We start from the raw sequence: 72089 nt of genomic DNA, 5'->3' as shown, positions 1-72089 counted from the left end.
CTAGGAAGAAGGGTGTGAACCCTGTGGATCGGTTTGGGGTCGTTCTCAGGCTCCAGAGGATTGCTGGGACCTCTACAACCCATCGCCCGGCATACTTGTTAAGTCGGTCAACGATGTGTGCCTGAAGTCCTTGGAGGACCATGCCATTGGCACGCTCGACCTGACCATTGGTACGTGGATGTTTGACCGAGGCCCAGTCGATCCTGATGCCATATCCATCACTGAAGTCCAAGAACTTCTTTTTGGTGAAGGTAGTTCCATGGTCAGTGATAATACAGTTAGAAACGCCGAACTAGTAGATGATGTCGAGGAAGAATTTGACCGCCTCTTCCAAGCGGATGTTGATGATGGGCTTGGACTCTATCCACTTGGTGAATTTGTCGACCGCTACGGGTAGGTGAGTGAAGCCGCCCGGGCCCTTTTTGAGGGGTCGTACCATGTCGAGGCCCCAGACCGCGAATGGCCAGGTGATAGGGATGGTTTGAAGCTCCTGTGCCGGCAAATGGGTTTACCGAGCGTAGAACTAGCATCCTTCATACCTACGGATGACCTCCTCTGCATCTCGTAGCGTGGTGGGCCAGTAAAAACCTTACCGAAAGGCTTTTCTGACTAGCGACCTTAGGGCCGCGTGGTGTCCGCTAATTCTAGCATGGAACTCGAGGAGCTGCTTCCCTTGGTTGGTAGGGATGCACTTCATGTGTACCCCCGATGGACTTCATTTGTCAAGTTCATCACCAAGCGCGACAAAGGTCTTGGCGCGTCGAGTGATCCACCATGCTTCAGTCCTCTTGGGCGGGAGAACCTCCTCAAGGAGGTAGGTGAGTAGCGGCGCTCGTCAGTCGGTTTGATCGAGTGCCACCATGGCAACATCGACGGGCGACGCCGTCATGGAGGCACTGGGGTTGGAGCCCTCGAGCGTTGGGCTGGCATTGGGGTGTGTCTAGATTGGTCCATCCAAGATGCGGGCCGACGGCTCATGGAGGTCGTTGATGAAGACCCCGTCCGGAGACGGAATCTGCCTGATAGCCAATTTCGCGAGAAATCGGCGACGTCATTGTCCATTCGGGGGACATGATGTAGCTCGATCCCCTAGAATTTGTCCTTGAGCTTATGCACCTCCTGGTAGTATGCTGCCATGAGGGGGCTTTTGCAAGAGGACTCCTTCATGACTTGGTCAATGACCAACTCCGAGTCGCCACGAACGTAGAGTCATGTAGTGCCGAGCTCGATGGCGATGCGTAGTCCGTTGATGAGGGCCTCGTATTCCGCGGCATTGTTTGAGGCTGAGAAATGGAGGCGGATGGCGTAGCAGAGCCTACTCCTGTCCAGGGAGATCAAAACCACCCCAGCCCTCGAGCCGGGCACCATTATGGACCCGTCGAAGTACATCATCTAGTACTCGTGGGTGGCATCAGGGGTCGGTAGCTGGACCTCCATCCATTCAGCGACAAAATCCATGAGAGCCTAAGACTTAATGGCAGTGCGGGGGATATACCTGATATCGTGGCCCATTAGCTCGAGTGCCCACTTGGAGATTCGTCCCACGGCATCGCGGTTGCGGATGATGTCTCCGAGTGGGTATGAAGTGACGACCGAGACTTCATGGTCGATGAAGTAGTGCATGAGCTTTCGAGTCGCCATCAGCACGGCGTATAGAAGTTTTTGCACCTGGGGGTACCGGACCTTGGGGTTGGTGAGTACCTCCTCGACGAAGTATACGGGTCGCTGGACCTTAAGGTGGTGTCCTGGCTCCTCCCTTTCGACGACCAGGGCGGCGCTCAATATGTGGTTGCTTACCACGACGTGGAGGAGGGGCTCTCTCCGTTCAGGAGTGACGAGGATTGGGGCCGACGTCAGTGACGCTTTGAGGCTCTCTAAAGCCTGCTGCGCTTCCTCAGTCCAGACGAAAGCATCCATCTTTTGAGAAGCTTATAGAGAGGCATTCCTCGCTCGCTTAGCCGGGAGATGAACCGGCTCAGGGCGGCCAGACATCCGATGAGCCTTTGTACGCCATTGACGTTGCGTACGGGGCCAATGTTGGAGATGCCCGTGATTTTCTTGGGGTTGACCTCGATGCCGCGTTCGGACATGATGTATCCAAGCAGCTTCCCCTTTGAAACCCCGAAAACACATTTTTCGGGATTCAATTTGATGTTGAACCTTCGGAGGTTCGCGAATGTTGCGGGCAAGTTTTCGACCAGGTCACAAAACTTGAGCTATTTTGACAACTATGTCATCAACATAGACGATGATGGTTGGTTTTGGCCGGTCGACCTGATCAGGTTGGTCAAGCGGGTCGATTTGGTCAGTGAAGCATTGCTGCATGCACCATTAATAGGTGGTGCCAGCGTTCTTCATGCCGAAAGGTATGGTTACGTAATAGTACAAACCATACGGGGTGATGAACAAGGTTGCGAGCTGATCGGACTCTTTCATCACAATCTGGTGATAGCCTAATAAGCATCCAGAAAGGAGAGGATCTCGCATCCCGAGGTGGAGTCGACTATCTGGTCTATGCGCGGTAAAGGAAAGTGATCCTTCGGACACGCTTTGTTGAGGCCAGTATAATCAATGCACATTCTCCATTTCCCGGTCTTCTTTTTAACCAGAACAGGATTGGCAAGCCAGTCGGAGTGGTATACCTCTCTGATGAATCCGACCGCCAGGAGTTTGGCTATCTCTTCGCCTATGGCCCTGCGCTTCTCGTCGTCGAAGCGACGCAGGCGCTGCTTGGCAGGCTTCTAGCCCGAGATGAGGCAGCAGTGCATGCTCGGCGACGCCCCGCGGTATGCCCGGTATGTCAGATGGTTTCCATGCGAAGACATCGTGATTGGCCTGCAGGAAGTGGACGAGCCCGCATTCCTATTTGGCCAGGAGTTGGGTCCTGATCTGCACTGTCTTGGTTGGGTCAGTGGGGTCGATCCCCACCGCCTTAGTTTCCTCGAGTGGGTGAAAGGCCGTTGAGAAAGTTGGTTTGTTGTAGTTCGAGACTACTGGGTCAATGACTCCCTGAGCCACGGGAGCTCGGACGAGTTGATGAAGGCAGTGGTGAGCTCGAAATGCTCGTGGTCACACGTGAAGCCGTGCAAGAAGGTGCTACCCACAGTGATGATGTCGTTCGGTCCTGGCATCTTCAGCTATAGGTAGGTGTAGTTGGGGACCGCCATGAACTTGGCGTAGCATGGCTGCCCCAAGATGTTGTGGTAGAACCCTGGGAAGTCCACCACCTCAAAGGTTAGGACCTTCGAGTGAAAGTTGGCTCGGTCGCCAAACGTGACGGGCAGGTTGATCTGCCCGAGCGGGTACGCCTGCGCCTCCGGGATCACACCGTGGAAGGGAGAGCTCACTGAGCGGAGCTCCGACCAGGCGATGAGCATGGCATCGAGGGTGTCAACAAAGAGGATGTTGAGGCCGCTGCCTCCGTCCATCAGCACCTTAGTGAGGTGCTTCTTGCGCACGATGGGGTCGACGACGAGCGGGTAGCGCCCTGGTCTGATGACGTGGGATGGATGGTCCCTCCGATCAAAAGTGATCGGAGAGTCTGACCAGCGGAGGAAGGTGGGGGCGGCCGTTTCGGTGACGCACACCTCTCTATAGCGCACTTTGTACTTACACTTGGAGTAGATGGCATCAGATCCCCCAAAAATCATGATGCTTCCTCGGGATTGGAAAATTTGTCCCCATCCTTGCCCGCCTCGGCTCCTTTCTTGGCTGCTGCCTCTGTGCCCTTTCCTTCTTTTGGCCCGCCGGCCCATCGTAGGAAGCGCTTGAGTAGCTCGTAGTCCTTGTAGAGGTGCTTGATGGGGTAGGCGTGGTTGGTGCACGGGCTTTCCATGAGCTTATCGAAGTGGTCAGGCAGACCCTGCTGGGGCTGCTTGCCCATGCGATCAGCCGCGGTGATCAACGCAGAGTTGGCCGGTCGGCGACGATCCTTCTTGTTCTTCTTGTCCCTCTGCGTGGAGGGGCCCTCGTCTCGATCCTCGCGCTTGGTCTTGCCCTTGTCCTGGCCTCTGTTGAAGACCGCTCCGACCGCTTCCTCACCGGAGGCGTGGTTCGTAGCGACGTCGAGCAGGCCGTGGGTGGTTCAGGGCTTTAGACAGCTAAGCTTGTGGATCAGGGACTCGCAGGTTGTCCTAGAGAGGAATACGCTAATGATGTCCACATCGACGACATCAGGAAGGGAGTTGCATCGTTTGGAGAACGTACGGATGTAATCCCGCAAGGGCTCGCTAGGCTCCTGTTGGCAGCTCTTGAGGTCCCAGGAGTTTCCAGGGCGGACATACGTCCCCTGAAAGTTCCCGACGAAGACAATCTTAAGGTCCGCCCAGTCGCGGATGCTGTCGTGCGGGAGGAATTCGAGCCCCCACGCAGATGGGGAGGTACTGAATGATGAAGTGGTCATCATCCACTCCACCGGCTCGGCAGGCGAGCCGGAAGTCTTTGAGCCATATGCCGGGGTTCGTCTCCCCGGTATATTTGGCGATGTTGGTCGATGGTCGGAAACGCTGTAAGAACGACGCTCTCTGGATGCGTCGACCAAAGGCCCGTGGCTCCGGGCCATCTGGGCTAGGACTTCGGTCATCTGACCGGCGACCATGCCTAGGATGCGTTTCACCGCTCCCCTCGATGCTCTGGTCGAGGCTTGAGCCGCCTGCTCTCACCGCCGCCCGATGGATGTCATCAACATGCCGGGTCTGATGACGCTGCGAGCGTCTTGGTTCGGCCAGAGGCCGGTGTGGAGCGGGTGCCGGGTCAGGCCATGGCGCAGCTGTGCCCTCCTGTTCCGCGCCTGGTGGCTGCAGCGGTGAGCAGATAGAGCGATTCGTCTGGTGTGTCCCTACTCCCCTGGTGGGGAGAAAGGCCGCGAGTCGGTGTCGCGATGCGGAGCTCTCCGCCTGTTGAACGACGGTGGTTTCCACCAGTGCTCAGAGGTTTCGGTGGATCGTCTGTTCCTGAGGGTCGTCCAGCTCGGGAAGGCCGCGCAGAAGCATCACCGCCACGATGATGTTCTGGCCAGCCCGAGCGAACTATGGGAGATCGTTTCCCTCGTCGATGATGTTGCACTGAACCTGGCGGGCGTGACCCCGAGCGCCGCTCGCCGGGTTATGCGCACGGGGAGTGACGTGGTGTGCCGAGCGCGCCGACGCAGGTGACGGTTGGTTCTGCCGCCTTTATCGTAGCTCCTCGCCATGCTCCTACGCACATGCAAGGGCCTCCTCGTGAGGGTCCGAATGGGTGTGGGTCTGTAGAGACTGTGCCACCACCGGCGGCTGTCCCGGTGCGTTTGCCATAGCGCACTCCCGGGACAGAGGGTGGCTGGGTGCCACGACGTCGCCGATGCTGGAGCCGTCACTCTCAACGTTGTCATCCAGGAGCTCGTGGAAAGAGGCGGGAGCATAGCTCGCCATCCCCACGAATTCGGATGTGAGGGAGCGGCGCCAGCATCCTTCGGAGCCCCCGAGCGTACGCGTCCGCGGGGAAGCGAGGCCGTAGGGGAACCGGTCGCATGGCGGTCGCGGCAGGGACAGCAGGATCCCTCCGGAGAATCGGCGGAAGATAGTAAATAGCGAGTAAATAACAATATGTACGTTACTTACAATGAGGCTTGAGCCCAGCGTGGGCTCAGAGCGAAGCGCAGACGCCTCGTTGTTGAAGTCACTAGGAGTCCCAAAGCCGATGGAGGGGGGCCCTCCGACGGGCGCCGAAACAAGTGCCTTCTCGCGAAGGCGCAGCACGCCGAGCTGGTCGGCGACGAAGTCTAGGCTTCCGAAGAAGAAGGTCTAGGACGGCTCGAAGACGGGTGAAACCCACATCCCAATAGGTGGGAGTGCGGGAAACTCTAGCGAGCCGAAGCGAGTCGTATCGCTTGAGCCCGCCATGAGGAAGATGGCGGAAAAGTGGGCCATCCAATGACCAAAAGCGTGAACGTACGGCGTCGTCCTCACGGACGGCGTCAACTGTCCGTGCGAAAAGTGACCAACACGTAAATATTTGTAGTTTTGCCGTACGTTGTGATCGGATGTGGTCTAGCACTCAATGACACGGAGTATATACTGGTTCAAGCAACGTGCCCTACGTCCAGTCTGAGTCGGTCGATGACTTTATTCCAGAGTCCAGGTGATCGAAGTTTGCTGTGGGGTTACAAACGAGAGGGAGAAAGATGGAGGGTGCAAGAGGTCCGGTCGAACTCTGGACCGAAAGGGTCGAGAGTGACGGGAGCTCATACGTGCGCTAAGTATTCGAGAGTGTGCTCTGTGTAGCTTTAGAGTGTCTAAAGCTAGTAGAGAGTGAATCGATCGTTGGTTGTTCGAATCATCTGTGTGTGTTCGAGTTGTTCGAGTCTCCTCCTTGTTGGGAGAGGGCGCACCCCTTTTATAGATGAAAGGGACGGCCTTACACGTAAGAGAGAGAGCGCGTATGTTCTTGCAGGTATTCCTCAGCACGATCAGCGGTTGAAACAAATCCCAGGGCAATCCACCTGTGAATCAGGTCTCTCTTCTCTACGACGAAGCCTTTTGGGAAGGCAGAAAAGTATACAAAACAAGGCCTCAGATAATAAGGCATGTAAGAGTAACTAATCTTCAAGGATGGCAGCACTGCAGTTGCAGCTGTCGCGGTCATTGGATCACGTTCGCCTTCCCACAGCTCACTCTTGAGCGTCTCTTCCCACTTGCGCAACGGCATATCTAGCAGACGGTCCCCAAGGGATTTGACTGCCAACGGTACGCCGCCGCACTTCTGTACTATTTTCTCGCCGACCTTTACGAATTCATCAGATTCTTCAGATCCATTTGGGAACGCTTTATCTTTGAATAGCTTCAAACAGTCATCATATGGTAATGCATCCAACTTGAATGGCAACTCTCGATTCATCCGCTTAGCAACCTGTTCGCTTCGAGTTGTCACAATTATCTTACTACCTGGTGCGCCACCTTTCAGCATTGCTTTTAACTGGTTCAAGTTGCTTGTGTTTTCTTCCCACAAGTCATCCAAAACGACGAGATAATTCTTTCCACTTAGGATCATCTCCACGCGCTTCTGCACGGAGGGCAAGTCATACTGGTTGCTCTGTCCATCTACTTGGGAGATGATTGATCGACCAATCTTTTCATTGCCAAATTTTGTGGAGACATAAACCCAGACGCAGATATCAAAATCTCTCTTAGTTGTACTGTCATCGAAAACCATTTGGGCTAAAGTTGTTTTACCCAAACCACCGAAGCCATAGATAGGGATGATGGCGTGCTTGCAATCTTCTTGCAGCAGCTTCATCAACTCCGCCTTGTCTTTGCCCCTCCCAATGATACCTTCTTCGAGGCAGGGGCCTGTAGCCCGCATCTGGATCATGTCCTGGTCGTCAGAGCTTGTGTCCGCCATCAAGTCGAACCTCCTCAGCTTTTCTATGTTTTCCAATCTTCGTTTCATGTCCTTCAACTTGCCAGGCATGGTCAGCCACAACTTCACTGGAATGGAGATCTCCTGCAAATTTATATACTAGAGAAAAAAAATTCTATATACTATAGTCAATTAGAAAAGGAACAAGAAATCATAACAAAAATGTCTATGGGCATCAAAAGCACCGGAAACCACTCCTGAGAATTCATATGGTGGATTAGAAAAGGGAAATATTTCCTCTGTATCAGATTATAAAAAGTTGTGACTTATCTACATATGTATTTAGATATACACTACGTCTAGATATGTAGTACAAGGAATATATTAAAAAAGCCAAAACATCTTATAATTTACAACACAGAAAGTAAATGGTAACAGAAATATGGGCATAACAAAGCACCGGATCGGAAACCTACCGTTGTAGAGAGTAACTATGGCACCAACGTTGTTGCTACTTCAGCTCAGTCGCAATCACTGTTCATCCGGAGCGCTCAAGACTCATATATACTGTACATCAGCAGTACCGGGTACCCCGGGTCCGCAACAACCAGTAACGGATCCACAATGAACAGTAGCAAATCCTTCTTTTTGCCCCGCCGTTTACTGTTGCCCGCACGAAGCGCGGGGTTACTGCTAATAAGAACTTTAGATTTAAGGACTATCACATCGTCGCGACTGTTCATCTGTCGGTGTCAGAGACTCAGAATCCGGTAGATCAACAGTCCCGGCACGTTACTGTTCACCCGGCGCTTTTTTTAAAAAAAGGAACCGTATCAGCCCGATAAAAAAAAATCTAATTTTTTTTTCCCCACCTCCTTCCCACGCGAAGCGTGGACACCCACGCTAATTTTATAGACAGATGTACCAGCACAATCATGAAACATAAAAAGCATAGCATGGCAGGGTCAAAAACTCAAAATTCATGACTGGACGCAAACCAACCTATGCTTCTAACTCATCAACAAGGTACAACAGTACAAGAGGAGCACATACAAAAGGGTAGCTTATTATATTTAATAAAAATATTTACCTCTTCTCTTGTCAACTTAACATTTCAGCTCATTGTGGACAGGGAGAAAGAAGTGGCGAACTGGCCCTCGTCGACGCCCGCTTGGAGAAACTGAGCAGCAACAAAGCCCACGACTTTCTTCTGACTCATCTGAAGCCCCTGAAAAGTGGGAAAGCTGGTCTCGATCACATGGAACAGTGGTCCACGTTGAAGCCTCGGCTCCTCGTCTTCTTGGCAATCACTACGTAGAAAATGATTTTTAGCGACGGATCGATTTTTTTTTGTAGAGGCGGCTGGTTATGGAGCCACCCCTACAGTGGCGTATTCGGGTGTCCAGACACCAGCCGCCCCTACAAATAGAACAGCAGTGACGGCTGGTGTTACGAGCCGCCCCTACAAATAGGGTCTGATTTGTAGGGGCGGCTCAATCACCAGCCGCCCCTGAAAATGGTATTTGTAGGGGCGGCTGGTGATTGAGCCGTCCCTAAAAATGGTCTCGTATTTATAGCTCCTATTTGTAGGGGCGGCTCAATCACCAGCCGCCCCTACAAATGGCCCCCATATAAAACTGAGGCAGCACATTCTTTCTCCTCGGGTCACTCACTCCAACCCATGAAAGAAAGGTGGGAAGGCCTTGGGCACCTCTCAAAAATTGCTCTACTAAGGGGGAAGGTTTTGGTCTCAAATTCTTTGGTGGAGAGGTTGTAGAAGGTAAGAAAATACTATTACACACTTTTTTTGAAGTTTTAATGGTTGATTAGTGAATAATTAGAGTTTTATTTTTCTCTCTCTTCTACGGTGCTTGAGCTATTTATGAACAAATTAGACCCAACTTTTAAATGTACTAGGGTAAATTAGGGAGGGGAACAAGACCATACCCTTATTTGGTCCATGTTTCTTGATTTTAGTGAACCATTAGTTAGTTTTATGGATGTTTCATGTGCATGTGATCTAGATCTAGGGTTTGGTTTTTTTATTAATTTCGTTTTTGTAAATTTATGTTTGATAAAATTGGACTAGGGTTTGTACGAAAGATATTGGGTAAAGTATAATTATTGCTAATTGTTGTCTTTGAAATTGTTTATTGTAATCAATAAATATGTATTTTAATTATTTATGGATAAATAGGCCATTAATTAATTTTCCTCTACCATGGTGTGTTTGTATGCTTCATGTAATTATATTAGATTTATATTCATATATATCTGAGGTATATACAATTATTCTCAAATAATTATTACTTTGATTAATTTTTATATATATCTGAATAAGTAGTACTTTAATGTTTGTTTTGTTGTTGTTGTAAAAGATGGAGTACAGGAACTCTTGGATGTATGGTTCGTTAAGGTTCAAGGCAGGTTTCCGTGAAGAGGTGGATAAATTTATTGAAGCCGCAACGAAGCATGCAACGACATTGAAAGAGAATAAGGATACAATTATTTGCCCCTGTAAAGATTGCAAGAACTGTATGGCATAGACAGATGTGACTATCATCAGATCACATTTGATTATACGAGGATTTGTTGAGGACTAAACAGTGTGGATTCATCATGGTGAAACGGTTATTGTTAACGACGAGGATGAGGAGGAATACGACGATGAAACCATAGAATCCCTGTCCCAATATTCAGCCGAGCTTGATGCACAAATGGATTTCGAGTTTGGCAATGAACAAGGTGGTGATGCTAGTGGTTGGGATGGTAACGACAAAGGTGGTGCCAATAATGATGGTGGAACACGTGTCGGAGTTGAAGATGATTTAGATGACATGATTCGAACCCTTGGACCAGAGATTTTACTAAATAGCCTGAAAGGTCTAGAAAATTTAGAAAGAGTGACAAAAGCATCGAAGGAGACTGTGTATGGTGTTAAAAAGGGTTGTCCGACACATTGGACATTGCTACGTTTCATGCTTGAGCTGCTCATCCTGAAGGCTAAGTACGGCTGGTCAGACTGTAGTTTCAATGATCTATTGCATCTCCTATCATGGGTGCTGCCACAACCAAACTCAGTTCCCGCCAACACATACCAAGCGAAGAAGATCATAAGTCCATTGACAATGGGGGTTGAAAAAATACATGCATGCCTCAACCACTGTATACTTTTTCGTGGTGAAACGTTCAAGTCATTGGATAAATATCCCCGGTGTGGGGCCAGCCGGTACAAGAACAATGACCTTTACGGTGGGGACGAACCATCCACGGGGAAAAAGAGGAATAAGAAGGGTATAAAAAAGGTGGTACAAGAATCTCATCCCTCAGAGGATACTCCATTAGGCAACGATGCAAAGCAGAGAAGAATTCCTGCCCTGGTAATATGGTACCTACCAGTGACCGACCGCTTGAGACGTATGTTCCTAAACCCTAAAGAAGCCGCACTCATGACATGGTGGGATAATGAGCGCAAGGTGGATGATGATAAGATTGCACACCCGGCTGATTGTAGTCAGTGGCAAAGGTTTGATGAGAAGCACAAAGAATTCAGCGATGACCCAAGGAATATACGGTTTGACCTGAGCACCGATGGAATGAATCCCTTCAATGAGAGGATGAGCAACCACAGCACATGGCCAGTGATCTTGACCATGTACATCATCCCAACATGGTTGTGTCAGAAGAGAAAGTACCTTCTCCTCGCTATTCTTATTTCTGGCCCTAAACAACCAGGCATTGATATAGATGTGTTCCTCGAGCCCTTGATGCAAGAAATGGAGAGGCTATGGAGGCATGGGGAGCAGATGTACGATGCGTTCCAAAAGGAGGACTTCATATGTAGAGCAATAATATTTGTTACTACTAATGATTACCCCGCGCTGTTTGCTTTGTCTGGACAGATCAAAGGGAAGACGGGATGCTTGGTTTGCTTGGATGGTACTACATGGGTTTACCTGGATGCATCTAAGAAGATAGTTTACCTAAGGAACCGACGTTTCTTAAAGACAAGTCACAAGTACCGTAGCAAATTGTTCTTTAGATTTTATGACAACGCCCCGGAGATTGAACCCCCTCCGGAGAGACGTCATAACGGAGAACATGTGTACAGAATGGTGAAAAACATACGCGTCATCTATGGAAAGAAGAATCTGGATGGGACGAACAGAGATAGAAGCACACCTCCTATCGAAGGCGTACCTTTCAAGAAACAATCGATCTTCTTTCAGTATCTGCCTTATTGGCCAGACTTGGAGGTCCCCCATGCCATTGATGCTATACACGTGTAGAAGAATATCTTTGAGAGTCTCATTGCTACCTTGATGGACACACGCAAGTCAAAGGATGGTCTGAAAGCACGAAAAGATATGGTGCAGCTAAACATGATGCCACAGCTTCACCCGGTACCTGAGGCTAATGGAAAATACACTCTGCCCACGGCGTGCTTCAACCTAACACCAGACGAGAAGAGAGCTATATGCACTTTCCTGAGGGGGATCAAAGTCCCAACTAGGTTTTCAGCAAATATGAAGAAGCTAGTGTCGATGAAGGACTTGTCAATAACACACTACAAGGCTCACGATTGCCATGTGATGCTGATAGTGTTTCTACCTATTGCAATCAGGGCTATAAAGCCAGAGTTCTTGAAAATGGCCATCACCCGCATGTGCTACTTCTTTTCGAAGATCTCACAGAAGACGATTGGCAAGGAAGAGCTGAGTGACCTACATGAATTTGTGGTGGAGACACAAAACCAACTGGAGATGTGTTTACATCTTGCTTTTTTTGATATAATGCCACATCTCATGATTCACATGGCTCATCAGATACAGGCGCTTGACCCTTGCTACTTGCATGAAATGTGGTCCTATGAGCGGTTCATGTCGGTTTTAAGTCGATACGTGCATAATCGAGCATACCCAGAGGGCTCCATGATAGAGGGTTACAGTACTGAAGAAGTCGTCGAGTGCTGTCAAGAGTACCAAAAAGTACAGAAAGGGATTGGTAAACCCGATTCTCGTCACAAGGGTAGGCTGGCTGGGAAGGGCACCAGTGGTAGAAAAGTGTTCATCGACCATGATTACAAAGAGGTGAGTCGGGCGCATTACAGTGTCTTGCAGAGTACACAACTGATGCAACCGTATATTGATGAACACTTAGCTATCATTATGGCGGAGAGAAATGGCCGTTCGGATGATTGGGTCATGAAACAGCACAAGCAACGACTAACTATATGGTTGAAGGACCAAAACATACCGCCTGAAGAAACCATAGACTCTATTACCATCAGTAGGTTGGCGGAGGGGCCATCGAGACAAGTGACATCTTGGAATGCTTATGACATCAATGGGTACACGTACTATACCCACGCAAAGGATAGTAAATATGTGAACCAAAACAGCGGCGTTCGAATAGAGGCTCTCGATGGATTAGGGCAAAAGATCCAATACTTTGGCATCATTGAAGAGATATGGGAACTTGACTATGGAAGGGATATAACGGTGGCCCTGTTTCGATGCCGCTGGATCAAACAACACCAACTGAACGAGATCGGATTGAGAGTCCTGGACCTCGAGAATCTAGGCTACCAAGATGACCCTTGGGTGCTCGCTTCACGTGTCGCACAAGTTTTCTATATGTCTGACCCACAAAGTAACCTCCCCCTAAAGAAGAAGACAAAGCACGTGGTTGCCTCCGAAAAACAACACATTATTGGAGTTGATGGCGTGGACGATGTTGAAGCTTACAATAACTATGATGAGATGCCGCTATTCACAGACTTTCCTAAGAAGATCAGTGTTGTGGAAAAGAACCTCCCCAAAGATATAATGCCATGGGAACGAAAAGGTGTCAAGGGGAAAGTCATTACAGCGGGCTAGCTAGTTGTTGAACGTGGAGTGTTTGTATAAGTGTGTGTTTGTAAGGCTTCATTTATGCATGCGTGTGAGACTATATATTTATGTACGTGTGTAAGACTACATATTTTTGTATGTGTGTGAGACTATATTTTATGCATGTGTGTGAGACTACCCTTTGCAACATCCAGATGACTCTATTTGAACATCCACTCTATTGCAACATACAGAAGTCATTTAGAGTTCATAATACTAGAATCAAAGTGTTGTTTTTTCATTTGACCAAATTTGACTTGGTCAAACTTGCTCAAATGAGACACTACATGACCTCAGATGAAAAAACTCTGAATACCAAGTTTGATCATCTCAGCAAGATCTACAATTGTTACATAGCTCATTTTCCCATTTGAGAAAGTTTTATCAAACACTAGTCACAAATTCTTGAATCTCATATAGACTTTCATAAACTATGTCACACACTTGTGAAATTTGAACTACATTTTGTTCAAACTTTCTCAAATGAAAAAATGCACTATATAAGTATTGTAGATCTTGATGAGCTGAACAAAATTGGTATTCAAAACTTTTCAATTTGAGATAACCTAGGGTTCCGAAAACTAGTTTGTAGGCGTTGAAATTTAAAAATCACAAATTTTAACCGTCCAAACTTTCTCAAATGGAAAGTTGACCAAAACAACAATTGTAGATATTGATTCGTTTAACAAACTTGATATTCAAAACTTTTCAATTTGAAGTCATTTAGAGTTCATAATACTAGAGTCAAAGTGTTGTTTTTTCATTTGACCAAATTTGACTTGGTCAAACTTGCTCAAATGAGACACTACATGACCTCAGATGAAAAAACTCTGAATACCAAGTTTGATCATCTCAGCAAGATCTACAATTGTTACATAGCTCATTTTCCCATTTGAGAAAGTTTTATCAAACACTAGTCACAAATTCTTGAATCTCATATAGACTTTTATAAACTATGTCACACACTTGTGAAATTTGAACTACATTTTGTTCAAACTTTCTCAAATGAAAAAATGCACTATATAATTATTGTAGATCTTGATGAGCTGAACAAAATTGGTATTCAAAACTTTTCAATTTGAGATAACCTAGGGTTCCAAAAACTAGTTTGTAGGCATTGAAATTTAAAAATCACAAATTTGAACCGTCCAAACTTTCTCAAATGGAAAGTTGACCAAAACAACAATTGTAGATATTGATTCGTTTAACAAACTTGGTATTCAAAACTTTTCAATTTGAAGTCATTTAGAGTTCATAATACTAGAGTCAAAGTATTGTTTTTTCATTTGACCAAATTTGACTTGGTCAAACTTGCTCAAATGAGACACTACATGACCTCAGATGAAAAAACTCTGAATACAAAGTTTGATCATCTCAGCAATATCTACAATTGTTACATAGATCATTTTTGCATTTGAGAAAGTTTTATCAAACACTAGTCACAAATTCTTGAATCTCATATAGACTTTCTGAAACTATGTCACACTTGTGAAAATTAAACTACATTTTGTTCAAACTTTCTCAAATGAAAAAATGCACTATATAAGTATTGTAGATCGTGATGAGCTGAACAAAATTGGTATTCAAAACTTTTCAATTTGAGATAACCTAGGGTTCCGAAAACTAGTTTGTATGCGTTGAAATTTAAAAATCACAAATTTGAACCGTCCAAACTTGCTCAAATGGAAAGTTGACCAAAACAACAATTGTAGATATTGATTCGTTTAACAAACTTGGTATTCAAAACTTTTCAATTTGAAGTCATTTAGAGTTCATAATACTAGAGTCAAAGTGTTGTTTTTTCATTTGACCAAATTTGACTTGGTCAAACTTGCTCAAATGAGACACTACATGACCTCAGATGAAAAAACTCTGATTACCAAGTTTGATCATCTCAGCAATATCTACAATTGTTACATAGATCATTTTCGCATTTGAGAGAGTTTTATCAAACACTAGTCACAAATTCTTGAATCTCATATAGACTTTCTGAAACTATGTCATACACTTGTGAAATTTGAACTAAATTTTGTTCAAACTTTCTCAAATGAAAAAATGCACTATATAAGTATTGTAGATCTTGATGAGCTGAACAAAATTGGTATTCAAAACTTTTCAATTTGAGATAACCTAGGGTTCCGAAAACTAGTTTATAGGCGTTGAAATTTAAAAATCACAAATTTGAACCGTCCAAACTTTCTCAAATGGAAAGTTGACCAAAACAATAATTGTAGATATTGATTCGTTTAACAAACTTGGTATTCAAAACTTTTCAATTTGAAGTCATTTAGAGTTCATAATACTAGAGTCAAAGTGTTGTTTTTTCATTTGACCAAATTTGACTTGGTCAAACTTGCTCAAATGAGACACTACATGACCTCAGATGAAAAAACTCTAAATACCAAGTTTGATCATCTCAGCAACATCTACAATTGTTACATAGCTCATTTTCCCATTTGAGAAAGTTTTATCAAACACTAGTCACAAATTCTTGAATCTCATATAGACTTTTATAAACTATGTCACACACTTGTGAAATTTGAACTACATTTTGTTCAAACTTTCTCAAATGAAAAAATGCACTATATAATTATTGTAGATCTTGATGAGCTGAACAAAATTGGTATTCAAAACTTTTCAATTTGAGATAACCTAGGGTTCCAAAAACTAGTTTGTAGGCGTTGAAATTTAAAAATCACAAATTTGAACCGTCCAAACTTTCTCAAATGGAAAGTTGACCAAAACAACAATTGTATATATTGATTCGTTTAACAAACTTGGTTTTCAAAACTTTTCAATTTGAAGTCATTTAGAGTTCATAATACTAGAGTCAAAGTATTGTTTTTTTATTTGACCAAATTTGACTTGGTCAAACTTGCTCAAATGAGACACTACATGACCTCAGATGAAAAAACTATGAATACCAAGTTTGATCATCTCAGCAATATCTACAATTGTTACATAGATCATTTTTGCATTTGAGAAAGTTTTATCAAACACTAGTCACAAATTCTTGAATCTCATATAGACTTTCTGAAACTATGTCACACTTGTGAAAATTAAACTACATTTTGTTCAAACTTTCTCAAATGAAAAAATGCACTATATAAGTATTGTATATCTTGATGAGCTGAACAAAATTGGTATTCAAAACTTTTCAATTTGAGATAACCTATGGTTCCGAAAACTAGTTTGTATGCATTGAAATTTAAAAATCACAAATTTGAACCGTCCAAACTTGCTCAAATGGAAAGTTGACCAAAACAACAATTGTAGATATTGATTCGTTTAACAAACTTGGTATTCAAAACTTTTCAATTTGAAGTCATTTAGAGTTCATAATACTAGAGTCAAAGTGTTGTTTTTTCATTTGACCAAATTTGACTTGGTCAAACTTGCTCAAATGAGACACTACATGACCTCAGATGAAAAAACTCTGATTACCAAGTTTGATCATCTCAGCAATATCTACAATTGTTACATAGATCATTTTCGCATTTGAGAGAGTTTTATCAAACACTAGTCACAAATTCTTGAATCTCATATAGACTTTCTGAAACTATGTCACACACTTGTGAAATTTGAACTACATTTTGTTCAAACTTTCTCAAATGAAAAAATGCACTATATAAGTATTGTAGATCTTGATGAGCTGAACAAAATTGGTATTCAAAACTTTTCAATTTGAGATAACCTAGGGTTCCGAAAACTAGTTTGTAGGCGTTGAAATTTAAAAATCACAAATTTGAACCATCCAAACTTTCTCAAATGGAAAGTTGACCAAAACAACAATTGTAGATATTGATTCGTTTAACAAACTTGGTATTCAAAACTTTTCAATTTGAAGTCATTTAGAGTTCATAATACTAGAGTCAAAGTGTTGTTTTTTCATTTGACCAAATTTGACTTGGTCAAACTTGCTCAAATGAGACACTACATGACCTCAGATGAAAAAACTCTGAATACCAAGTTTGATCATCTCAGCAACATCTACAATTGTTACATAGCTCATTTTCCCATTTGAGAAAGTTTTATCAAACACTAGTCACAAATTCTTGAATCTCATATAGACTTTTATAAACTATGTCACACACTTGTGAAATTTGAACTACATTTTGTTCAAACTTTCTCAAATGAAAAAATGCACTATATAATTATTGTAGATCTTGATGAGCTGAACAAAATTGGTATTCAAAACTTTTCAATTTGAGATAACCTAGGGTTCCAAAAACTAGTTTGTAGGCGTTGAAATTTAAAAATCACAAATTTGAACCGTCCAAACTTTCTCAAATGGAAAGTTGACCAAAACAACAATTGTAGATATTGATTCGTTTAACAAACTTGGTATTCAAAACTTTTCAATTTGAAGTCATTTAGAGTTCATAATACTAGAGTCAAAGTATTGTTTTTTCATTTGACCAAATTTGACTTGGTCAAACTTGCTCAAATGAGACACTACATGACCTCAGATGAAAAAACTCTGAATACCAAGTTTGATCATCTCAGCAATATCTACAATTGTTACATAGATCATTTTCGTATTTGAGAAAGTTTTATCAAACACTAGTCACAAATTCTTGAATCTCATATAGACTTTCTGAAACTATGTCACACTTGTGAAATTTGAACTACATTTTGTTCAAACTTTCTCAAATGAAAAAATGGACTATATAAGTATTGTAGATCTTGATGAGCTGAACAAACTTGGTATTCAAAACATTTCAATTTGAGATAACCTAGGGTTCCGAAAACTAGCTTGTAGGCGTTGAAATTTAAAAATCACAAATTTGAACCATCCAAACTTTCTCAAATGGAAAGTTGACCAAAACAACAATTGTAGATATTGATTCGTTTAACAAACTTGGTATTCAAAACTTTTCAATTTGAAGTCATTTAGAGTTCATAATACTAGAGTCAAACTTGGTATTCAAAATGCATTTGTAGGGGCGGCTAGATCAGGAACCGCCCCTACAAATGGATTTGTAGGGGCGGCTAGATCAGGAACCGCCCCTACAAATAGGAGGGAGTATAAATAGGAGAACTGACGCACGGGAGTTAGTCTGGGCGCTGTCTTCATCCACTGACGCCGTCAGGCTACCCGCGCGCCTAGGGTTTCCGCCGCCAGTCCCGTGCCCACCCCCGCGCCCTCGCCCGCCCCCGGCGCCCGGCGCTCAGCGTCCCGCACCCGACCCCCGGCGCTCGGCGTCCCGCACCCGGCCCCCGGCGCCCGCCCACACCAGCCCCCGGTCCCGCGCCCGTGCCCGTGCCCGCCCCCAGCGCCCGGCGCTCAGCGTCCCGCACCCGGCCCCCGGCGCCCGCCCCCACGCGTCGACCCCCGGCGTCCCGTGCCCGGCCCCCGGTGCCCTCCCCCGCGCGCCGGCCGACCCCCGGCGTCCCGCGCCCGGCCCTCGACGCCGTCCCGCGCCCGGCCCCCGACGCCGGCCCACCCCCGTGCTGGAGTTCTACTCCCCGCGCTGCCGCCTGTGCGCCTCGCTGTAGGGCCTCGTGCGCGAGCTCGAGGACGGTGCCGGTGGTTCCGCCAGCTTCTTGCTCGCTGACGCCGAGGACGACCGGTGGCTCCCCGAGGTGAGTCCCCCCTTGCCATCTTCTTTGGCAAATTCAGACAATTCGTCAAATTGGTTTTGTTCTGTTAATTTTGCCTTTGCTATGGTAATTTGGTCATATTAGTTTTGTTCTGATCAATTTTTGATGAATAGATGTTATGTTGTTCTTTGATGACATGACAAACCTGTACTCAAGTCTTGCTTTGCCCTTATCTTGGCTAGCTTTGAATGCTAAGTCCTTCTCTTTCTTCTTGATAGAGGATGAGCCATCTTGTGGCGTGATGTGCATGTACATCTCATGAGCATTGATCTTTCCCAAGATTTGTGTCGGTGTAGCAGCGGAAAGATCACCTTGATGTAGCATGGTCATAATATGCCCATATTTGTCAATGGGGAGGACACTCAAGATCTTTCTCACAACGTCGGATGGTGACATTTGAGTAAGTCCAAGCCCATTGACTTCCTCTACAAGAACATTTAAACGTGAATACATCTCATTAGCACATTCTTTGGGAAGCATCTCAAATGAATTTAGCTTTTTAATTACAAGATGATAGCGTTCCTCACGCTCACTCTTGGTTCCCTCATGGAGCGCACAAATGTCCGACCATAGTGCATGGGCGTCTTTGTGGTTCCTTACGTGGTTGAACACATCTTTGCAAAGGCCTCTAAAGATGGTGTTTCGAGCCTTTGCATTCCACTTTTCATAGTTAACCTCATCGCCTTGTAAGTTAGTAGCATCTTGAGATTTTGGGAAGCCTTGTGAGGCGACTCTAAGTATACCAATGTCTAGAGCTTCTAAGTACGCCTCCATGCGGATTTTCCAATATGGAAAGTCATCTCCCTCAAAGATAGGAGGAGATCCATCCCCGTGAGACATCTTGCTCAAAGCGATTAAGCTTAAAAACGTGAGCATGAGGCTCCAATACCAATTGAAAGGATCAAGATGCCCAAGAGGGGGGGTGAATTGGGCTAATTCTAAATTTTCTTGCAATAATTAAATCCTACGGTTAGCCCAATTAACCCCTTGTGCCTAGAAAAATGTTTCTATTAATCTAACGCACAAAGGACTTGCAACCTATGTTCCAAACTTACTCTAGCATGGCAATTCTATGAATGTAAAAACAAGTATTGAATTGCTCAAAGTAAATGCTCAAAGTAAATGCTCAAAGTAAATAGAGAGAGAGAGGAACGCGGCGATGTTTTGCCGAGGTATCGGAGAGTCACCACTCCCCACTAGTCCTCGTTGGAGCACCCGCGCAAGGGTGTAGCTCCCCCTTGATCCGCGCAAGGATCAAGTGTTCTCTACGGGTTGATTCTTCGACACTCCGTCGCGGTGAATCACCCACAACCGCTCACAACTTGAGTTGGGTCACCCACAAGCTCCGCCGGGTGATCACCAAGCTCCCAATCACCACCAAGCAGTCTAGGTGATGGCGATCACCAAGAGTAACAAGCACGAACTCTCACTTGACCACGCGAAGCCTAATGAGAATGGTGGATGCACACTTTGCTACTCTTGATTCACTAATTAGGCTACTCTCTTGGATTCTCAAATCACAATCACCTCACTAGGACCTTGCCCTTCTTGGCACTCACAAACGTGTTTCTCAGCTGTTGGAATGAGCAAAAGTAACTCCACACACGAGTGGGGTTAGATGGCCTTTTTTGATACAAACGCTGTGTATGAAAGGCTTTTCGCCCAAGTGGATCAAAAGGGTTGAATCCTTTATCACTGGAGCGAGTGTAGCAATTAATGTGAACGATGAGATTGGATACTTACTTCCAAACAAAGAAAGGCCATCATCAAGGGGACCCTTTACCTCCTCTTTTGTTCAACATTGTTGCGAACATGTTAACAATCCTCATTATCAGAGTTCAAGAAGATGGATAGTTAAGTGGAGTGATGTCCATCCGGTGGATGGTGATTTATCAATTCTACAATATGCCAATGACACAATCCACTTCATGGAACATGATCTAGAGCAAGCTCGAAACATGAAGCTATTACTTTATGCTTTTGAGCAAACATCAGGTCTTAAAATAAATTTTCACAAAAGTCAAGTGTATTGTTTTGACAAGGCTCAGGAAGTAGAGGCCCAATATAATAAGGTTTTTGGATTTAAATCTGGAGATATCCCTATGACATATTTAGGGATTCTGATTCATTTTAGAAAGCTAAGGAATAGGGATTAGCAAAAGGTGGAAGGATATTTTCAAAAGAGGTTAAGCAGTTGAAAAGAAAAACATTTGATAGGGGGATGTCTAACATTGATCAACTCAGTTCTGAGTAGTCTAGCATTGTACATGATGTCTTTCTTTGCAATTCCAAGAGGGGTGCTGAAGAAAGTAGACTACTTCAGCTTTAGATTTTTTTTTTGGCAAAGTGACAACCAAAAGAGGAAGTATCACCTTGCCAAGCGGAGCATACTTTGTCGGCTAAAAGCTCAAGGGGGGTTAAGAATTCATGACCTAAATATTGAAAATACTGCACTTCTTAGTAAATGGCTTTTCAAATTACTTACAACAGATGGGACCTGGCAACAATTAATTTAGAACAAGTATTCAGGCTTTAAACCTCTATCCCAAGCGTATTGGAAAAGTGGGGATTCACATTTTTGGGCAAGCCTTGTGAAGGTGAAATAGGATTTTCTCCATTTTGGATGCTGCACAATCAAGGACTGGTCCCAAGTCAGATATAAGGAGGATAAGTGGTTAGTAAATTCACCTCTAAAGGAACAATATCTTTGCTTATATCACATCGCTAGACACAAGCAAGATACTATAGCTAAGGTTTTTAGTACATCACCACTAAAACATTTCATGGAGGCGAGATTTGATTGGACCTAAATTAGTGACCTAAAATGAACTTCTTCCTCGCATTGCTAATGTTAGACTTCCGCAAGAGAATGATGTGTTTCGCTGGAACTTGGAACCAAAGGGGCAGTTCTCGGTGAAATCACATTATTCAACTCTAATTCTCATAGAGGTTCCCAACTTAAACAAGATTATTTGGAGGTTAAGGCACTACTGAAGATCAAAAAATTTCTTTGGTATCTTCACAGAGGAGTGATTCTAACAAAAGATAATTTAGTCAAACACAATTGGCAAGATAGTGAAAAGTGTTGCTTTTGTCACAAAAAGGAGACAATTAAGAACCTTTTCTTTGAATGTCATTCTGCCTGTGCGGTTTGGAGCTGCATACATGTTGCTTTAAGCCTTCCTCAACCTTGTATTTCTCATATGTTTAGGAGTTGGCTTCGGGGGGTTTGGGAGGGAGTTAAAACCTTTAGTTCTGCTAAGGGTGGTAGGTACTTGTTGGTCTCTTTGGTTATACAGAAATGATATAGTGTTTGAAAAGAAACATGTTTATTCTTCTTTTCTCCGCACTTGGCTTGTTCTCCAGAAGCTTACTTCGCGGGCTTTGGTTGTTGCGGCATTGCAACAATTAGCTCAAACGGTCATGGTGTTCTTCTTCTGAGCACGTGGGTGACGATCTAGTCTTACATTGAGAGTCATTAGAGTGTCAGATTCTCTTTTGCCTTTGTTTAGGCTGTATGCTTTATGCATAGGCCGAAAATGGGTTCATAATTATTGTATCAACTAAAAATATTTCTCCCCAGCTCCCATGGCCTTACCACCACTTGAACAGTCACTAAATCATCTCATGGTTATAACATGGGTTGCCTCATATACCTAGCATACAGATTTGAACTCCAACTTTATCCTAATTTATTATATTAGTACAATAGAATCAAAAGGAGATCCCACATTCGCCGAAAGGGCATAGAAATTACGAGATTAATCGGGAAAACAAGAAGGGTATCCACCGTAAGATTTTCTGATGATCTAATGATCAAGAATAAATAGAGTATTAGAAAAAAAAAGAATATGCATCGTTGGATTTTACAATGACCTAATGACCGAGAATAAATAGATTATAAAAAAAACAATATGGACCATTGGATTTTATGATGATCTAATGGTCGAGAATAAATCATGACCTAAAAATTACGAAATTAATCGAAAAAAGAATATGCATCGTTAAATTTAATGACGATCTCACAGCCAACGAGAATAAATAGAGTATATATGTTAAATACAAGGCCTAGAAATTATGAGACTAATAAAAAATACACCGTTGGGTTTCACGATCATCTAACGGCCAACAGCCAAGAACAAATAGAGTATCCATATCAAATACAAGACCTATAAATTATGGGATTAATCTAAAAAAAGAAAAGAAAATGCATAGTTGGATTTTATGATGATCTAATGCCAATAATAAATAGAGTATCCATGTCAAATACAAGGTCTAGAAATTACGAGATAAAAGAAACAAAAGTGCACGGTTGAATTTTACGATTATCTAACGATCAAGAACAAATAGAGTTTTCGTGTTATAAGGCCCACAAATTACGAGATCAACCAGAAAAGAAAATTAATATGCACTTTTGGATTTTATGATGATCTAACTGTCGAAAACAAATAGAGTATTCATGTCAAATACAAAGGCATAGAAAACACGAGATTAATTAGAAAAAGGAAAGATAGCATTGTTGGATTTTATGATGATCTAACGGTCAAGAATAAATAGAGTATCCATGCCAATACAATTAATAAATAACTCAATTCAATTTATATCCATTATGGCAAGAAAAAATGTTATAATATAATTAAGACAATACATGTAGACATAAATCAAACCTTTTGTAGATGGCAATTCGATTGCATATAATTAGATGATGCTAAGGAACAAATTCCGACAATACTGGCTATGGCGAAAATTAGAAGAAAAAAAGGTACTAAGAACAGTGAAGAATTTTTTGAGGCTTTATGTGCTCCTTGACACTATTGTCCAACATACTAAATATCAAGTGAAGGCCGGCGAGCATTGGCCACAAAGAACAGGATTTGCAGTGCATCTTCAAACAATATCGAGTAAACAACAAAAAAAAATGACCAAACAATTATATGCATGGATAGTGAGGTCTAATCCATTTTAAACTTTTCTAGGTTCATTACTGTTAGATGCTGCCATCAAGTATATCAAACATTTGAAGTGGCCAACTGACATCAACGAGAACAAGATTCTGACTAGCATCGCTTCAATGTCCAAAAATCAATCAAGGCTGCAAATGTGAGAAACCAGTTTTGAACATCTCTAGATGATCCCATTGCAATTGAGCTAAGACCATGTATATTGCTACACATTAGCTGTCTCGTAGATAGTCTAATGTAAAGCCACAAAGAATTTTTGATAATGTGGAGTGATAGCGAGGTGAGAGAAAGAGGTCACTGTTTTGCGAAACAATCACCTAATAAGCTAAAGTTTACGACTGTCTGACAAGTCCTTCACCATTGTATGAGTTATGATTGCCATACAACTCACAATACTAATTGGTTCTATGCACAAATTAAGGAATTATGAGTTACTACAAGACAACTAAAAGGATAACTCACTACATAAGTTGTCTATTAAACTGATTCATGATTATTACATAAAACTAAACAGTGGTGTTAGGCTCCTAGCGATGGCTAGGAAAAAAAAGAAGCTAAAGATCCATAACAGAAGCAGCAAGATCATCTCAAATTTAAATCTATAAGAGCAACTCCAGCAAGAGACCTAAAACAGGGCCCCTACTTTTTATTTGAGGGCTCTCCTACTTTTGAAGGCCCTATTTTCTAGGCTGCACTCCAGCAATGGCCCTGGAAATAGAGCCCTCAACCTCATTCCAATGGAGAATGACACATGGGACTCGATTGTCATTGATTTTCTGAGCCAAAACATGTACACGCACAAGTCCGGGCTGTCGGGAGTCGAGGAGGTCGAGGGAGTCACGGAAGCAGGAGATTTGCGGGGGGGGGGGGGGGGGGGGGGGCTGGGGAAGTTGCACCGAGGGAGTCAAGCCACGGGGCTTGGGAGTCTGGGTCACCGGCTAGAGGAGAAGGGGCCGAGTGCTTGGGGGAGTCACAGAAGCGGAAGATTCACAGGGGTCGGGGAAGTCACGCCGAGGGAGTCAAGCTGCGGGGGCCGGGGAGTCTGGGTCACCGCCAGGAGAAGGGACTCAGCTCCAGGGAGGGGAGGTCGCCGAGCCTAGAGCTAGGAGGAGAGCGTATGTCATTTTAGCATCGTGCTCGGTAGGGGTTGCCTAGGCCCATATTTAGCTATGAGGGTTCAACTAGAGGCACTGCTGGAGTTTCTCTAAGAGAGATAAGAAACTCGATAAAGACTTGGAAAATGATTTTATCATCAATAAAGTTCACAAAGATAAGAACGAGGGCTATTTGATTTGGCCTCTTTTAAAATTGCGCAGTCATGAGATATTAATAGAAAAAAGAAAGAGACAAAAAAGATGACATTAGCTCGAAGTATGGATTGAAGTTCATGCCAATAGATAGAGTAAAGGCGCATGGAGAGAAGACAATTACAATCTAATAAATAAACTAAACTATTTGTGAAAGGATATTCGAATAAAAAAAATCAAATACTGCAATAAGCAAACTAGCTACTCGCGCTATTTGCACGGGCCAACTTGCTAGTATCTAAATAACTTAAGTCCAACTATAACCTGATCCTACACATATACAACACAAATCTAACACTTATTGTGGGCCTGTTTGCTTTTAACTCCATGCAAATAGTGCTTGGCATCGGGTTGCTCCCAAGAATCCAAAATTTGTGTCAGGCCCAAAACTGCTCTAATACCAGTGATAGGTAATACGACCCGCACTATGTAAAAAAAAGCAAATAGCAGACAACACCACCTAGTGATGCCATAACGAGCCGCGTCTGTGATATCTATTCATAGACGCGTGTTCTGTAGACGCGTCTCTACTATTTCGCCGACCAAGGCCAAAGGGTCAGCGGGGAATGAGACGCGTCTGTGATTACACATTAGTGCAAACACTTTTCTGGTAGACGCATCTGTAATTAATCAGAGACGTGTTGTGGACTCGTTCATTGGGCAGTAGTATAATAGGATGAAGAAGGATGTGGCTGCCTCTAGTGGCTAGAGCCTGGTCAATTGGATCAGCTAGCTGTGTCCTCAACCGCTCACGTGGGTGTGCGGCTGCCTCTAGTGCTAGTGCATGGTCAATTAGCTAATAATAGTAGGAAGTGTCCTCAGCCACGCATGTGGGTAATATAACCACTAGTGTGGCCAGGATTAGAGGCAAGCAGAAGTAGAGTTAGCAGATCAGAGCCTCCCAGGGAGGGCGATCCTCTCTACTGCTGCTGTTCTAGTAATTCAACCATTGTAATCACCTTCTAGTTTATCAATAAAGTTCATCCAGTTCACTAGCCATATCATCTTTTTTTGCGGGGTAAAAAAAGATGATATGGCTAGTGAACTGGATGAACTTTATCATCTTGGTAAGCAAGAAGTGAGTTATTATGATCAGAGCCTCTAGGGAGGGCAATCAGGCTCACAACCTTGCCATTGTTCTAAGTCTAGCCAGATTAATAAAGCCAATCATCCAGCCACAACATCTTGGTATTCAGATCCTTTGATCTTGCGACCACATCTGCTTCCGCTGCCACAAATTCCCACCCTTAGATCACATCTGCTCATCCACCATTTCTGCGAGGTGTGATCGCATCTCTACAGGGATCGATTGGATCTACGAGACGCTCTTCAATCTTAGAGATCGGATGGAAGCTTGGGACTCGTCACCACTAGCCCCTCCAATCTAGATATCCCCGTTCTCGTTCTCGTCCCCGTCCCTAGGGATACCGGCATCACCGCCTTCTTCCCCACCAGTGATGGCTTAGTCTGCTATGACAGCAGCCGCCACATCTTCCCCGCCGGCAGCGTCGTGAAAGGTCCTAAATGGCTAGAGGGGGGTGAATAGCCTAAAAAAATTTCTACAACACTAGGACAACTTGTTAGTCAACTAAATGGCGAAGCGAATTTTGCGCTAGCACTACAAGTGTTGCAAGCTACCTATCCACAAGTCTAGTGTGCTATGATCTCTAGTGAACACACAATGGCTATGTCACTAATTCTACCGCTAGTGAGCAACCTAGCAAGGGTAGTTCAACTAATTACTTCTCCGCTACACTAGAGAGCTACTCTAACTAGCTAAGCTACATCTACACAAGAAATCACTAGAAATGTAAATACAAGAGAGGTAGAGGGATTTATACCAAGCCTAGCAAGTGAAAAATCAATCACAAAGAATACCAATTGACACAATGATTTTTCACCGAGGTTCACTTACTTGCCGGCAAGCTAGTCCCCGTTGTGGCGATTCACCCACTTGGAGGTTCACATGCTAATAGACATCACAAGGCCAACCCGCAACCGAGTGCCGCACAACCAACACAAGATGGGGATCCACAAGCCACGAGCAATCCACTAGAGTTGCCTTTCGTGATCTCCCACGGGGAAGGCACAAGAACCCCTCACAATCACCACGAGCGTAGCCGGAGACAAGCACCACCCTCCACTCAATGATCCTCGCTGCACCAAACCATCAAGGTGGCGGCAACCACCAAGAGTAACAAACGAATCCTGCAGCGAAACACATTCACCAAGTGCCTCTAGATACAATCACTCAAAGCAATGCACTTGGATGCTCTCCAATCTCACCAAATGATGAATCCATCAAGCAAGACGAGTTAGAGAGGAATGACTAGACTCACTAGGGTGTATTCTCAATAGAAATGGCCAAGAGAGTGAGCCCAACCCGGCCAACCTCTATTTATAGAGGTCCTAAACAAATAGAGCCGTTGGCCCCCTCACTGCGCAAATTTTGGGGTGACCGGACTCTCAGGTCATAACTACCGAACCCACCAGTCTAGCGTCCGGTCATCGGATGGAGGCCACGTGTCCCCCACGTTCAACCTCCACCGCGTGATCCCAACGGTCAAACCCTCATGCCAACGGTTAAGTCTGACACCGAACGTGGTCGTAGGTGACCGGACTCTCCAGCCGCGAGTCCGATCCCGCGCGTCTCCGTGCCTACGAGCCAAACGACTAGACCCACAGTATGATGACCGGACGCGCTACCACAGAGTCTGGTCGAGTCCAGTAAGCATGTAGAGAGGGTTTTTCACGACCAGACGCGTCTACTCGAGCATGATCGGACTCAGGCAGAGTCCGATCCTCACCTACACAACCCCTTCGCACCACGTCACCACGATCGGATCCGGGAATAGTGTTCCCTCATAGTTCGGTCCTTTATTCTCCCCAGAGTCCGGTCAAGGACTAGCGCTACGCCACCTCTACGTAGTATGACCGGACTCTACCAATAGGGGTCTAGTCCTGGCTAAAGCCAGAGTCCGGTCACCCCTGTGACCTCTTCTCCTTCTCCAACTTCTCCACCCTTGCTCCCAAGTGCTAACCATCAAGTGTATCATAATTGTGCACGTGTGTTAGCATTTTTCCAAAACATTTTCAAGAGTGTTAGCACTCACTAGAATCTAAATGCATATGCAGTGAGTTATAACATCTATTGGTATTTTGATAACAGCATTTCACGATGAGTTTCACCCCTCTTAATAGTACGGCTATCTATCCTAAACCTACTCACACCCACTTGGTGTCTTGAGTGGCAAAACAAAATGCTCCTATCAAAAATACCTTTGCCTTAAGCCATTTTGTTTTTCTATTTCTTCTTTTCGAAGCTTGAGCACTTGATCATCACCATGGCCATCACCATCATCATGATCATCATCTTGCTCCAATGCTTGGTGTGTACCAACCTATCTCATATTCACTTAGATCCAAAGGTTAGTACTTAGGGTTTCATTAATTATCCAAAACCAAACTAGAGCTTTTACGTCGCCAACAGCTTCACCTCCACCGACAATTGCGGCTACACCAACTTCCCTGCTGCCTCCACTGATGGCTATCGCCCCACTGGGGACAACGTCATCACCGCCTCCACCATCAGGCGCCATCCCCACTTGTGATTACTCCTCCGGTCACCTTTGCGCCATCCATGGTTAAGTAGAAGCACCAGGCAATTGTATGTCCAGCGTTGATGTTCGCTCAACTGATGCAGATGCAGGCATCCTGCTTGATCTTGGCCACCTCTCTCCATCAGCAGCCCTCCTCTCTTCCCTGTGTGGCATGGATCAGCAGCCATGCGGCGGGGAGAAGGCATGGGGCCACTGGCAGGCTGCTAAGGTGTTGTCTCTTCGTATTGACATCCCATTTGCAGCATGCGCCATGGGATCTAGGTGGTTGTCCACTTGTAGCTTATGCGTCTGGCTAGTGTCCACCGCTAATTGAAGAGGCCACAACAAATAAACCAAGACACATTGCTCGGGCTCGTCTCAACCATGGTGTGTGGGAAATCCTGGTGCATTGGCCTGACTAGAGCCCTGCTGATTCCACATGGGAGCTGCTGGAAGAATTCAAGACCACCTATCCCAAATTCTAGCTCGAGGACGAGCTGTTTTGAAAGGAGGGTGGAAGTGTTGTGGACTCGTTCATTGGGCAGCAGTATAATAGGATGAAGAAGGATGTGACCGCCTCTAGTGACTAGAGCCTGGTCAATTGCATCAGCTAGCTGTGTCCTCAGCCGCTCATGTGGGTGTGCGGCTGCCTCTAGTGCTAGTGCATGGTCAATTAGCTAATAATAGTAGGAAGTGTCCTCAGCCACGCATGTGGGTAATATAACCACTAGTGCGGCGGGGTTAGAGGCAGACAGAAGTAGAATTAGCAGATCAGAGCCTCCCAGGGAGGGCGATCCTCTCTACTGCTGCTGTTCTAGTAATTCAGCCATTGTAGTCACCTTCTAGTTCATCAATAAAGTTCATCCAGTTCACTAGCCATATCATCTTGGTAAGCAAGAAGTGAGTTATTATGAACAGAGCCTCCTAGGGAGGGCGATCAGGCTCACAACCTTGCCATTGTTCTAAGTCTAGCCAGATTAATAAAGCCAATCATCTGGCCACAATAGACGCGTATCGGTAAAGCGCGTCTATAGTTTAGTATGACATCACAGACGCGTGTGACCTGTGTCTCGGGAACAGTTTTGTTATTGAGACGCGCTCAGTCAGGGTGCATTTGTGATTACAGTACAGACACATGTAAACTAGCTGCGTCTGTTGTTACACTTTTAGTACAAATGTGTTTATAGAGTGTCGTCTGTAGTACTATTCTTACTTCAGACGCATTTTGTTTGCATGTGTCTGTAGTAACTTCCAATCACAGACAAGAAAAGAATACACGTCTCTGGTAAGTTCTTACAACAGACGCGTCTGTCCTATAAGCAAATCACAGAGACGTGTTTATGTATCACAGACACGTGTTTATGTATCACAGACCCGTGTTGAACTTATGCGTTTGTAGTATGAGCTTATCACAGACGTGTGTTTACGCATACGTGATTTGCTGTTATCACAGACGCCTTATGGGAGAACGAGGAAAATCCGCGTCTGTAAAGACAGTTTAGATGTGTCTGTGATCAACTTTTTTTTTACGTAGTACGACTTAGTTTTCGTAGAGGTGGAGCCTGCCAAATGGTGTAAAAAAATACCCCTCAAATTTTAAAAGTATTTGGTTGTGGAAGATTCACAATAAAGAAACAAAAAATTTAATTCAATAAGGATACAAAATTGGATAGGAAAACAAATTGTAAGAAACTACAAAGAAGGATAATTAAACACACAAATTGGTCAGGCCGTTCTCTACTTTGTAGAAGAAAAGTTGTGTAAGCACATAATTCTATCTGCTCTTGTCAAGTTAAAACATAACATTGGGTTAAGACGTTATGATGCAGAAATGGATCAGATCTTTCTCGAATACCAAATAGAAAAAGGGATTTTCTTATAAAGAAAAAGAAATATGGGCAGCTTACCTCTCTTGTATTGACATATGGAATATCATGAACGGAAAGTTTTTGTATAATGTTGTTTGTTTCTTCTTCTGGTGCAAGTTCAAGAGACGGTATAGTCAGTTTTTCCAATTTGGTCATTTTGCACAGAGTTGACTCCAAGTCATTATCAATGGTGTTGAAGCCATCCAATTCTAGCTGCTGTAGAGATGTGAACAGAAGCAACAGTCGACGAATAAGACTACTTTTGCAGTCTGTTATCTTGAGTTTCCGAAGGGTTCCAGAACCAGACTCCCATTTGCACGGAACTCCTGTCCATACCCATACCTTCTGGAAAGAGACCCATGTTCCTCCATTTCCTTGTTGAAATGGAACCCCCGTCCGTACCTTCCCCAAGGGAACTCCATTTCCTCCATTTCCTCGTTATGGAACCCTCGTCCGTACCTTCTCCGAGAGAACTCCATTTCCTCGTCAGAAGAATCCAGCATGCCAATGATAATTAGTTCATCCATGTTGTTCTCTGTAACTTTCATCCATTCCTCAAAGTCATCTGGCAAACACCTATTAATACAAAATTTTGATTTGAATGTGGGAATCCAATGCAACATACCATGCACATCTAGACCAAGGCTGAGGCTGCTATCCTTGATGAAGTACTCTTTACACACTGGGACATATGGAAAGAGTTTTAGTTGCTTGCAGCTTTCTATTTTCAAATAATCAAGCACAGGGACTGCTGGTTGTTCTCTTCTTTCATTAGATGAGCCTGGGGGTTGAGCCGGCCTGCTTGTAACTGCCGATGAGTCATTTCCAGAACCAATGTCCTGCGTTCTCTTTGTTTCTCTCGCCATGGAGCTTTCAGAAAACCCTTAGCCTTCACTAGAGGGTTTGCTGCTGCAGCCTTTCTTTTCACTGGTAAATTTACAGGAAGAGAAGGAGGTAATTTGTCAATCTCTTTTCCTGTTTCTATCTCTTCCTCATCACGGTTATGAATTAATCCCACCTCATTGACTTGTGCTTGTGTGTTGTCATAAAATATATGTATAGTGGCGTTTGCATGCAGTTTAACCAATGCCAATTTTCTTAGCTTCTTGCACGATAGAATTTCTACATGATGAAGCAGGGGCATATTATTAATTTCCAGTTCCTGTAGATTTGGTAAATGTTCCAGTGTAGGAATATGATCACATCCATTGAGTTTGGACAACACAATTGTCACCAGATTCGGAAGTGTGTTACTTATCTGGTTAATCCAATGAGGAAATGTGATGCCATAGTAACCTTTTAAAGAGAGGCACTGTAAACTTTGATGGGACCTCAAATGTTCCAGCACTGCTTTGACCTTAGCTCGACCCTCATCCAAAAGAGACGATCCAATATCAGAAGATGACCATTCAAGACTCAAGAAATGAAGCTGTTGCTTCCTGCCCAGTTCCACTTGCTTTGCTTCCTCTGGTGATACCACATTCTCAAGGCATTTGATGTTTAGCTCATGCTGTGTGAGATCCAGGATCTGCTGGAGAAGCATAATATTGCTGTGGTTGTCACCGGGTTGTGTCCGTACATCAAAATTGGGCAAGGTTAGAAGGTCTACTAATCTTGCAATGCCTTGGTCCGAGATGAGCGTGAACCCTCCAACTGACAGGTACTTAAGACAAACCAAACGTTGGGTGACCATATCCTCTTGCAGCATACCTAGCTCTAGTTCTCTGTTGGAATCTTCTGAACTCTCTACATTTCCCACAGAGGTTCCTGGATCTTCAGAATAAGCTTCTGCACCGACCCCAGAGAGATTTAGGTACTCCAACTTACCAAATTTCCAGCGCGGAATCAAATTTAGAAAGTTCTGAATTCGCGAACAACCTGATAGATTTAAACACCTGAGCTGACAAAGACTGGTACAGGATTTCAGGAGGGCAGCCAGATTAGTACAATCTGATAACTCCAAAATCTCCAACATCAGGCAGCCAGCATCATTCCCGCAAAATTAAGGAAGAACTTCGAGAGAGGTACAACCAGACAAATTCAAAACTAGAAGCTTCTTCATGTGCTTAAATAATCCACTAGGTAGTTCTCTCAATTGGCTACAGGAGGACATGTTTAGATCTTTCATATTGAAAAGGGTGCTGAGAGAAGCAGGCAGCATTTGAAGTTCATAACAATGTGCCAGGTTAAGGAATGAAAGTTTCAGAAGCCCACCAAGCAATGAGGGCAGCATACGAAGTTGCGAACAATGTGATAGGTTCAGGTGCAGCAGCTCTTTGAGTTTGTGAATGTCTTCTGGCAGCTCTCTAAGATTAGAGCAACCGTGTAGGTCCAAATTTTGTAGCTCGAGAAACTCACAAATGTACCTGGGTGGTTCAACAAGGCATGAATTTTCTGAAATGCTCAATGCCTTTAAACCATTCAAGGAGCCCAAAAATCCGGGTAGCTGCCCAGTCTGCATGCCTGAGATATTCAAGAACTTCAATTGTCGCGAATTGCCAATGGAATCAGGTAGATATGCAATAGTACATGCACTCATGTCCAGCACACGTAAGAATTCAGCTCTCCACAAATACTCTGGTTTAATTTGAACTTGGCTACAACCCTTAAAATGGAGTGCTCTCACTGTATGCGGTATAGACTTATGATATGGGAATGGGAATGAACCACTCGAATTTGAAATCAACATGTATCGGCAGTTGCCTATCTTACCACGAGGGTTCCATTTCCTGGTAGCATCACAGACAACAACTTCGTCACCCGCAACTACTCTTGCAAGCTCATGAACTACATCGTGCATCTGGAATAACATGTCTCGAGGTTTGGTCTGTCTTTCAAACATCTGAAAAATACAGTGTACCTATGTATTAGCCAACTACATGCTGGTCAAAGTTTAGAAATTGATCATTTGCACATGCATCAGCTTGGAAGAGAACGACGGGAACAACGGGAAAGGTAATTTTAATACAAGCATATATCTTTTAATTCTTTGGATGATGAGTTGGTAAGCTTATTTTGAAAATTACCCCATTTAGTTTCTTCTGGTGGAATTCATGTATTGTCTCATGTAAGATAACCCTTTCAAGGGTGTTGCATCCTCTCATGAAAGCCAATTGAGTTGGACTCAGCCACCATGTTGACTTGATTAGTAGTCACTTTGGTAAAGATTTAGAAACTCACATTGAGTAGAGAAACGGGCCTGTACTGCTGTATACAGTTGGCTTCTAGCACTTTTGGAACGAGGGTTATAACACCAAAATTCAAGCTAAACAGTGGAAAATCTCCATGGTGAAGATTCTGGAACATTTGATAGGTCACCTTGTGATCTCCCAATTTTTTTGATAAACTCAACCGGGAAACCATCTAGGCCAGATGCTTTGTTATGTTCCATGTCAAAAATAGCATCTCAAATTTCCCTCTCTGTAAATGGGGAAGTTAGGAATTCATTCTCTTCTGGTGTTACTTGTGGTATATCACCAATCCTAGAGCTATCTAGGGCAAACGAGGATTCCTCTGGTGGCCCAAATGGTTCCTTATAAAACTTGATAATATACTCTTTTAGGTTTTCTTGTCGTTCAATCTTTCATTCCTCTTGATCAAGTGAAAAAATGTGCTTCCTCCTAAGCTTACCATTGGCAATTAGTTGGAAATACCATGTATTATTATCTCCTAGGAGAACATCCTTCACCTTAGCCTTTTCGAAATATTTAATTTTCTCCTCTCAAAGTAGTTGAGTTAACTGATCTCGAGCAAGAGCAAGATTGTCTCGCTCTGCTTCAGACAGATCGCGAATCTCAGCCGCCAAATCATGTTCATTAATATTGATTTGTAACTTTTGGTTTCATGCTTTGTATTGTCCATTGTTATGTGATGCCCACGCTCGCAGATATTTGCGCAAAGCACTCAGTTTATTATTCCATCTTTAGACTCGTTTTGACCCTTCACTGGCTTATTCCAATTTTTACAACAAGGACATAGAAATCGTCACGAGTAAACCAGGATAGTTCTAGTTTGAATTATTTTTCATTGCCCGTAAAAGCTGGTGTTCCTATATTTAGTAATAACGGTGTGTGATCTGACACACTCCTATCAAGTGCTTGCACAGTCACCAAAGATTATTTAAGTTCTCATTCAGTTTCCATGAAAACTCGATTTAAGGTGCGTTTGGTTGGGAGAAAGGGGGGCAAGGCCACAGCAGCTTTCACTAAAAATAGCTTTCTTCTCGGTAGGAATTCCACAGCAGCCTGACCCCTACTTTCTCCGGCTTCGGCTACGAGAAGTTCCAGAAAATTACCCGCCTGCCATGGTTTATGCGTACCGGTTCGCTGTTCTTTCCCATCCAGCGACACCTTCCTCTCCGTTCTCGAGCGAGCGCACACCGGCGCTAGGGAGTGGGGCGGCCGCGCTTCCTTCGTCTCCCTCCCCGGCGGCGGCGCGCATCTGCCCCATCCCCGGCGGCGGCGCGGGCCGTGCCCGGAGGCGCGCGTAGACAACCGGCGAGGAGGGAGAAGCCGGCGGAGCTCCCTTGGATTTCGCTGGCCTGCTCGCTGCGGACGCAGCCTTGCCGGTGGACGTGGGCGAGAGGAAGATGCCATGGCCACGGGTGAATCTCGCCTCGAGCTCTGCCTCCCGTGCGCCCCTCCTCCCTCCGCTCCTCGTCTCACGCCGGTGACCGAGCTCTACCCCCGAGTGCTCCTCCCCCAAATCCGGCGACCAAGCAGAAGCAGCGCCCCTCCTCCCCTGTGCCCAGCTCCCGGACAGGCGGCAGCAGCAGGCTCTGCTATTTTCAGAGGAGAGGCAGTGGCTCTGTTCTTTATCAAATTTACAAAATTAATTTTCCTTTTCTAAAATTGCTATTTATAGTGAATCAATGAATAACATAGTATTTTACAACCAATTTGTATATAAACATGTCTAAAGTAGACCGATGTATTATAGACCTTTTACATAGCTTACAGCTCACAGCTGCTTGTCCACAGCTGTTTCAGTCAAACGGCTTTCAACTTTCTCACAACTGACATCTCATAGCAGCTTTTCCACAGCCCACAGCCTATAGCAGCTTTTTCTCATAGCCACAGCTCAACCAAACGGACCATTAGCTTTTCATAGGTTGGAATAGGTAGGGAGTTTGCCCATGTAAACGACCGTCGGCCATTCAAGTCGATCTCCTGAAGATCAAATTTGTCAATAGCAGCATTGAACAGGAAGGGTCACTGATCATTAAACCGATTATTGGTCTTTTGGCTACTTTTGCATAGTATGTTAAAATCTCCACCAATTAGGGTAGGAAGTGGATTTTCTTGACAGGCCCTCACAAGTTCAGCTAAGAAGGTAGACTTGAAGTCATCTTGCGCTGGACCATAAATAGCCATGAGAATCCATTTAGACTAATCAACTTTATTATAAAGATGGAATTTTATGTAAAATCCCCCTTCCATAAATGAAAAATCTAAGGCCCCTGCATTAATTTGTAGTAATATTCTTCCGGACCTATTTATATTCCATAATCTTAAAAAAACTATATGTTGAGTAATAAACATAAATTATGCAAACGTTACTAAAGTTAGTGGCTACACGTCCAACCGTCACGTCCGGCTCAAGTACGATGGAGTCTATGATTGCACCGTGCTTGTGTTGCTGTGACTGGTTGGATGGGTCGAATGACATGGTTGTGGTATGTGTAGCAGTGTTCTTTCAGCATATTTTTGTTAGTTTAGTATCTAATAATATTGCACTTGGTACAATGCAGGTGGCACTTTTTAGTGTAAGACCAATGCGGGATTGGGTGGGCTCAAGCTTCACCCAAAGCTGCTCCAGTAACTTCTCTCTTCTATATCAATGCCATGACTACAATGTTAAGCAACTAATTATCCAGAATCTTAAGCATGTGGGGGGAGCAGAGGAAGTAGATGAACATCACGGATTGACCCAATATCAGCAACTGCATTCACTGAGTTTGATGTGGTCCCTTGTTACTTCAAAAAAGAAAAAAAAGAGTGTGATGTGGTCCAGCAGCAGTTTGACACAGGGTTAAGAATAGTTAATGACATTGACATTGCGGTTCTTAAAAAACTCCAGCGTCATAAGAACCTAGAAAAACTTCGAATTCATGGCTATAGGGGTGTTACATTTTGCTCTTGGATGATGGATATAAGTTCTCTTCTCCCAAATCTTGTGTCAGTAGAGCTGTCTGACTTGATCAACTGTGAGCACCTCCCTTCATTGGGTCAACTAGAAAACTTGGAAGTGCTGCACATCTCACATATGCCTAGCATCAGAGAAGTGGGTAGTGATATCTATGGGGGTGCGAGACCATTTAGGAAATTGAGAGAACTCACAATCGAGAAAATGGATAACCTGGAGTGGATTACCACACTTGCAACATGATGATCAGCATCTTCAGAGAAGCCATGAATATGAAATATTTCCTAATCTCCAAGTGCTTGCTATTATTAACTGCCACAGGCTGAGGTTTGTTCCAGCTTTCCCAGGAAGTCGGAGGTGTAACATCGAAAGAAGCAGCGGTGTGCTATCATCTGAGCAATACATCGAAAGTTCGAAATTAACGTCATGGAGCATGGAAATAAAGAACTGTGCCTTTTCTCCAGATGATTTCAAATTTCTTAAGAACACTGTTAATCTAGAGCAACTCAGTTTTCATTCCTGCTAGGATCTGATGACCTTGCCAGATACCATTCGGAGTGGCCACTCCCTCAGGAAACTAGAGGTAGTAGATTGTCAGAATTTTTCTGCTCTACCAGAGTGGCTTGGAGAACTGATGTCACTACAGGAGCTGACAGTGCACCCTGCCAATCTGGACCTTTTGTCCCAATCGATCCCGTACCTGACTTCTTTGGACACGTTAGTTGTCAACAAGTGCAAACTCATAAGATACAGACCCACACCTGAGGTAAATTACTCCCAGTGTGCAATATGGGGTGGGGGGTGGGGGGGGGGGGGGGGGGGGGGGGGGGGGATTATTGGCAATATCTATATCTATATGTGCATTAAAAAATATGTCTATATGCACTGTAGCTTATTGAGGTGATAATGAAATTTCTTTGTATGAAGGGCGGACCTGGTGCAAGCGGTAGAGTCTTACCGTCTGTGACCGGAAGGTCCCGAGTTCAAGTCACGGTCTCCTCGCATTGCACAGGCGAGGGTAAGGCTTGCCACTAACACCCTTCCCCAGACCCTGCACAGAGCGGGGGCTCTCTGCACTGGGTACGCCCTTTAATGAAATTTCTTTGTATGCAGTAACACTATCATGGGACATGGCTTTACATTTTGTTAGACTACATAAATTAATTTCGCTCCAGGCTGCTTTTATCCTTACATACATGCAATTGCATGATGGCTAACCGCTGTTTCCTCTCATCCCTCAAAAATGCAGAGGCCTGTTCTTTCCTTCAGGAGAAGTGGTTCTAATATTGTGGAACTACATATTAAGGATCTTGAACTTATGTTTGGAGCTTATTATTATAGACACGAAGAACTCCATCTGAAGTACAATACTGGTAAACATTTCCGTCGCTGGATGTCTTCACTTACAAACCTTGTGAAACTGAAGCTCTCTAGTGCGGAAATTGGCCGTCTGCCTTCACTCACAAATCTTGTGAAACTGGAGCTCTCCGAAATGCAAACTCACGAGCTGCATCTGGATCGCTTACAGAGCCTCGAAGAGCTGCAAATTTCATCATCGGTGCATCTCTTGTGGCCATTTTGCATCTGCTGCACCGAACCACTTAGGAAACTCAAAAGAATTGTCATATCTGAATTCAACAACCAGGAGTTGCAAATATCCATGGAGGGGCAGGGTAGCGATGAGAATCTGTTTCCAAACCTTCAAGATCTGGAGATATGCTGTTGTTCTAGGCTGAGGTTTGAACCATCAATCCCAAGGAGCGACAGGTACATCTTATCAGGCAGGGAAGGACAACCAGGCCAAAACCTGTGTCCATCTTGTCATCGAATCATGGGACCATCCATCCCTACGTCATTATCCAAAGTGGAGATCAGGTTGTTTAGCAGAGGGTTTTCATCCGCATCATGGGACGGTCTTGGACAATTTGAAATTGGTGAACTGACTATCGACGGCTGCTCTGACAAGATACCTTTTCCAGAGAGCATTCGGGGATGGACATCCTTCCAGAAACTACAGATATTGAACTGTGAGAATATTACAATGCTGCCAGAGTGGTTGACCAAGATCACCTCCCTTCGAGAGCTCAAGGTGGATACCTACAATTTGTTAACTTTACCTGCATGCATATCACAGCTCACTGGTTTGCAGACCATGACCCTGTCAAAATGTGGAAAGACACTTGAGAGAAAGTGCAAATCTGGAGAGGATAAGGAGAAGCTGGAAAGCCTTCGAGGTCTAGGAGTGGATGTGAGGATAGAGCCAAAAAATATGGTCAAAGTACGAATTATACATTCAGAGACCACTCCGCTACTGTCGTTATAGTCCACGAATGCTTGGACATTCGAGTCCGGTAAGAGGTTTCCCATTTCCTCCTTTTTTTCTGAACTATTCACTACGTCAAAAAGCATTTTTAGGGGCGGTTGTAGATTATTTGTAGGGGCGGTTTGCCCAACCGCCCCTACGCAAGGGTCTCTACAAATCATGCATTTATAGGGACGGTTCTAGGGGCGGCTAGTGTTTCCAGCCGCCCCTATAAATATATTTGTAGGGGCGGCTCTTATTACCAGCCGCCCCTACAAATAGATTTGTAGGGACGGCTGTAGTACCAGCCGCCCCTACAAACAGGTATTTGTAGGGGCGGTTCAATCTAGAACCGCCCCTACAGTACATTTTCCCGCAAAAAAATCAAATTTTCAATTCAAAATCACTTTGCCGAACGTCCCACAACAACGTTCCGAACAGCGTCCGCGTTGCCGAATGCCCCGCGACCAACGTTCCGAACCACGTTCGCGTTGCCGAACACCCCACGACCGCGACTACAAGCATAAGAGTATTCTATAAACTACAATTACAAGTCCAATTCACATGAATATATACAATCCATCATTAAATATACAAATTCCATACACATTGTTATCAACGTCCTAGAGCTAGCCTTTTAGTCTCACGAAGGTGTTGGTACTGAGGATTTGTACCTAAGTCAGACTCTCGGTCATGGTAGGCGCCTCTGACGTGTACAATCTGGTCCAATGTGAAGTTGCAAAGGTCGCCGACGAGCTCTAAGAGTTGGTCATCCTTGTATGGGTCTCTTTTCATTCCTTTCTCTTCTCTCCACTACAAGAAAACAAGTTTTAGTTTAGTATTTCATACCATTTACGAAGTTTTTATACTACGGGTGAAGAGGTTCAAACTTACCCTTAAGGGGTGTCTCCTGTAGGCACCGGTGTTACCCATCATAGAACATATATAGTATCCACAATGTACACTCCCAGGCTTCTGCTTGGGGCACTGTGTGTTTTGCATATAAAAATGTTAAGTAATGCTTTTGACAGCCATGTAACGGAGTACTGAAGAAGTAAGTTTCACTTACCGCACATAGTATTTTATAGCCAGCTTTTCCTTCCTTGCTGGATCATGCCTTCCATGATGATTAGTGACATAGAACCTAAATGCCCTGTTCGAATTATTTTAGCAAATACAACTTGTTAGTATCCAAAAGTGAACGTTACAAGTATGTATACAAACATATAAGCTAATGAGGATTGTCGATATGTATACGTCTTGAGAATCGATATGAAGTCTTTGTATGTCACCGTGTCCTTATCTAATGAATCAAAGACCCATGCCATGCTCCTCCCGACGTCGACGGCTATACAAATCCAGTGGTTGCTGCATGGATTTAATCATAGAACTAGATAAGCCCTTTTGCATCGAATGAAATATATCGAACAAAGCTTTAAGTATAGAGTTGAGCTTACTCGAAGTTGTATGGTAGCCATATAGTAGAGTGGTGTTGGAGATTTTTGAAAGCCAAGGCAATGTATGCCGCAACCTTAAGGGACTCTTCCCTTAGCTTCGCACTACGGATGCGCTCTTTCTCCCGAAGAGTCTTTGCAGCTACTAGCTCTTTGGCATCCAGTGTCCACCATTTAGGGTAATTAAAATTTGTTTGGGCTATAGCTTGAGGGTCTACATACCCGGCTTTCACACTTGGCATTTGTTTGACAATGTGCACTTGCATTCTACAAATCACGGCGTGGGTTAGTTACAATAAAATTCAAAGATTACATTCATATCATATCAGGAGGACAAGGACTTACAGGCACCACGTGCGAATTAGATTTATCTCCATTTCTCCCAGGTGAAAGCATGTGTGCATGTCATTGAAGTCAAAGACAATTTTCCCGGCTGGGCTTCCAAATGTGCCGGTGGGAAAGCATGCTTGTATGATATCTATGCTCGTTGGGAGAACACGCAAGTACCAATCATGGAACCTTCTCATTCCAAGTGGTAGGCGCTGGATGTCCCGGTTTGGTAGGAAGGGCTTGCCTCTTTCATATTTTTTCGGGCAATCCTTTGACCATTCGATGGCATCAACATTTGGATATTGCTTTGCAATTTGGTGAAGTTTGCTACTGACGGCCTCCTCAAAACCCCGTGATGGGACTTTTTTAACTTGGTTTTCAAGCTTGAACTGATCATGGGAATACCACTTGGACACCGACGAGACGTCTTTGATCAGAACATAAACTGGCCTTATGTGGATTGGAATCTTCTTTCGGAGTTCCCATTCAGGCATGTCCTCATCTTCTTGTGCATCACCTTCTTTAGGAGGCACTCGTTGTTCATGTATCGGTTGTGCTTGTTGAGAAGACTGTGGCATCTCATGATGCACTTGCCCGGTACGAGCTAGAGAAGGTTGTGGCATCTCATCAGGCACATGCTCGATAGAAGGCGGGGAAGAATGTGGCATCTCAGGAATGTGGGGGTCACGAGACGGTGAAAATATCTCTCCGACCTCAACAACTCGCTCCAAATTTGGGAGAGAGGGAGGCGGCGAAGAAGCAGTCAATATAATGTCCTGTTTGTGCCAGTGGATAAACTGCCCCATAACGTCTTCGAGTAACACTAGTCCCTCGGGAGTTGCATAGTCTATCCTCCACTGTATGAACTCGGGCTTCACTGTATGCACCTCGACCCTAGTGTAGTCCGGCGGTATCTTATTATTGTGGTGTAAGCCACCAGGAGGATGTGCAACACCCGTTGCCACCTCTATCACAGTGTTCTGCCGGCCGCTGAGAAACACCAAGGTGCAACTAGTAGGTTCCCATATGAGATCGACTGAGGTTGTGGCTGTAGTGGAACCTTGGCTGTTAGGAACTTTTGGAGGGCTGGTAACTAATGCCACTTCTCCCGGTGGCATCACTAATATACGTGGCTCCGTAGACATTCCTTGCTCCTCCAGCGCCTTGACAACTAGAGCCTTCACTTGGAGCTCAAGACTAGTCTCCCGGTCTCGGCCATGTTTCTTGTACATGTGTCTATCCTCTTCGAATCCTTGCTTCCATATCATCCTTTTCCCTAGCCCCCTGGTGCGGCCTGTGTGCTCCTTGTTTCCCAAGCCAAGGCTAAGCTCGTCCCTCTCTCTGGAAGGATTGAATGAGCCCGTCTCTTTGTCTTCAGCATATTTCAGTATCCTTGATATCGCCTCTTGGGTCTCTAGCTTATCAAACTTAAGATTACTGCCGGATGGTTCTGTACTCCTCGCATATATCCAGTTCCTTGAGCGTACCTTCAACTTCGTCACATCGATATTCCCAGCAGCTGCGGCCTCTTCATCCATCTTCCTAAACTTCTCTTCCTTGGCATAGTAGCCACCGGGGCCTAGATGATGGTGGTGTTTGTTCCTCTTCGCTAGCTCGGTGTTACGAGCACTGAGCTCCAATGCCTCCGCTGAAGTCTTCTGAGCCACGAGCTCCTCCCATTGACTAGGAGTTATTTTGCCGAACTCGTTGAAGAGAGTTAACCCCTTTTGGATATACTTCGTGTTAAGCTCCGACCTCCAACGTCGAAATGACTCTCCCATCATCCTGATAGCATTTTTTTTACCAATTCGTGCTTACCCTCTGGAAATCTAAAATTGACCTTCAGCTGCCTATCCCATAGTGCATTCTTTATGTTCTCTGGTACCCTCTTTCCAGTTAGGGATTGCTGGGTTCAATTTATCTCTTACTAGGGCCCCGATCGCATTACGGAATCGTCCTCTTAATTCCTTCGGCTCAAGGATCTCCCCTGCTGGCCCAACCTCCGTTATCACATAGCAAGCCTTATCTGGATATAGATTTCCTTTTCTATCCCCTCGTTCCTCTTAGGCTTGGTAGTCGTGGTTGTGTCTTGAGTTTGTGGAGCAGAGGCATCGTGATCCATCTCTGTGGTTGTTGCCTCTGCTCTCCTTTCCTCTACTCTGTCTTGTCCAGCGAGATGTCGCGGACGTCTCGTCTTTTCTGAGTTTCAGGAGGGACCTGTATATAGGACAGGTCAAAGTGTTAGCAGAGGTAACACAGCCAAAACTTTAGCAAAATTTACAAGCTAAGGCTTCTTCCCTACCTCCTCGTTCGGGTCAAAATCCTTGTCCAAATCTTCCTCCGTTGGCCTCCTTCTTGCTTCAGGTGGGAAAGGATCCTCGGGACTTTCATATCCCTCTTCTGACTCATCATCCTCTTCTTCTTCGCCTTCAGCAGCCTCTCCTTCGGGGCCTTCCTCCTCGTCACACTCCTCCTGAGTAAGCATCACTTCTAGATCCTTTTCTACCTCGTTATCGAACTGTTCCTGAGTAAGCTGGTCCTCTAGTGCTTGCTCCTCAAGGGTTGGCTGCTCATCATGCTCGGGGCATCGAGCTACACGGTCTGTTGTCCACGACATTATTTCGCGCTTTGTTCTAAAAGATGCAAGAAAGTGTGCTTTAGGTACGCGAGAAGGTATAAGAAATCAAAAAGGTCTATAAACCAAAGTAGTCCTATAAAACAACAATATAAAAAACGAGAAGTAGCAGTGGTAGAGGCCTCAGAAACATGTCAATCATCATCTGATCTTAAACTTGGAGCATCAAGGCATCATAACAGAGAAGAGAGGAGAAGGTAATGTAGGGGCGGCTGCTAATGATGCCAAGTTCCTCACAAGTTCTTGATCATCAGCTCATATTCCATATAATGTATGGACTTAGACAATTTCATTATCGGCAAAACAAAGGAGAGGAGAGGGGAGATTTGGCAAAAAAAAAAGCAATAGCTGCTTAACAAACATAGAGAGGAAAAGGTGTAAAAACAAGCAGCTGCTGCTTCCCAAACATAGAGGATAGGAAAATTAGCCAAAAAACAGTTGACTGCTGCCACATGGTTGAAAGACCCCTGTAGATCAAAATCTGGTAATTTAGATGTGGTAAATAATGGATTAGAGTAGATGAGGAGTAATAGTAGATAGAGTAATAGTAGAGGAGTAGAGTAGAGGAGTAGAGAAGTGTAGCAGCCAGTAGTTAAGAGAAACAGCCACTTAGATACAGTAGTAGTCGTAGATAGAGTAGTAGAAGTGAGCCACTTAGTAGCAGCCAACTAGTAGTAGTAGGAGTAGCTAGCAGTAGAAGTAGAATAGTAGTAGTAGAGGAGTAGTAGGATAGTAGTATAGCAGGAGCCACTTAGTAGTATAGAAGTAGCAGCCAGCAGTTGAGCCAAGTTGAGCCAGCTTAAGAATCAAGGAAGCACAACCATGGTCTCATGGCATAACAAACAAATGGAACAAATAAATCAATAAAATAGCCATGTTCTGAAAAATTGAAATAACAGAACAAACAAGACCCTATCCAAGCAGGTCCTTCAACGAAATCAAATGGAGACAGAGGTACAAGATTGCCCTACTGTTAGCACAGTCAACACACACAGCCACATCAAAAATGGAAATGAATGAAACTAAATAAAAAAAGACTACTAAAACTAAACCACTAATAACTATAAGCTAATGGAAACATTTCAATAAAATCTACAAGACCAACTTAAGAGATAACACAAAGACTACATAAAAAATAGTGGCATGACCACACACAGCAACAAATATCATAAGCGGAACATGTTTCTAACCAATGAATGTAAATTGAGCAAGTAGACAGTTGTACAAGATTGCCCTACTGTTAGTAGTTTTTGCTGTTTATTAGATGCAACGATAACAGGTTAATGTGCAATTCCTAATGCCTAAGCTGTAATCATCAACATTTAAGTTAATCTTATGGTTATTCTCATTCAGGAAGAGGAAACTTGGTTTGAACATGGCGAAAGAAAAACTTGAGCAAGGAAATACAGCACAGAAAAGCATTTTCACACTATAAGAACTGTGTCCAAGGTTGGCTGGTGACATGTGTTATATTGCACCATTACCCAAGCAGAATTTGCAGCAGTTCCACTTCCAAGTATTTTTTTGGCACAGAGATCAGGTTCAGTAACTGTATGTGCAGTTGTGCCACTGCTGTGTAGGCCAGTGCTTTTGGGTGATAGCAGGTTTCTTCTGGAGATGGGAGATAGAGAGCTAAGAAGGTGTCATTGGGCAGCTAACAGGGGTCATTTGATATTTCACACGCTCTTTTTTTGACTGAAAAGACTGTGGGGGAGATCCCGACAGTACCAAAATAGAGACTCTTGAATAAATGTATCAAGGCTACTTATCCATACACATAGAAATTCCAAAAACTAAAACCTAAATAAAGAATAACAAGACTGAACTGAAATACATACATAAGGGGCCATGCGTGCAATGCACGCACTAGACGCAAAGCGAGTAGAGAAAAAACAAAACCCTCTCTCTTTCTCGAACAAACAGCACACTAGAACAAAAAGCCAAGAACCAATTTGTTCCGGCACAGACAACACATAGAAATGAAGAATCTTACACTCCATGGTGTAATTTAGGGCCCGTTTGGCACAGCTTATATCGGCTCCGGCTTATCTGCCGAAACACTGTAGCAACACTGTAGCAAAAGCCGGTTTTCTCTCTCCTCCCCTCCCCTCTCACTGACATCGGCACTGTTCATTGAAGCAGGAGAAGCCGTTTTTCTGGCTTTCCCCCGCTTGCTACAGTACACGTGCTACAGTGACGAAAAGTAGGAGAGAGAAAACCGGCTTTTGCTACAGTGTTGCTACAGTATTTTGTCAGATAAGCTGAAGCCGGTTGAAGCCGTGCCAAACGGGCCCTTAGTGTGGTAGCAAGTTTGCCCTTCAGTTTTACTACTCCATCTGAGAAGAGCAGTCTTGTCTTAATTTATGTGTGCGTGCATGCCAGAATGGTAGTATTTGGTAGAGTTATGGACACTGACAGCTAGCTTTAGGAGGTCCAATATAAATATGTATTGCAAGTGCCGATGCATATAGGTCCAATCTGTATTTTAAGTGCCGATGCATATACATGCAAATCAACAACCTGCTACATGCCTATCCATCTTACCCATTGTTAGTTTAAAACGGATTAAATGGTCACATATGGTTTACTGTAACTATTATTTAGACTATAAATGGTTATTTAAACGGACTAAACAGAATAAATGGCTGATTAAACGGATATGGTAAGCTACATTGTAGCATCTACACTGCGTATAAACAGGCTAAATGGCTGTGTAGTCGAACAATGATCTTAGCAAACATGCAAGTTCAACATGCACGATTTGTGAAATAGATTTAAACAGGCTAAATGGCTGTGTAGTCGAACAATGATCTAGCTGATGTGTTGGGCATTCCAAAAGAAACGCTTCTTGCCATCAGTATTGTTTTGCATTGCAGTGAGAGCAGTAGACTAAGGTAGGTAATGATTTGGAGGATCTACGTACCACCCTTGAGATTAACAGTTCAAGAAATTCAAAAACAAGGAAAAAGGTAAGGATGTAAGGATACAACAACAACAACAACAACAAAGCCTTTAAGTCCCAAACAAGTTAGAGTAGGCTAGAGTTGAAACCCAGCAGAAGCAATCAAGGTTCAGGCACGTGAATAGCTGTTTTTCAAGCACTCCTATCTAAGGCTAAGTCTTTAGGTATATTCCATCCTTTCAAGTCTCCTTTTATTGCCTCTACCCAAGTCAACTTCGGTCTTCCTCTGCCTCTCTTCACGTTACTATCTTGGCTTAGGATTCCACTACACACCGGTGCCTCTGGAGGTCTCCGTTGGACATGTCCAAACCATCTCAACCGGTGTTGGACAAGCTTTTTACAATGAAAGGCTTTTTTTTGGAATTGTAATGGCTTAGGTGATGCAAAGAAATTCAAATTCCTGACAGATTTAATTTAACTCTTGAAAATACCTAGATTGTATTGCCTTAACAAAAACTTGGAGAAAAGAATGTTCAAAATCCTTTCCTCATAAACCTTGGTGGGGGAGAGATTTTTCTATGGCCTTGCAAACCTCTAAGGGGATGTTCTGGTGGCATGTTACTAGGCATAAGCCAAAGGGCCTCTAGTCTAACTGGTTAGAGCGTCCTGGCAGCACTCCTCAGGTCATGGGTTCGACTCCCCGTGGAAGCGAATTTCAGGCTGGGGTTAAAAAATCTCCTCGTCTGTCCCACGCCAAAGCACAGGTCTAAGGACCAGCCCGTTCTCACAGAACGACGGTGCCGCTGTGTAAGGGTGGGACAGGGGTTCGAGGGCTTTCTGGGCCTGCGTGAGAAGGTCTTCTTCTTAATGCAATGCCTGGGGGTGGTCATACCCTCGCAGGTACAGTTTTTTTGTTGTTACTAGGCATAAACCTACAAACTTTTGGGATAGGTGAAATATAGCCATATAGGAAGGGGAGTACTTCGTAAAATTCAAGATAAGGAACAAGGATAATGATTTTAAATGGTTGCTAGTTTCAATCTATGGACCTGCCCAACAGGATTGTAAGGAGGCTTTTCTTTCCGAGTTGGTCCGACTGTGTGCTAAGGAAACTTTACCTATGCTGATAGGCGGTGAGTTTAACATCATAAGAGGTCCTTCGGAAAAAAAAAATAACTTCAATTACAATTATAGATGGTCATTTTTTTCAATACTATTATCGACAGCTTTAAACTCGGGAAGTGGACCTGTCAGGAAGGCAATTTACTTAGGCTAATAATCTACAGGTTCCAACATTTGGGGAGCTAGATAGAATTTTAGGCACCACAGATTGGGAGTTACAATTCCCCAAGACCACAGTGGAGGCTTTGTCCAAAGAGATTTCTGACCATACACCCCTCCTGCTGAATACAGGAGAAGGAGCCTCATCTAATAACTCGCATATGTTCAAATTTGAACTTGGCTGATTATTAAGGGATGGTTTCATGTATATGGTTAGGGATATTTCGATGAGCGTCCCTGGAGGTCTCTGTGCCCAAAGCACTGGACGTAGGGCACCGTGCCCAACCAATACAGATCTTCCTGTCTTGTGTGCTAACTAATTGGGAATCCCGCACGTACCGACATGTTATTTCTTAATGCATGGAAGTGTTTGTCTGCCAGTGCTTTGGTGGATTCGTTGGCAGTGTGTTGTTGTCATGGTGCGTTGCCATTCCACTGTACTTCTTCTTGACTAAGGCCTTGTTTAGATCACTTCCAAATTTCAAGTTTTTTCATTCTCTCTCCATCACATCAATTTTTGAACGCATGCATGGAGCATTAAATGTAGGTAAAAAAATAACTAATTGCACAGTTTGGTTATAAATCATGAGACGAATCTTTTGAGCCTAGTTAGTCTATGATCGGACAAAGTTTGTCAAATACAAACGAAACGTGCTACAGTGTCCAGATTGCAAAAATTTGCAATCTAAACAAGGCCTAATACATGCTCAACAAATTTCTTGCCGGTGGCTTTTCAAAAAAGAAATACAACAACAACAACAAAGCCTTTAACGCCCTGTTCGTTTAGGCTTATTTGGCTTATAAGCCATGGCTGAAAGTACTGTTGGCTGGTTTGGTGTGAGAGAAAAATACTGTTCGTTGGCTAATAAGCCATGGCTTATAAGCCAAATACGACCGAGCGAACAGGCTGTAAGTCCCAAACAAGTTGGGGTAGGCTAGAGTTGAAACACAGCAGAAGCAATCAAGCTTCAGGCACGTGAATAGCTGTTTTCCAAGCACTCCTATCTAAGGCTAAGTCTTTGGGTATATTCCATCCTTTCGAGTCTCCTTTTATTGCCTCTACCCAAGTCAAATTCGGGTTTCCTCTGTCTTTCTTCACGTTACTATCCTAGATTAGGATTCTACTATGCATCGGTGCCTCTGGAGATCTCCGTTGGACATGTCCAAACTATCTCAACCAGTGTTGGACAAGCTTTTTCTTCAATTGGTGCTACCCCTAATCTATCATGTATATCATCGTTCCGAACTCGATCCCTTGTATGACCGCAAAATTCAACGCAACATACGCATTTCTACGACACTTATCTGTTGAACATGTCGTCTTTTCGTAAGCCAACATTCTGCACCATACAACATAGCAGGTCTAATCGCCGTCCTATAAAACTTGTCTTTTAGCTTTTGTGGTACCCTTTTGTCACATAGGACACCAGATGTTTGGCGCCACTTCATCCACCCTGCTTTGATTCTATGGCTAACATCTTCATCAATATTTCCGTTTCTCTGTAGCATTGATCATAAATATCGAAAGGTATTCTTCATAGGCACTACTTGACCTTCCAAACTAATATCTTCTTCCTCCTGAGTAGTAGTGCCGAAGTCACATCTCATATACTCAATTTTAGTTCTACTGAGTCTAAAACCTTTGGACTCTAAAATCTCCCGTCATAACTCTAGTTTCTGATTCACTTCTGTCCGACTTTCATCAACTAGCACTACATCGTCCGCGAAAAGCATACACCAAGGGATGTCCCCTTGTATGTCCCTTGTGACCTCATCCATCACTAAGGCAAACAAATAAGGGCTCAGCGCTGACCCTTGATGTAGTCATATCCTAATCGGGAAGTCATCCGTGTCTCCACCACTTGTTCGAACACTAGTCACAACATTGTTGTACATATCCTTAATGAGCCCGACGTACTTCGTTGGGACTTTATATTTGTCCAAAGCCCACCACATAACATTTCTTTGTATTTTATCATAATCCTTCTCCAAGTCAATAAAAACCATGTGTAGGTCCTTCTTCTTCTCCCTATACCACTCCATAACTTGTCTTATTAAGAAAATGGCTTCCATGGTTGACCTTCCGGGCATGAAACCAAATTGGTTCATTGAGACTCGCGTTATTGCTCTCAAGCGATGATCGATAACTCTCACATAGCTTCATAGTATGGCTCATCAACTTAATTCCCCGGTAATTAGTACAACTTTGAATATCTCCTTTATTCTTGTAGATCGGTACCAATATACTTCTCCTCCACTCATTAGGCATCTTGTTCGATAAAAAAATATGGTTCAACAGCTTGGTTAGCCATACTATAGCTATATCCCCAAGGCATCTCCACACCTCGATTGGGATACCATCCGGTCCCATCGCCTTACCTCCTTTCATCCTTTTCATCGCTTCTCTGACCTCAGATTCTTGGATTCTCCGCACAAAGCGTCTATTGGTGTCATCAAAAGAGTCATCCAACTGAAAGGTTGTGTCCGTATTCTCACCATTGAACAATTTGTCAAAATACTCTTGCCATCGATGTCGGATCTCATCCTCCTTCACCAAGAGATGCTCTCTTTCATCCTTAATGCACTTAACTTGGCTGAAGTTCCTTGTCTTTCTCTCACGAACCCTAGCCATCCTATAAATGTCCTTCTCCCCTTTCTTCGTACTCAAATATTGGTAAAGATCCTCGTACGCTCTACCATTTGCCACACTTACAACTCGTTTTGCAGTCTTCTTTGCCACCTTATACTTCTCTATGTTGTCCATACTCCTATCATGGTACAAGCGTCTATAGCATTCTTTCTTCTCCTTAATAGCCCTTTGGACTTCTTTGTTCCACCACCGAGTATCTTTAGCATTGTCTCCACTTCCTTTGGTTACTCCACACACCTCTGAGGTCACCTTCCGAATATTGGTTGCCATCTTCTGCCACATGTTGTTTATGTCCTCTTCTTCCTTCCAAGAGCCCTCTTTGATAACCCTTTCCCTTAATACATCTGACGTCTCCCCTTTCAGTTTCCACCACTTTGTTCTTTTAATCTTAGCTTGTTTATCCCTACAGGCACGCACCTGAAAACGAAAGTCTATCACCAAAAGCTTATGTTGAGAAACAACACACTCCCCTAGTATCACCTTGCAACCCAAGCATGCTCGTTTGTCCTTTCTTCTTGCGAGGACAAAGTTAATCTGGCTAGAGTGTTGTCTGCTACTGAAGGTCACTAGATGAGATTCTCTCTTTCTAAAGAAAGTGTTGGCTATCATCAGGTCAAAAGCTACCGCAAAGTCTAGAACTTCCTCCCCCTCCTGATTCCTACTACCATACCCAAAACCTTCATGAACTGCCTCGAAACCTGCGCTTGTAGTACCTACATGCACATTAAGATCTCCTCCTATAAAAAGCTTCTCACTACTAGGTACAGCTCTAATCAGGCCATCTAAGTCTTCCCAGAACTGTCTCTTAGCACTCTCGTCGAGGCCTACTTGGGGGGCATACGCACTAATTACGTTCAAGACCATATCACCAATGACAAGCTTGACTAAAATAATCCTATCTCCTTGCCTTCTCACTCCCACCACACTATTCTTGAGGCTCTTATCAATCAAAACTCCTACTCCATTTCTATTCGCGATTGTCCCTGTGTACCAAAGCTTGAAACCTGTATTGTCCACCTCCTTCACCTTCGGACCCTTCCATTTAGTCTCTTGAACGCATAATATATTTACACGCCTCCTAGTTGCGGTATCAACTAATTCTCTTAACTTACTTGTAAGCAATCCTACATTCCAACTACCTAAACGGATCCTAGTTGGTTCGACTAGCTTCCTTACCATTCACACCCGTCGACTCAGACATTATTAAATGGGTCATCTCAAACAAAATAGTAGGGAAACAACAACTCACATTGGGGGACATTTCGGCTACCTCCTGAAGAAATGACATGCCAAGAAGCTCGTCGAAGTATGTTTCAACTGAATCTTCTGGCTGAATAAATCCAAGAGCAATCCACTGTTGAATCAAGTTGTTCTTCTCTATATGGCAACCTTTAGGAAAAACAGCAAAATATGCAAAGCACGGCCTGAGATAATGGGGCATGTAGTGATAACTAAGCTTGAGCCATGGGAGCATTTCTTTGTCTTTGAGAGGTCCATCATCTCCATCGTCTGCCCAGATATCACTGTCTCGTATAGCTTCCCATTGACTAGTTTTTCGACCTTGGACAAGGAACCCGAGAGATGCTAGTGCAAGTGGCACTCCTTTGCATTTCTCAACTATCTCTCTCCCTATAGATTCCTTATCACCATCATCGACTGTTCCACGTGGAAATGCCTGTGCTCGGAACAGCTCCCAGCAGTCATTGCTGGGTAAAACTCCTAATTTGATGTCCCCATTATCATTCATTAGCCTAGCAACTTTTTGAGAACGCGTAGTCACAAGAATCTTACTGCCTGTTTTCCCACCTTCCAGCAATGTCCTTAGTTTTGCCAACTCAAGTGGATTTTCCTCCCATAAGTCATCGAGAACAACAAGAAACCTCTTCTCGTTAATGATAGCTCTCAAGTGGTTGCTTATAGATTCTAAGCTGGTATCCTTATGGCCACTTATTGGTTTACCAAGTTGGGAGATGATATCCTGACCCATAGCCGCAATATCAAATTGTTCCGAGACATAGACCCAGGCACGGAAATAAAAAAAGTCCCTTGGTTCTTGGATCATTGAAGACCATTCGAGCAAGAGTAGTCTTACCAAGTCCACCAAAACCATGAACAGGTATAATGAAGTGTTCTCCGTCTGCTTGCATCATACTGATAATTCTTTCCTTTTCATCAACTCTCCCAATGGGGACTTCAGAGGGCCGTGAGATGGTCTGCCGTTTCTTGATCACTCGTCTACCGTGTTATTGTCTTCTCTGAAGTTGAATGTGTTCATATCATTAGCTATCTTTTGTATTCTCTGTCTCATCTTCTTCACTTTACGAGGCATCTTGAACCTTACCAATAATGGAATTTGTCTCTGCTGCTAATGAATGCCAATGAACGCTGCTACTAGCTCAGAAGTAGGCCATTTACCTGTCTATCAGTGGAACCACCCTGAACTTCTTCACCCTTGTCAGTCGAGATCCTGGACTCCAAGTCAAGCAGCATGTCCTCCAAGTCATAAGCTGCAGCCTTGAGCTTCTTCAGCCAGTAACGAACACTCTCCTGCTTTGACAACCGCCTCTCCGCGTCCTTCAGGTTAGACTGGATCAAGGACAGCTTGTCCTCAATGCTACTCAAATCTTCGTCGAAATTCAGCTGCAAAGCAATTTCCTTTAAGGTGGCATCGACCAGCTTGCCGCAAACTGCCTTCAGCGCTATGGAGGCAAGCAACTCCCCAGCCGCTACCATATTTGGATGGATGGGATGTAACCAGGTACTAACATGCTGCACAAAACCAGGTGTTGTCAAGTAAGGGACGAACAGCAGAGCAAAGGCCAGAGCAAGGGGGCACGTGCCATGAACCTTACCAGCAGGAGGAGACGCGGTGAGTGATCTGGGCGTCTGTGTGTCTGTCAAGTCCGGCGAACCTACAGCTGCAAGTGCAAGCGGCGGGGCAGAAGGCCAGCCAAACAGGCAATCGTCTACTCCTCTTACTCTGTCCGCCCTTCGATGTGGGCATTGCATTGGGAATGCCGCAGTTGGACTTTGCTGTTGGAAGTTTGGAACTTTGCAATGCTCGTGTCATTGATCTAGTCGTGATGATGCACCCGAGGAAAATCTCTTGTAGACCTTCGATGCTTCCAAATGTGTTGGTAACTTACTATGCAGTACACACCGAGGAAGGAGTACAAGAAATTCTCACCCGCCATTGAAATTCTTCAATCCTAGGGTTCCACACGGAATGACGCCCAATCCATTGAGATTCTCAAAAAAAAAACTATGAAGTCAGCTTATCCCCCATTTGGTGGTGCGACTCTTTTCCGATATTGGATTGACCGATGCAAGCACCAAAGAGCGCCAACCTCGCAATAGCAGCCATCGGATCCGCATCCCAATCTCCAGTGCTACATCCGTCGTCCGGGCAGTGCTCGCGCTCCCCACGATCTGCTGCCATCGAGGACTGGACTGGAGGGTAGATGGAATCATGGGACTGCGGAGAAGGGAATTTGCAGGGTTTCGCAGAGAATTTGGGATTGGGAATTCAGCCAAGAAAAGAGGAGACCTTTAATCATGGGCCGTATTTGTCCTTGTTTTCTGAGACAAAGATCTGACAGCCTTCATGGGCTTAACGGCAGCTGTATAACTTGGAGTAATTAAATTTCAAAAAACCTACAATTCCATGTATGTATCAAATAAGTACAGCTTCTGGATCCTATTTCAAGAATAATAAGTACATCTCCAGTTTCAAGAATCTACAGCGATACATGTGTAAAACAAAAATAACTACTCCCTCCATTTTGAAATTGAAAGTCTTTCGTCCCAAGTTAAGCCCTCTTTGGCACGGCTCATCCAAAACGGCTTCACCGGTGAAGCCAAAGCCGATGAAGTCAGAAAAACTGGCTTTTCCCGGCTTCTAGTTTATTTTAACCCTGACTTACAAAACGGCTTCACGCTACAGTGCCTCGATTTGCGCAAAATAGATGAAGCCGGCGTCGGCATAAGCCGTGCCAAAGAGACCCTTAATCTAACTTTGACATTAGCTACGTACTCCCTCCGTTCTAAATTATAAGACTTTTTTTACTTTTCTAGATACGAAATATTTGCCATGCATCTAAATATATACTATGCATATACATAATAAAAACAATGTATATAGAAATATAGAAAAAAAAACAAAATGTCTTATAATTTGGAATAGCGGGAGTAACAAAAAAATAAATGTTTCCAATACAAAAGGAAAAAAAAAAAAAAAGAGGAAAACTACTGAGCTATATCTTTTGAAATTGAAAGCCAGATTTAGTTTCATCCAAAGTTAAGCTTATCTAACCTTCACCAAGTTTACATAAAAATATATTAACAATTACAATACCAACTAAATGGACAAACTAATCAACCTTGATAATGTTGTAGATGTTTTTGTATTTTCTATAAACTTAATCAAAGCTAGAGAAGTTTGTTTTAGAAAGCTAAACCAACTTACAATTTTGAACATAAGGAATGGAACTTTGTGACCAGTGTCTGACAAGAAATGACAGCAGACACAAACATGCAATCATCATCCACATATAAATGAAAACAACATAAACACCAGAGTTTCACGAAGACAGGAACATATGAATTGTTCATTCCTTGATCATCATCGAAATATCTACAGGCCATATCAAACATCCCAATACACCCATGTCCAGACTCCATCCTGTAGCTACTAGACCTTTGCTCCACTCGGCTACTGCAACTAGACCCGAAAACTAGGTGATACCATGGCTGACAAGTTCAACATGACTGCGACACAGTACAAACAAAACAAAAAGGAAGAAATGCACCATATGGGTAAACTGAAACTTCTCTATGACAGGTATCTAGTGCTCTCCCCCGGCAAAAATAAACCATCGATCTTCGATTCTTCCTCTAAAGCCATTTGAAGAGGATGCCTCCATGGGTGGCGAAGAAGGGGGCAAAGACAAGGGACTCGACGGCCATGAGCTTGATGAGGATGTTAAGCGAGGGGCCTGAGGTGTCCTTGAGGGGATCACCGATCGTGTCACCGATGACAGCAGCCTTGTGTGGGTCTGAACCTTTCGGGCCCAAGGTTCTTGCATGCTCAGATGCACCAGCCTGTAAAACCATGAAGACAACCAAAATTAATCCACTTGAGCAAATATGGGGTTGGAAGAAATCTTCTCACTGCTATGCTATCGTCTTCATGGTTTTACCTCAATGTATTTCTTTGCGTTGTCCCAGGCACCTCCAGTGTTGGATGCAGAGATGGCAATCTGAATGGAAACAATATAGATTATATGAATGAAACATGCAGCATGGTAAGAGATTATGACAATGGAAGTGTTGAAAAGAGTGCGAACCTGGACACCAGAAACAAGAGCACCAGCAAGAACTCCAGAGAGGGTTTCAACACCAAACAAGATCCCAACAATAAGAGGTGTGAGCATGACAAGTGCGCCAGGGGGGATCATCTCCTTGATAGATGCATCAGTAGAGATCTTGACGCACCTCGCATAGTCAGGCTTGGTAGTGCCCTCCATAATCCCAGGGATGGTGTTGAACTGCCTGCGGACTTCCTCGACCATCTTGAGTGCTGCGCTGCCAACACTCTTCATTGTCATCGCTGAGAACCAGTATGGAAGCATGGCACCAACAATCAGTCCAATGAAAACTTTAGGTGACAGAACATCAACAGTCGAGATCGCAGCACGGCTGACAAAAGCACCAAAGAGGGCAAGAGACACCAAGGCTGCTGAACCTATTGCAAAACCCTACATGCACAAAATCATTGGAGTAAGCATTTAGTACTTCAAAATGCACATTTTATAAAGAGAAAAATAAACAAATGCATTGAAGGCGTTGTGGCCAATTCTGAAGAAACACATTGCAATTAACAGTGAGATTGACATTTACCTTCCCAATGGCAGCAGTAGTGTTTCCAGCAGCATCAAGAGCATCAGTTCTCTCACGGATTCTGTGGCTCATGCCAGCCATTTCAGCAATTCCTCCAGCATTGTCACTGATAGGGCCATAGGCATCAATGGCAAGGCCAGTGGCGATTGTGCTGAGCATTCCAAGAGCAGCCACAGCAACACCGTACATGGCGGCAAGGCTGAAGCTGAGGAAAATACTAAAAGCAATAGCAAAAATAGGGATAATGACGGATTTATATCCCAGAGCAAGGCCAAAGATGACATTAGTAGCAGCTCCAGTTCTGCAGGAGTCAGCAACATCCTGTACAGGACTGCAGAAGGAAATTCATGTAGTCAGATGCTTGAAACAATATATAAATTAGAGCCAGTAATAAATATGATCGAAATTGTATGCACCTGTATGCATTGCTGGTGTAATACTCCGTAACAAATCCAATAACTAGTCCTGCCCACAGACCAACTGCCACGCATAGGAATAATTGCCTACCAAATTTAGATCAATGTGAGATCATGTATTTAAGAAAAAAAAATGTTATTAAAATATAGGAAATCAATTGAAGAAACAAAAATGTTATTAACAATATAGGAAATCAATTGAAGAAATGGCAGTACCAGTTATACACCGTCTTCTGCACACCAAAGTTGTAGATTGTGAATGTATATGGAAGCCCTAACCAACTGACAAGTGCAATGCCAACAGTCATCACAGCAGTGGAAATTATAAGCTGCTTCTTGAGAGCCGGCTCAATTTCATCTACAGCCTTGATCTCAAAGAAATCCGTTGCAAAAAGAGTGGTTATCAAGCAAGCTATGATACCCACAGAGCTAATGAGGAGTGGGTACAACATAGGGGTGAATTCATGATTGATCCCGAAAGAAGAGATTGAAGCAACGACAAGCGCAGCGCATGAAGACTCAGCATAGGAGCCAAAGAGATCTGACCCCATTCCAGCAATATCTCCAACATTGTCACCAACATTATCCGCAATGACCTGCAAGAAGCAGAAGTCAATTTTCAATGTAGCATGTTGGTGTAAAACTGTAAAGTGTAAATATCCATAAAAATGACATTATCATGGTCAATAACGTGCCGTTACAGAGCTTCAACACGAAGGATTAAATTAACTCATGTTTAAGATGTGACTCTTCAAAAATAGAATACTTACAGCTGGGTTTCTCGGATCATCTTCAGGGATATTCCTTTCAACTTTCCCAACAAGATCAGCACCAACATCAGCAGCTTTGGTGTATATCCCACCACCAACACGACCAAAAAGAGCCATAGAAGAACCACCAAGACCATAACCAGTGATAGCCTCATAAAGGCCCTCCCAGTCATCACCATAATAAATTCCAAACAAGTTGATTGCAATAAAAAGAACAAAAAGGCCACTAGAAGCAAGCAGGAAGCCCATCACAGCACCAGAGCGGAAAGCAGTAATGAATGCCTTTCCAACACCCTTCCTAGCCTCAAGAGTTGTCCTGGCATTTGCATATGTTGCAATCTTCATTCCAAGGAAACCAGAAACAAGAGAGGTGACTGCACCAAGCACAAAGGCAATGGTGCTGAAGATAGCATTGGCAAGGGCAGGCTTGCACGTCTTGCCCTTGCTGTAGTGGCATGGCTGACTCTTGGTACTGAAGCTCTCAACAGAACCAAGGAAGAGGAAGATCAGGACAGCAAAAATGCCCATGAATAGTCCCACATACTTGTATTCAGTGAAAAGGAAAGAAGTTGCTCCTGTTTAAAACAAAGCAAGGCTATTTAGAACCACAAGCGTGAATACAATACAATTATACAATAAAACCAGAGAATAACCACTAGTAAGAGAAGGCCTAAAAATAACAAAAATGATGACAGAACTACCAAATACTGAAGATATCGACATAGCAGTAAAAAAAATGCAATAGGATGATAAGCAGTACTTATCCTCTTTTATTGTTGTGATGTTAACTGCAACAGGACTGGACATGTCACCCAAGAAGCATGTCAACATCAAAATAGACAGAATAATACCTAGGTAAAAAAAAATGATGGACTGTAATCTTCATCTCCTCATGAGAAAGGGAAGCAAAGCAGACAGTAGCAATACTAAAGTAACTAATAGGATCCGCATATCATGGGACAAGAGTCACAAAATCTTCATACGTCTACTCTGCTGGTTCACAAAATCTTCATACGTCTACTCTGCTGATTCCTGTAGAGCATAGTATGGCTCCAAAAGTGAAGCATAACCCAAGCATCACAATGCTAATCCTATTAGAAGAAACAAATCCTGACCAAAGACATGGACAGAATCCAACCAATATCACTACCAACATGAGGCAGCCAATAATGCAAGCACCCAACAGAGGACAAACTGCTTAAAATCTGCAGGCACCTTCAGACAGGCACTGTGCACCAATAATTACCTTACATGACACTGTTGAATGGACCACAAGATCTCTGGTCCATGTGCGTCCGTTCTAGGATTCCTTCCAAGTTCAGCGGATGCGGTTGAAAACAAAACTAATTCCTACCTGCTACAATAATGCAAATCCACGGAAAGTTCGTTATCTTGTTATCCTACATCGGGCAGCAAGGACCACAGGTGCAGCAAACGACGTATCTGCTGCCTGCAGTAACTTATCCTATCCCCACAGGCCACAGGATGGTCACAGCAGGGACTTCTTGAGAACAGAGCACTACCATTAGTTCTATATGAACACATCCAGCCCCACCACAAATATCTCACAAAAAAAATATCTAGTATGGACAACAAAGAGTTTATTTACCGCAATTAGGACACGCACAGCTAAGAGCTATTATAAGATGTGTTGGGTAAAGAGGGAGCATCCCTAGTTTATTGTTGGATCTAACTGTGCCTGGTAGTAATATAACAGTAGATAACCCAGGCACACAGCTAGAACAAAAAAAAAACGAAATAGTGAGACATCCATGCAACAAACTAACAAACACGGGACACCAGCTGATCGAGAGCACAGTTTTAGACTGAAACTGAATTGCCTAAAGAATTAAGTAACGCGTGAAATTCTATTCACACGCCTGGTGGACTCTTGCACTGCAGCAAACTGATATGCCTCATAATCATATCGAGTAATAAGTAAACTTATTAGGTTCACGCCGCAAGCAAACAAAACAATAAAAACTGCAAAATTCCCACCAAACACCGAAGCAGTGGAGCTTATCAACCACTAAACAGCCAGGAGCACAAGATCTACGATTAAGCGCCCTCAGATCCACAGAATCCGAAAAACACGAACACCGGCACGGGGCGCTGAGTCCTCACCTTCGGAGATGGCGTTCTGGATCTCGGCGCACTTGACGACGACGTTGTGCTCGTTGAGCCCCTCCTCCTCCTCGATGAGGTACTCGCTGGCGCCGGCGCCGCTCTTCCCGGCGGAGGAGCCGTCCGCGCGGCGCGGCTCGGGGGAGATCTTCACCTTGGAGACGAGCACCCACTGCAGCACCGCGAAGGCGATGCCGACGGCGGCCGCGACGGGCACCACCACCTGCGTGCCCAGCTCGGGCAGGAACGCCGACTCGGCCATTGCCCCCCGCGGCGAGATCCGGGCGCGCTAGGGCCCACTTTACGCGGAGAATTTCGTGCGGAAGTTCGTTCGAGCGCCCGGGGAATGGAGGGAGGGAGGAGAGGAGCGGATGACACGGGTAGCCGCCGTTTTATATGAGAGGCGAGGCCACTGGATTCTACGGATGAGGATGAGAAGAAGGGCGTTTCGGTAATTTTAGTGCAGTTCGATTCGTTTTTTTGTTACCGTTTTCTGGTAAATCTCGGTGCTGGTTTTTAAATTCTTTTTTTTTTGTTAGTACTGTATATAAAACGTGTTGCCATGATGCATGGATGTGGATAAATAACTAAACATGTTCTACAATTAGGAGTGATTGTGTTAAGGGAATCAGGGGTGTGTTCTTCTTGTGAAGTAAAACGTAAGAGGCCTCAAAATGTAACTGTATCGTTACGGCCATGACGAAGTGGAGTGATCAATTTACCGGTAGTGTACACATGTAACGTCGTAAGTATAAGGTTCTAATATCTGATTAGTCTTTCGACAAATGACTTTTCCAAATTATAGATTTGAAGCATTTCTAATTCGGACTTGTTTTCTACTAGCCCATGCCATCAGGCCATTGGAGCTTGTTCCAACGGCTCCGACAGGGAGAGATGTTGGATCAGGATCCTCCGTTTCACCTCATCTCTATCCATCTACCACGGTTTCCGGATAAAGTTGGGATAATAAGAAGTGGATAAACATACGGAATTATATCTCCCATTTTTTTTAGGCAAAAAAGCCCATGCTATCTTTTTTGTTTTCTCCAGGTTTAATTGAGGGGATCCCATTTCGATTGTCTTTGATGAGAGAAGCTACAGGAATTTTGAAATTCTCGCGTTTGTTCTTCACTTCTCAGGCTTGGATATGGGTGCGGCGCGTCATACGCATAATTAGATATACAAATTCTGACTGGCCTTTAATTAACACCTTGATCCAAATTTATGTATGATCTAAACTGCCACAAATATATGACCCAGCCTAAAACGTGCAGCAAGCAAATTATAAAGTAATGGTAGTAGTATTATTCATTTGGACAGTTGCTTAGACGAAACGGCGATGACTCATCACTTACTCATGCATGTTAGTCAATGCTGCCAAACTCTACTTGACTGAGCTCATCCATCTCGTTTCTCATCTACCAGTCCACATTTCCCTGAAAAAAACCAGAGAGAATTCCTTATTTTACACCAGACAAATGACTCGTTCATTTCTTGATCCTCAAAAAATTTCCATTTCCTATTCGACACCGAGTTCAGATTTCATTCCTTATATGACACTCCGTTAGATTTTCCATCCGTCAACCATTAACCGCCATGTGAAAAGACGATTTTGCCCATGTGGACCCCACCACCCTTCTCCCTCCTCTCCTCCCCTTGTCCCTCCTGTCCACGCCCATATAAGCAGCGCACACAGCGCAGTGGGCCCCACCACCCTTCTCCCTCCTCTCCTCCCCTTCTCCCTCCTGGCCGCTGAGTCGCAGGCGTGGTGCGGCCTGGCGCGCAGCAACGAGGCCGCCGCGTCGGGCCTGCGCGCCACGCTCGACGCCCTGCTCCTCTGCGGCGGTGTCGGTGGTGGTTGCGGTAGGCGCATCCCGCCGCCGAGGAGGGATTCGGCGAGTCTGACGGCACGGACGACGCGGAGTCGTGCTGCTTCGTGGACGCGGCCGAGGACGCGATGCCGGCCCCGGCGGCGAAGTGGGCGTGCGGCGGAGGCGAGGCGTCGGTGCTGCTGCTGCCGTGCCGGCACCTGTGCCTGTGCAAGGCGTGCGAGCCCCGGACAGACGCCTGCCCCGTCTGCTCCGGCGCCAAGAACGCGGTCATCCAAACTGATGGCGTCGGCTCGGCTCGGCTCCGACGATCTCGCCGCCAACGCCAGCTCAGTGAGAGAGGGAGAAGGGTGGTGGGGCCCACAGGGGCAAAATCGTCTTTTCACATGGCAGTTAACAGTTCACGGATGAAAAATTCAACGGAGTGTCGTATAAGGAATAAAAGTTGAACTCGATGTCAAATAGGAAACGAAAATTTTTTTAAGACTAAGAAAGAAACGAGTCATTTGTCTGATGTCAAATAAGAAATTCTCTCAATAAACTACTAAAAAACTACCATTCCACACACGGCTTTTTTTCAAAAAGAAAAAAAATACCAATGCACAGTTGCAGACAACGGATTTACGAGCTGTTATGGAACGTAGAAATTTCGCTGTTTGTTGGTACGTAGTACAAGTTTGATTAAAAAAATAACTAAAAACAGTCTGAATAAGAACCACCGTCACGCTCCTTAAATTTGCCTGGGTTACAATAACAAGGCCTGTAACGCGAATTTAACAAACAGATTAGAAAAATGCTGTTAGGCCCGAGTACAAGAATCTCAAAATATAGTGCCTACTTGCCCCCCCCCCCCCCCCCCCCCCCCCCCCCCTAATCGAATAACTTTGTCCTTCAAAGTAGAGCATGCATGACTGTTAGTGGCCTTTTTATTTTAAATGTCCATGTACTAATGACTTAATGTCAATGCTAGTTTGTTTGCGCATCACAAACTATCATCTCTAGAAGCACTTCACAGATTTGCGCAAGCAAAAAATCATATTGTATTTATTTTCAAGATCTTGTTTGTTTTCACTTACTGTAGGCTTGAGTAACCATTATCCAACGGAGATTTTTTTATTCTTATTTTTTCTAGTTTAGAATTTTTGAAGCGCGGTGACTAAAAACATATACTCCCTCTGTTTTAAATTATAAGTCGCTTTGCCTTTTTTTTCATTTATTTTACTATGCATCTAGACATACTATTTATCTAGAGGCATAATAAAATGGATATACCAAAAAAGTTAAATCAACCTATAATTTGGAATGGAGGGGTACAATTGAAACGTTTCGTACTTTTTTTACTGGAAATTCGATTACAAGCGTACTACACTCTCTGTCTAAAAAAAATACAATTCTCGTTTTTCGAGAAGTCAAATAATTTAAACTTTGACTAAATTTATATAAAAAAGTGCAAATATTTATAATACAAAGTAAGTACCATTAGATTAGTTATAGAATATATTTTTATAATAAATTTATTTGGAGCCATAAATCATAATAACATTTGCTATAAATTTCATCAAACTTGAGCTTATTCGATCGACACGTATCCCATAATTGCATTAGGGGATGGAGGGAGTACTATTTGACTATTCCTTGGCTGACCAGGGCTTCCCCAACACTGTACTTTTACTTATAGCACCAAGTGTCACGTAGGATCAGATAAAAAATAGATGCTATGCTCGTCATAATAGCTTGCAGAAGATACATATGTCTGGAAAGAGAGAATGTGTTACATGCTAAAAAATAAGAGGGAGAGAAAATAAATGTGAGATATAATGAAAAAAATTCTTTATAAAGCATAAACAGTGATACTTTGTATTGTGTAAATAGTAGTTTTAATATTTTTTTAATATTAGAAGTGTTGGCATCGACGGTGCCCTCAACTACTCTGCTTCAGCTTTATTTTTTCGAAAGATGTGCTTCAGCTTTAGAAGAAGCGAAAAGACACGAGCACTGTAGGAAGTGACGTGGCAGCAAATGGCGATCCATTTCAAGGGCAGCGTGTGGACACGTCTCGTTCCATGTTCCATCCCCTCCCTCCGTCCCGGCCTGGCGGCCTCGCCTCGCGGGTTGGGGTTACCCACCGTACAGGCTACCGCTGCTGCCCGTGCCCCACGCGCAGAACCAGAGGGCATTGATCGCATCGGACGTGGCGGCGCGGTGAAGGGTGGGTGCGCCGGGAGGACCACCGTGTGGAGCGGTAGCCTCGTGTTGCGGGCAACGCGCACTTGCGCTCGGCAGGGCCGAGACCGTCGAGTAGCTGGGAAACGGGAACCACGGTCCAGGGGTGCAGCCGTTCCGCTGACGTGGAGCAATTAATCCCGAGGGAAGAAGGCGGCTTTGGCCTTTGGCTCGTACTGCACTCGGCTGCACGCCAGTTGCGTTGCGTGTATAGGAAAGCAAAGCCTCAAGCACGCGCAACTTGTTCTTTGAGAGACAAGCACAATACTAATATACTTTGTTTTTTTTAAAGCATATATAAGTTCATTGATCCGGACGATACAACGTAATAAGTTTAAGGAACTAAATTGGTGAGTTGTGAGTTTACGGACTAAGATGACCCAACAGAACAAGTCTGAGAACTTAAACGAATGATTTGCAAATTTAGAGACCGGGGAGACACAGTCCAACAAGTTTGAAGATCACCAATAAACTTTACTCTGCCGGCTCCTTAGGCTCATGCCCCATTGTCTCTACAAATCCAACCACGTAGTTTTTCTAATAAAACATTTATTCACCTGGGCTTGATTAGTTCCTTGATTAGAATCGCGTTACATCATAAGTTATGCCACATAAGCTTAGGCCACGTTTAGATTGAAAGTTTTTCCAACCTGATGAATAGTACCACTTTCGTCTTATTTGGTAAATATTGTCCAATCGTAGACCAACTAGGCTCAAAAGATTCATCTCGTGATTTCCAACTAAACTGTGTAATTAGTTATTTTTTTTACCTACATTTAATACTCCAGGCACGTGGCTAAAAATTGATGTGATGGAGAGAGAGTGAAAAAACTTGGAATTTTGAAGGGAACTAAACAAGGCCTTAACTTGGACGAGGCTATGCAGTTTGTTGATGTACACTGTTATACATGTGATTGCTTGCTTGCATAAGTACGAAAATGTGCCTTGGGCTGCACAGTGGGGTGCAGTGGTAGACTGCATAGCTGGATAGACATGATGATGTGGTCAAATTGTGGGATGTAGTTTGAGATTGCTTTGAGGAGAGTGCTTTGCATAAAGACTAGTGCAAGTAATCAAACATGAGTGAATTACGTTATGGGGTCTGCAGAAGTGTTTGTTTGGTTGCACCCAAATTCACCCTAATCCACGTAGATTGCGAGAGATTAGAGTGAAGAATTAAAAGGATTAGAGTCCAACCAAATAAGACCTAACTATATTTCTCCATGGGTTGTATCGCACACATTATATGAATGCCATGTAAAATTATTACATATAGAAAGGTAAAAATGAGAGAAAAAATGTATATTCCTAGATACAACTTGACCTTGATATCATGTACCACCTATAAGCATGTACATAGATACAACATATACCATAATATATAATAATCCTATGCATTGAACTGAGTTGCGGTTTAAATAAAAAGAGTAACATGATATAATACATTAATCATTGTATGAGGTATTCTAATCCATCTATATCTATTAAGATCTACTCCAATTCATATGGGTTAGGAGGAATTGTTTCACTTGTACGGGATGTTAACTTCAAAGATATTTTATAGAGAAGTGTTGGTAAAAGGAACCGCAGGCTATATAGAAAATGTTGTAGGGCCTTGTTTAGTTCCCCAAACTCTCAACTTTGGCACTATGCAAAAAGAAGATTCCCCGTCATATCAAACTTGCGGTACATGTATGGAGTACTAAATGTATATGAAATCAAAAACTAATTGTACAGTTTGGTTGAACTTTGCGAGACGAATCTTTTGAGCCTAATTAGTCAATGTTTGGACAATAATTTACAAATACAAACGAAATTGCTACAGTGTTTGCCGTCACATCAAACACTATGCAAATGCCGAATCCGGACGGAACTAAACGCGCCCTAGGTAGGAATCACAACACTTTACCTCGAAACACACAAACAAATGGAGAAAGCCTAAGCATCCATGATAACCGAGGTGAGCCAGAAGAGCGAATTCCACGTGTCACTCCACTCCTCAATAATTCCATCCATTATTAGGTTCACTTTCGCAAAAGTTAGTTGCTGCCGTGCACTAGGATAAGACGAAGTGTACATAATTTATAATAATGACCAGGTAGCGTGCACGTACGTTGCTACGGGACAGCTAAACTTTGGTAATAGAAACACATGGATCACACGATAAGTGACATTTAATTCAAAAGGCAAAATAACCATCCGGTAAACATGCCAAGTAACCAAATAAATATTGAGCCTGTCTTCTCAACTTCCTGTGTTGCTAGTACCAAGGACAGTTGCAGACTTCCAGTGCTGTATATGTTACCAGTGAGAGGTACTCCATCTTCCTGAAGCTCCTCAGCGTCAGTGATGAGGACATGACACCCATGTATATGACCATGTTTGGTGCATGGCATGGAGGGGTAGGAGGCCAGCAAGGGTGTTCAAGTCAAGAAAGAGGTCCGAGGCTAATTCGGCTCGAGTCTCCGAGGTGGAGGCCCAAAGCAACTCAAGTTCGAGTCTGTCTCGGGTTCTAGGACCAGTCTAGGACCAGTCTGCCTCGGGTTCTAGGACCAGTCTGCCTTAAACTGGTCACCCAGGATGCATCCGGACTCTGTTTTCGACGATCCATATATGGTTGGAAAGCTAATTTGATAAGAAAGTCAATCCAAGTGGTTTCACGTCAAAAGACCTTCGGAATCAATGGAAATCGTCGAAACAAGTCAGCGTCCAGAATCTACCAGGGTACTGCGACACCGTCTTTTGATCCGTTGGACCGTGTATCGTGTTTGGGCCCATTAGGGGGCGCGTCTAGGGGGTGACGCCTAAGACTCTATAAACAGCAGCTTTCGCTCTCCTTAGGGTTTGGGTTTTGTTTAGTTCTTGATTTTCTCGTGAAACAGACATCGTTTTGCTGCAACTATCGCCGCCAAGGCCGCTTGCTGTGAACCAGGGCCCCAGTTCTTGATCTTGTTCGCCTGTGGCGATTAGTCCTTTCGAATAAAGACTTGAACTATTTCTCATTATCATAATCCTCATATTTATTTGCAATTTCAGATTGTGTTTATCTCGTTCTTGCTTGTGTTCTCGATTCGCTTGCAGGAAAGGCTTCTCGGCGAGGTCAATCACGTTCACGTGGTTGATAACCAAAGGAGCAGTGGTATAACGGTTGCAGGGGTCCGAATCAGTCTTGGTTCGAAGCCTAGATCGTGAACGTTGAGTCTCCACAAATCGACGCTGTCACACCTTTCAGAAGATCGGGCCTAGTCTACATCAAGTGGTATCAGAGACCTTGTTGCCCGTTAGGTATAACTTTGTTTTTCCCTTTAGATTATTACTGTTTTTGCATTACCTATAGTCCATAAAAAGCCAAAAAAAATACACCGCCATATATTCCCTGTCCTATAGCCTCGTTGTGCCGTGCAATTTCGTCTCTGTGTCACGTGGTTGAGTTTGTGCCCTAGGTCAAACTCTGGTTGCTGGTTTTAGATCGTTTTTAGTCCAGTTTGTGTTTTTTTTCTTTGTTTTTCATCATAATCCATGAACACCTTCAAGTCTTATTGTATTTCCTTTATATCCATCAAACCCTAGTCCACGCCATCTAATTTGTTATACTTGTTTTCACTATTTCCATCAAATCCTAGCTGCCGTGACCAATTTTGCGCGCATTGTTCCCGTTTTGTCCTCTAATTCGGAGCCAGTTCGTAAAATTGGTCTAGTTTTTGCATACTAACTCGGATTTCGACGTTCCATATATCAAAATCGATCAGAAAAAAAATTTGGATCTGTCCATCCCCCGCTCGTGCGGGGTTGAAGATTTTTATTTTGGTCAAAAAGTGGTCACAAGATCCTCTTTTCATGGTCACAAGGTTTTTGTCGATTTCGAGCACGTCTTCTGAAAATTTCACAGGCCACGTCTTTCACTTGTTTAAGCTCATATTTTCTGTGGTTACTTCTTTTGTGCTCCTAAGTGAAGAAAAAATATCAAAAAATAAAAAGAAAAAGTTGAAAATTCTCGAAAAAACAACGACAGCCCAAAAAATAGAAAAAAGAGAGGGGCAAAAGAGGAACAATATCTAGAGGAGCACATAGAGAGCGCCATTTGAGCTGTGTTTGCGTGTGCTGATTTCTACCTTGTTCCTAATCATATTCTTGCTGTTCACATCACTTGATACATCTGGTACTTGGAACGTGAGTAGGCCAGCAACTAAAACAAGTACTTGGGATACTTGTTCAGCTTTGCTATTCAGTTGTGAATTTTGCTGTTCCTTGCTACTATATTGTGCCTGTCCAAGCTCCACTTTCTTCTAACCAAGTATAGGTTCGCCTTTCAACTGTTACACTCAAGCTACAACGGTATCACAGTCACCGACCGATTGCACCGCCTGTTGCTTTGGTAAGAACACTTATAAGACCGTGGTAAGACATTTGAGAGTTAAGTGCCTTATTTTTTTTCTTGTCCATAACCTAAGTAGTTGATAGGGATAATACTTTTGTGTTGTCTTTTGCTATCTTCTAACAATGACAGGTTGTTCGTATCCACCGACTTATGATGGTATAGGTGCTGATGAGTACATGGAGTGGGAAATTGCCATAGATAACATATTTGCTACTCGCTTTATGTGTCCAAGGAGGAAGGTAAACAATGCAGCTAGTGTTTTGCGACATTCTGCTTTATCTTGGTGGGAGTCTTTAGATCCTTCTGATAAACCTCAAACTTGGAATGATATGAAACTCCTTATGCGAAAAACCTTTGTTAATCCACCTCCTGTTTTGACTTCATATGCTGAGGTGCACCATTTAGAGGAAGAGTCTGTTGTTATTCCTCTTGCTATGACTAACCTTCTATAGGATAATGTACATAAGCGAGAGGATGACATGGAAGAAAATGAGGAGCTCACAACCTCATATGCAAATTCAGAACCATCATTATACAATGCACCTATTACTCCTGCTGAAAATACAGGTAATGCCCATGGTGCTACACTCACAGAAGGTGAGAATTATTTTAATATACTAAATTTTTCCACAAACCATGCTATCATAGAGCAATTGTTAGTGGAACCCTATCTTGATTTATCTTTGTCCCATGATAATTTGCTTGATGTTCCTTGTGATAAAGATGAATTGGTTGATGATGGTTCAGTTTTACATGTTTTGGAACCAACCACTTGTGCTGAAAATAAACATGTTATTCATATTGCTACTAAAACCGATGAGCTCAAACTGTTTTCTTTACATACTTTGGGTTACACTGAATTTGATGTTTTGTGTAACCTAGATTGCTTGGAGGAGAGCCTATTTAAATATGCTGATTTGCCTTGGTTTTCTAAACATATATATCATGCTATTGGCAAATATAACAACAAAGGACAATATATGATACATCGAGTATACATTCGTAGTAATATGAATTCTTCTTTTGTTGTACAAGATTATGATCATTTAGAGGGCAGCCATAATAATACAAACATTTTCTCATGTTCCTCAAAGAAACAAGTTCACTTCCAAGAAGGGGAGCATTGTTGGTTGTTACCTATGTCTGCTAGACCATCTATTCCTGCATTGTTTTTGGTTAGTTCTAATCTTTTGCAGGATAGTGTTGACATACATCGTGTGTATTCGGATCAAGGAGTCTACATGCTTGCTAAAATTTTTATGCGAGATGACACGCTAGAAACTTGGAAACATGGTCATGTTCCTTCTCACAATTATTTCAGTTCCCTTTGTCTGCGCAACCCCGTTCTTCTTTGTGTTGTGCAGGATCAGTTTCAAACACAATCGACGCCGAGGACGGCTTTTCGTCAAGAAGGGGAGGATGATTAGGACATGACACCCATGCATATGACCATGTTTGGTGCATAGCATGGAGGGGTAGAAGGCCAGCAAGGGTGTCCAAGTCAAGAAGGAGGTCCGAGGCTAATTCGGTTCGAGTCCCCGAGGTGGAGGCCCAAAGCAACTCAAGTTCGAGTCTGTCTCGGGTTCCAGGATCAGTCTGCCTTAAACTGGTCACCCAGGACGCATCCGGACTCCGTTTTCGATGATCCACATATGGTTGGAAAGCAAATTTGATAAGGAAGCTAATTCAAGTGGTTTCACATCAAAAGACCTTCGGAATCAATAGAAATTATCAAAACAAGTCAGCATCTAGAATCTGCCAGGGTGCTGCGACACCGTCTTTTGGTCTGTTGGACCGTGTATCATGTTTGGGCCCATTAGGGGGCGCGTCTAGGGGGGTGACGCCCAAGACTCTATAAATAGCAGCCGTCACTCTCCTTAGGGTTTGGGTTTTGTTTATTTCTTGATTTCCTCGTGAAACAGACGCTGTTTTGCTGCAACTGTCGCCACCAAGGCCGCTTGCTATGAACCTGGGCCCCAGTTCTTGATCTTGTTCGCCTGTGGCGATTAGTCCTTTCGAATAAAGACTTGAACTCTTTCTCATTATCATAAGCCTCATATTTATTTGCAATTTCAGATTTCGTTTATCTCGTTCTTGCTTGTGTTCTCGATTCGCTTGCAGGAAAGCCTTCTCGGTGAGGTCAATTGCGTTCGCGTGGTTTATAACCAACGGAGCAGTGGTGTAACGGTTGTGGGGGTCCGAATTAGTCTTGGTTCAAAGCCTAGATCGTGAACATCGAGTCTCCACCAATCGACGCTATCATGCCTTTCGGAAGATCGGGCCTAGTCTACATCAGTCAGTCCCCTGCTGTGTCGCTAGAATGCTACTCAAGATGACCTGCTGCTCAACCTGGAAAAAGGAGAATGTATCAACGAGACTGATCTGCACATATCAGAAAGAACACATCTTTCTGATGAAGACAGTAGTCTAGCACAAGAAACAATTTCAATATTTCATATTTCCATGATTCCATCAAATCCTACAAGGGCATAAATTCCAACTAAGAAATGTGCTGATTCTTTAGACTCAGTAACAAGTGACATACCTCAGTTTTGTAAAACCAACAATTGGGATGGCAATTTTGCGAAGCCACTATTTTGGCTAGCAAAAATCCAATTTTCTCCTTAAACAAAGCAGAGAGAAGGCTTGTTTGTCAAAAGCAAACTTTAAACCAAGTTCCAAAATATAACTTACAGATAAAATAGTTTGCACCAAATCTAAGTATATACCTACAGCTACAGGAGCAGGTTTCTAATATCCATCTTTTAATGAGTAATGATACCACGATGTCACCAACCCTGGAGAGTTCAAGATCTGTTAACATATAACCATCACTCATGCAAAATATATATGGGAAAAATAAATCATACAGAAGTATGAACGATGTACTTAATTAGATATCCAATTTATTGGTACTTACAAATCGGTGTCATTTAGATCCTTGATTAATTTCCAAAGCCTTGTATCAAAATTTGATATGTCAGCTAGCTTAACTGCAATTGAGACACATTAATGTTAACCATTTGCACATAATAGAGTAGGGATAAGGGCATGTGAAAAGCTAGATACTAATTGCAATAAAGAAAAGCCAGATATTGAATCAGTAGAACATATAAGAATCATAATATTAGTACATTCTTCTCGGTGTTGTAGTAATCATAGAACATCTTCTCGGTGTTGTAATAAACCAGCAGTGACTATCTTGACTGAATTTAATAACCAGCAATGACTATCTTGACTGAATTTAATAAACTAGCAGTATGAGTTTGATAGCTACTACTCCAAGGCTCTGCAAATGGTATTATGTCAAAGAAAGTTAACCTTCGAAACTAACAAATATGCATTAAGGGGGGAAACACAAAATCTCTCTGTTAAAACTGGCAAAACATAGTTTGAGACATATGTATATATAGGCTTTAGAAACAGGTTTTCTTTCACTTTGCTGCCAAACCAGTGCAACTAATAAAAAAATAGATCTGCAAGGTCCCTAGTTCCAACATGATCTGCATGGAAACAGTGCAGTTATGATAACAACAACACCTAGTAAGCATGACCTGCCAGCGCATACAACCATAGGCAAACTCTGAGCATGTCTGAACTTATCTAGTCTAGGGATTTAGCATGTATGAGATGCAAGAATTCAAGATAAAATTTATTCTTTTTTTTGCACTTTAGTAAGGTTCCATGTCGGCAGCCGGAAAATATGATCATAAGAGAAAAACCAAAGTAGCTAATTAAGCATTGACTCTGATGGCACTTGTGCACGCAGGCAATGAAGATGTTTGGTTTGTTGGGCACTGCATTGAAAACTGCAGTGGTCGATTATACAGGAATAAAGCATTGAACAGTGCAAGTGAATCATTAAATGGAAAGAGGACTTATTTAGACACAAAACTGACTTATTAAGACACAAAACTGGCAATCACTTTAACCATATTTGGGTTCACAACAATGACCTTGCAAACAAACCTTCAATGGATCGGAACTCCAATGCAAGCAACTTACCAGTGTGGGGAGCTCGACTGGCTGCCTACCATTCTTGCGGGCGTGGGGAGTTGTTCAGAGGAGTCGAACAACACCATTGCTAGAGCAGTGCGCCAGTGCTGAACCAAGAGTGCAGATTGGCGATTTGTAGAAAGACACGTTGAATAGGGCAGGGATCTCACCAAGGGGCAGCAATGGCGGCAG

The 72089-nt window shown here is 43.7% G+C and overlaps 3 protein-coding genes across 3 annotated transcripts; 1 reads left to right on the top strand and 2 right to left on the bottom strand.

The window, feature by feature from the left end:
* The first annotated feature begins 36335 nt into the window (after positions 1 to 36335).
* LOC136524859 (disease resistance protein RPV1-like) lies at positions 36336 to 39055 on the top strand. Its single transcript, XM_066518105.1, has 2 exons — positions 36336 to 37475; positions 37959 to 39055. The coding sequence occupies exons 1-2, from the start codon at positions 37242 to 37244 to the stop codon at positions 39030 to 39032; spliced, it is 1308 nt and encodes a 435-aa protein (XP_066374202.1). The 5' UTR covers positions 36336 to 37241; the 3' UTR covers positions 39033 to 39055.
* Positions 39056 to 51413: 12358 nt separating this feature from the next.
* LOC136524329 (putative disease resistance protein RGA3) lies at positions 51414 to 52250 on the bottom strand. Its single transcript, XM_066517743.1, has one exon. It carries the CDS (start codon positions 52248 to 52250, stop codon positions 51414 to 51416), a length of 837 nt encoding a protein of 278 aa, XP_066373840.1.
* Positions 52251 to 54782: 2532 nt separating this feature from the next.
* LOC136519459 (pyrophosphate-energized vacuolar membrane proton pump-like) lies at positions 54783 to 59844 on the bottom strand. Its single transcript, XM_066512861.1, has 8 exons — positions 59472 to 59844; positions 57348 to 57922; positions 56794 to 57173; positions 56578 to 56664; positions 56162 to 56492; positions 55609 to 56019; positions 55462 to 55521; positions 54783 to 55363 (listed from the first exon to the last, which is right to left on the bottom strand). The coding sequence occupies exons 1-8, from the start codon at positions 59731 to 59733 to the stop codon at positions 55157 to 55159; spliced, it is 2313 nt and encodes a 770-aa protein (XP_066368958.1). The 5' UTR covers positions 59734 to 59844; the 3' UTR covers positions 54783 to 55156.
* Between the last annotated feature and the right edge of the window lie 12245 nt (positions 59845 to 72089).

This window comes from Miscanthus floridulus, chromosome 18 (assembly GCF_019320115.1).
Source record: "Miscanthus floridulus cultivar M001 chromosome 18, ASM1932011v1, whole genome shotgun sequence".
Classification (NCBI taxonomy): domain Eukaryota; kingdom Viridiplantae; phylum Streptophyta; class Magnoliopsida; order Poales; family Poaceae; genus Miscanthus; species Miscanthus floridulus.
This window is presented reverse-complemented; position numbering and strand designations above follow the sequence as displayed.

Bases quoted from the DNA above. Each gene is read 5' to 3' on its own strand.
- LOC136524859 (XM_066518105.1), top strand. From the start codon at position 37,242: ATGACCTTGCCAGATACCATTCGGAGTGGCCACTCCCTCAGGAAACTA. The intron at 37,476-37,958 runs GTAAATTACTCC...TCAAAAATGCAG, and splicing joins GATACAGACCCACACCTGAG to AGGCCTGTTCTTTCCTTCAG.
- LOC136524329 (XM_066517743.1), bottom strand. From the start codon at position 52,250: ATGGGTCAGGATATCATCTCCCAACTTGGTAAACCAATAAGTGGCCAT.
- LOC136519459 (XM_066512861.1), bottom strand. From the start codon at position 59,733: ATGGCCGAGTCGGCGTTCCTGCCCGAGCTGGGCACGCAGGTGGTGGTG. The intron at 57,174-57,347 runs GTAAGTATTCTA...TGCTTCTTGCAG, and splicing joins ATGATCCGAGAAACCCAGCT to GTCATTGCGGATAATGTTGG. The intron at 56,665-56,793 runs GTACTGCCATTT...TAAATTTGGTAG, and splicing joins CAGAAGACGGTGTATAACTG to GCAATTATTCCTATGCGTGG.